Source organism: Camellia sinensis, chromosome 1 (assembly GCF_055761805.1).
Source record: "Camellia sinensis isolate YWXY chromosome 1, ASM5576180v1, whole genome shotgun sequence".
Classification (NCBI taxonomy): domain Eukaryota; kingdom Viridiplantae; phylum Streptophyta; class Magnoliopsida; order Ericales; family Theaceae; genus Camellia; species Camellia sinensis.
The window spans coordinates 197,375,146-197,447,234 of record NC_138961.1 but is presented as its reverse complement, the minus strand read 5'-3'; the positions used below and the strand labels follow the sequence as shown (position 1 = coordinate 197,447,234).

At 34.8% G+C, this 72,089-nt stretch overlaps 5 protein-coding genes across 7 annotated transcripts; 3 read left to right on the top strand and 2 right to left on the bottom strand.

Moving 5' to 3' along the window:
- The first annotated feature begins 13,437 nt into the window (after positions 1-13,437).
- Positions 13,438-16,798, top strand: LOC114294051 (SKP1-like protein 1B). The gene is made up of 2 exons (XM_028238151.2): positions 13,438-14,025; positions 16,452-16,798. Exons 1-2 carry the CDS (start codon positions 13,732-13,734, stop codon positions 16,623-16,625), a joined length of 468 nt encoding a protein of 155 aa, XP_028093952.2. The 5' UTR covers positions 13,438-13,731; the 3' UTR covers positions 16,626-16,798.
- Positions 16,799-18,431: 1,633 nt separating this feature from the next.
- LOC114294064 (Pentatricopeptide repeat (PPR) superfamily protein) lies at positions 18,432-21,539 on the bottom strand. Its single transcript, XM_028238163.2, has 2 exons — positions 19,305-21,539; positions 18,432-18,723 (listed from the first exon to the last, which is right to left on the bottom strand). Exon 1 carries the CDS (start codon positions 21,457-21,459, stop codon positions 19,654-19,656), a length of 1,806 nt encoding a protein of 601 aa, XP_028093964.2. The 5' UTR covers positions 21,460-21,539; the 3' UTR covers positions 18,432-18,723; positions 19,305-19,653.
- A 104-nt stretch (positions 21,540-21,643) lies between these two features.
- Positions 21,644-27,979, top strand: LOC114294065 (Trm112p-like protein). Of its 3 annotated transcripts, XR_003640344.2 has the most exons (6): positions 21,644-21,783; positions 21,912-21,966; positions 23,288-23,363; positions 24,522-24,583; positions 25,561-25,638; positions 26,111-27,979. XR_003640344.2 is itself a non-coding variant. In XM_028238167.2 (5 exons), the coding sequence occupies exons 1-4, from the start codon at positions 21,677-21,679 to the stop codon at positions 24,536-24,538; spliced, it is 255 nt and encodes an 84-aa protein (XP_028093968.2). In that variant the 5' UTR covers positions 21,644-21,676; the 3' UTR covers positions 24,539-24,583; positions 25,561-27,979. The 3 variants fall into 3 exon arrangements, 2 of the variants coding, with proteins under 2 accessions (XP_028093968.2, XP_028093965.2); XM_028238167.2 differs by having other exon boundaries at positions 25,561-27,979; XM_028238164.2 differs by lacking the exons at positions 24,522-24,583; positions 25,561-25,638; positions 26,111-27,979 and adding an exon at positions 23,741-24,096.
- Positions 27,471-27,866, top strand: LOC114294058 (RING/U-box superfamily protein). Its single transcript, XM_028238158.2, has one exon. It carries the CDS (start codon positions 27,471-27,473, stop codon positions 27,864-27,866), a length of 396 nt encoding a protein of 131 aa, XP_028093959.2.
- An 8,675-nt stretch (positions 27,980-36,654) lies between the features above and the next one.
- On the bottom strand, positions 36,655-41,945 carry LOC114304188 (protein FD). The gene is made up of 3 exons (XM_082891730.1): positions 41,221-41,945; positions 38,448-38,529; positions 36,655-36,933 (listed from the first exon to the last, which is right to left on the bottom strand). Exons 1-3 carry the CDS (start codon positions 41,688-41,690, stop codon positions 36,862-36,864), a joined length of 624 nt encoding a protein of 207 aa, XP_082747856.1. The 5' UTR covers positions 41,691-41,945; the 3' UTR covers positions 36,655-36,861.
- Between the last annotated feature and the right edge of the window lie 30,144 nt (positions 41,946-72,089).

Sequence of the window (72,089 nt, the reverse complement as noted above, 5' to 3'; positions counted from 1 at the left end):
AATAACAGGTTGCAATTGCAAAAAAAAAAAAAAAAGAGAAAAAAGAAAAAAAATTACACTGTGCATTTCATTAATAATGCTAAAACAATGTGCCAAGTATTTGTACAGAGGTTTAACATGTGTCCACTCTCAAATCTATGTATTATATAAGGAAAATGAGATTTCTAACCCGCAAGTCTTGTGAGAGCTTCAATATTCCAATCTTAATTTTTTAATTTTTTGACTTAAAAAAAAAACTTAACATTTATTGACTTCTCTCAACCCGTAACTCTTTTTAACTTCTCCCATATCTACTGCCACTCTTTTCAACTTTTCACATACACTATGGTTAGTGGTGGGATTATTAAATTATTTTTATAAAAAATCTAAAAGAAGTGATTTGTAATTTAAAAAAAATTAAAACAAATATAATTTTTTATTAAAAAATAACAGGTTGCAATTGCAAAAAATAAAATAAAATTACACTGTGCATTTCATTAATAATGCACAAAAAATGTGCCAAGTTTTTGTATAAAGGCTTGACACGTGTTCACTCTCAAATTATCAAGTGAATATAGATGAAACCAAAGAACTTAACTTTAATGGCTAACAAATATTAAAAACCCAACCATTGCAGCATAATAATTATTAATTAATAGAGTTCAACAATTGAAAGGTCTCAAACCACTTCTCTTTGTCTTCTCAAATATTTATTTATTTTTTTGTTCATGCATTCATTTTGATATTGATCGAGAATTGGCCGTGTGGGAGGGTAAGAGACATTATATATTGAGTTATATAATTGTTGTGATAAAAATAAATATTGTTTTCACATTCTATGGCAATTTATCTAGTTATACCTCCAATTAAAACGTCAGGTGTGCTTATACGTCATCATTGAACGTTGCATTTATTTTTTTTAGATACTTTATCTCACAATTGTTTGTATTTTGTATTATAAAATTTATTATATCTGTATTTACTAAAATTATTAGATGAACCTAATATAAGAAGTGTAGACTATTTCAACGTCACTCTCGGGATTAGAAGTACAAAAAAAATATATAAAAAGTATATGAATAAACAAGATTTTACAAAAATTTATTTGTGAGTCTCACCTCTTGAAAATCCTATAATCTATTTATTTTTTTATATTATATTTTATTTTTGGTTTCTATACTTTTTTTTATATATAGTTTTCTTTGTTTTCTTTAAAAGTTTATTTTTAAAAATTAAAAAAAAATCATTTTATATTTCAAACAATTTCATTTTTGTTTTTTCTTAAAGTAGTTTTAAGTTTGGGGCGATTACTTACTTTTTTTTTCCCCTTCTATATATTGTAATTTTGTACATTTTATATGATGTTTCCACTAATACACTCAGAGATGTATTATGAAAGAAGTATCATGCGAAAATGAAGCATGAAGAAGAAAAATAAATAAAACGATATGATGAATGTGGAGCAAAAATCAAAACTCCCAATGCAAGCAAGCAAACAAATAAACAAGTAAGCAGAATAGAATGTTTAACAATAGACATTTGAAAATTTGCTACAAAATTTTATAACTTTTCATTTTGCTAAAAAAATTATATTTGATACTAGCTAAATAAAATACTTTTAAAATAATTTTTTTTAAAAAAAATTTAACTATATTAAATTTATGTAGGCATAATTCCTAACCACATTTTTTTACTTAATATATAATATTATATTGACTACCTCTTTCAGGTTTTTTTTTTTTTTTTTTTTTTTTTTTTTTTTTTTTTTTAAGTATTTATGTAGAAGTAAAAAATTTTTGTTACAAATAACTTTTTTTCTTAATTTAGTTATAAATTTTGCCTGTGCATTATTTTAAATTTTAAATAAAAGAAAACATAAAATAATTGATTAAAGATATGTTGCATTTGTTATATTCGTTTTTTTTTTTTGTGTGCAAAAAAAGAAAAAAAAAATTTAAAAATCACAATTCACACATATACAAATAATTATAAACATAACCCGTGCATAGCACGGGTGGAACACTAGTTTAAATTATACTAACTTTACTTATTTTATATAGATTTTATTTGACATATATTTTTTTCCATATATTTTTCATGGTAAATTAAGATAATCTACAAATCTAATACATTTGTATTTCACGTTTTTTTTCTTAATTCTTTCAAGGGTATTAGGATTTTTTTAATGCTAAATTATTTAGTTATTTATTTTTTTTGTGCATTATTCTGTACCTAATATCAATTCTATATTATGGATTTGTCATTTAAATTTTATAGTGATTCTATATATAAAATTAGACTTCGTTTACTATATTATTTTATATAATCACAAACTTGTATGAGGAAAAATCAGCACAATAATGATACTCTCGAGGAACCTCTAAAATTTAGATTTACTATTTGAGTTACTTTTTTAATTATTGAATATTAATTTTTTTTTGATATTATATTACAAATGATTAATTATTTCATACACTGAGATGTATCTATTGTTTGGATATTTTCTTTATTTTTTCCTTTTGAGTTTAGATACTATTATGTGATTCTTTCTTGATTAGTTATTATTGAATTTCTTTATATAGTTGATATTTTAATTTAATTAAGAGTGTTTATTTTATAATCTTATAACTTAATATATATGTATTTATATATATATATATATATATAATCTAATTACAACATATTTATATTTAATTTTTTAATAAATTTTATATAATTTCTATCTTTACATTTTTTTAGTTTTCAAATGAATATAAAAAAAATTTAAATAGTTAGAATTACTTTTAATTTTATATTACTAATTTTTTTTCTAATTTAACTATTATTTTTAATATCAAAATAAGTGTTTATTTTACTATTTTATAATTTAATATATATCATACAAAATTATTATATGATAATTATACTTTTATAAGACGATAGAATTAAAATGATCAAAATACATAAATAATTTAACTAAAATTAATATATATATATATATATGTATATATATATATAATATTTAAGTAACAATTTTATACAGCGATAACGCCAATTACTGTGTTTGGTTTGTGTTAATCATATTATTTAATTTTGATGATGTCTAAAATATATTAGTTAATATACATATTATTTGACACAAATTATTATCTTTTTAAAATATATATGTTAAATATTAGTTTAAATATTTTCAAAAACTTTACTATTCACTTTTTGAAAAATAGGGTTAATTACTATTCATCTTTTGAAAAATCGATTAATTATATTATTTTGACAAAAATGATTATTTTAAATATTTTCAAAAACTTTACTATTCACTTTTTGAAAAATATGGTTAATTACTATTCATCTTTTGACAAATTGATTAATTATATTATTTTGACAAAAATGATTGATTGGTTGTATTATTTTGACAAATTTGATATTTATGGGTTGTCTTATTTTGACAAAATTAATATGGAGTGGTAAAATACATTTAGTTTAAAATCTTTACAACATATACAATATTTTAAAGATGACATATATTTTCAGATCCATCATAAATATTATTTATAGAGATTTTTCTGTATGCAAAATTTTGATCAGAACTTATATAGCATTATATGCAGAATACATCACGTGCGCTATTAAATTTTTTACATTACATTGATTATATCATATTATAATCAAACAAGAAGAAAAAGATGGAGTTATATATATATGTGTATATATATATATTATAAACTAGATGGAGAAAATTATTTGTTTGAAAGTTGTGAACTTTGTATTAAATTGTCTACAAAAATGGTGGCTCCATGTTTGAAATAACAAAAAGAAAAAAATCAATCTTATTTTTATCTATTTAATTCTTATCATTTGCTGACTATTTAAATTTAAGGAGTGTGCTTATGTAAGCAATGACATCAAGAGCCTGCTTATGTAAGCGATGACATCAGGAGCGTGCTTATGTAAGCGATGACGTCAGGAGCGTGTTTATGTAAGCCATGACGTCAGCAAGGAGTGTCCAACGGGCATATTTTTGTGTATAAATAGAAGTGTTGGATGTGGAGAAAAACCAAGAACTTGAAGAGAAAATATTTCTGTGAGCTCCAAAATTCTGAGTATTCTGCTCTTTCACTTTCAGATCTAAGTCTAGCTTTTGTTCTTACACTTTCATATCTACTCTTTGTGAGAGAATTATTGTAAAAGTGGGTTCAATTACCACTTATTCTTATTCCTTATTTTTGTGAGAGATTTTGTAAGGGTAAGGCATTTATTGTTGAGTGAGGCTCAATAGATAAGAGTAAGTCCTGTGCCAAATCCACAAGCTTGGTGGTGTATTTATTCAATTGATAGTAAAGAAATTCTCAAGGAGGTTCCTTGGGGAGTGGACGTAGGCCTGGCGTGCCGAACCACTATAAATCGCAGTGTTTGATTTTCTCTCTCTATCTCTTCTACTTTTATATTGATAATTATTATTCTGTTTTTTTTTATTTATTAAAATTCTGAATATTGTGTTATTTTTAATATTGTGAAATTTTTTAATAACCCAATTCACCCCCCCTCTTGGGTTGCCTATCTGGGATAACAATTGGTATCAGAGCCTAGACTCTAGTTGTTGTGACTTAACCGTCTCAGAGTAGATCATGGCAACCCCTAGTTATTCCTTACCCGAGGGACAAGCATCTAATAGGCCACCTCTATTTAGCGGCACAAATTTTAGCTATTGGAAAACTAGGATGACCATACATATTCAATCTAATGATTATGAATGTTGGAAAATTATTTGTAATGGTCCAAAAATTCCTACCAAAACTATAGATGGACTTAGGGTACCAAAACCTGAAGATGAGTGGGATGAATCAGATACTAGAATGGCCCAAATTAATGTCAAAGCTACAAACATGTTGTACTGTGCTTTAGATGCCAACGAGTTCAATAGAATTTCCACATGTAAAACCGCTAAAGAAATTTGGGACAAGCTTATAGTGACTCATGAGGGAACCGAACAAGTTAAAGAATCTAGAGTCAGTTTGCTAGTCCATAATTATGAACTTTTTAAAATGAAGCCTGATGAAACTATTCCTCAAATGTTTACTCGTTTTACTGATATTATTAATGGTTTAACTTCTCTTGGCAAAATATATACTAATGCTGAAATTGTAAGAAAAGTGCTTAGGTCATTGCCAAAAAGTTGGGAGACAAAAGTCATTGCCATTACCGAAGCCAAGGATTTATCAAAGCTAAGTCTAGATGAGTTAATGGGATCTCTCTTAACTCATGAGCTCATAATGCAAGAAGGAAAGGAAGAGGAGGACAACAACAAGAAGAAAGGAATAGCTTTCAAATCCACCTCGAAACATCAAGAGGATAAGGAAGATGATTCAGATGAGGATGAGGAAATGACTTTCATCACTAGAAAGTTCCAAAGGTTTGTGAGAAAGAAACAAGGTGTACGAAATTTTTTCAGAAAAGACTTCAACAACAGGGATTTTCAAAGAGGAGAAAATCACAAAAAATCTGAAGTAACCTGCTATGAATGCAACAAACCTGGACACTACAAATCAGAATGTCCAGAACTTAAGAAAAAATTCAAGAAGGACAAAAAGAAAGCTATGATTGCAGCATGGGGAGAAGATAGTGATGAAAGCGACACAGAAACCGAAGTTTGCAAAAACGAGGTTGCTAACCTATGTTTAATGGCACTTGGAAATGAAAATGAGGTAAATGACGAATCTTTTACATTTGATGAATTACAATTAGCTTTTGATGAATTACATGCAGAATTTAAGAAACTTAGTTTGAAAAATAATTGTCAAAAGAAAGTAATTTCAAGTTTATCAAAAGAAAATGAATCATTGACTTCCAAGATAAATGTTTTAGAAAATGAAGTCATGAAAATGAAAAAGGAAAATGAGATTTTAACTCAAAAAGAGTCTTCAATTTCTGAAAAACATTTAGTTGTATTGCAAAAAGAAAACGAGTCTTTAAAAAATGAGCAAATTATTTTAAAAGAAAATATTGAAGACTTGAAAACTACTCTTTCAAAGTTCACTCAAGGTAGAGAGACTTTAGATAAAATTCTTAAAAATCAAAACCGTACTTTTGGTAGAGCCGGAATTGGATATAAACCTTTTTCAAAAGTAAAAACTGCCAAAAATGGTTTTGTATATGCATCTTCTAATCACTCTCATCTCACATGTCATTTTTGTGGAACAAAAGGTCATATTTCACCTTCATGTCCTATTAAAAGAAATCCTTTTGCTAAAATAAAAAAGATGTGGGTTCCTAAGGATATCTCAAGGGTATCAAATTCTAACTTTTATGGATCCAAGAAAAAATGGGTACCAATAGAGAAATCAAATTTTTGTAGGTATGTTTCAAGACAAAATCCAGTAACGATAGATGGTATCTCGACAGTGCATGTTCGAGACACATGACTGGAAATAAAGCTATGTTCGCCACACTCCAACCAAAGGATGGCGGATATGTGACTTTTGGCGACAATAGCAAGGGTAAAATCATTGGTGTAGGAAGTATTGGTAAAAATCCCTCTCCTATTATTGAAAATGTTTTATTTGTTGAAGGTTTAAAACATAACTTGCTTAGTATTAGTCAATTATGTGATAAAGGTTATAGAGTTATTTTTGAGAAAACTCATTGCACTATTGAAAATACCTTAGAAAACAAAACTTTATTTGTAGGTTATAGACATGAGAATGTATATGTGTTTGATTTACATGATTTATCTTCTCATTTCAACATTAAATGTTTATCTGCTATAAATGATAATGGTTGGCTTTGGCATAGAAGATTAGGACATGCTCATTTTGATTTAATTTCCAAGCTTTCAAAAAATGAGTTAGTCATAGGTTTACCAAAAATTGTTTTTGAAAAAGATAAACTTTGTGATGCATGTCAATTTGGAAAACAAACTAGAATTTCTTTTAAATCCAAAAATATCGTTTCAACTACTAGACCGCTTCAACTCTTGCATATTGATCTATTCGGACCATCTAGAACATTAAGTTTAGGAGGAAAATCTTATGCCCTTGTTTGTGTTGATGATTACACTAGATATACATGGGTATTATTTTTAGCACACAAAAATGAAGCTTTTTATAATTTCTCAAAACTTTGTAAAAGAATTCAAAATGAGAAAAATCTTAATATTTGTAGTATTAGAAGTGACCATGGTAGAGAATTTGAAAATGATGATTTTATTAAGTTTTGTGATGACTTAGGAATAGATCATAATTTCTCAGCCCCTAGGACTCCTCAACAAAACGGTGTGGTTGAAAGAAAAAATAGAACTCTTGAAGAAATGGCTCGTACTATGCTTTGTGAAAATAATTTGCCTAAATATTTTTGGGCGGAAGCTGTAAACACTGCATGCTATGTTATAAACCGTGCCATGATTAGACCTATTCTTAAGAAAACTCCTTACGAACTTTGGAAAGGTAGAAAACCTAATATTAGTCACTTGCGTGCTTTTGGTTGTAAATGCTTTGTATTAAATAACAATAAAGATAATTTAGGAAAATTTGATGCTAAATCGGATGAAGCTATATTTCTTGGTTATTCTATGTCTAGTAAAGCTTATAGAGTATTTAATAAAAGAACTCTACTTGTTGAAGAATCTGTGCATGTTGTTTTTGATGAATCTAACGATATTATTTCCAAGAATCTGTTAAGTAATGATATTGTAGAAAATCAACCAAGCATGGAGAGTATTTATAAAAAGGAAAATGAAGAAAATCCATTACGCAAACATGACGAAGAAATGACAATGGAGAATCTTCAAGAAATATATGCTCTTCCAGAAAATGACTCAAATCTACCAAAAGAATGGAAGTATGCTCATGGCCACCCCAAAGACCTCATCATAGGTGATGCGGCGGAAGGTATAAAAACTCGTTCCTCTGTTAGAAATATTTGTGGTAACTTGGCATTTGTTTCACAAATTGAACCAAAATCATTTTTAGAAGCTGAAAATGATGAAAACTGGATTTTAGCAATGCAAGAAGAATTAAATCAATTTGAAAGAAATGAAGTTTGGTTTTTGACCCCTCGACCTAAGGATCATCCAGTTATTGGTACAAAATGGGTTTTTCGAAATAAAATGGACGAATCTGGAGTTGTTACTAGAAATAAAGCTAGATTAGTAGCTCAAGGCTATAATCAAGAAGAGGGAATTGATTTTGATGAAACTTTTGCACCAGTTGCTAGACTTGAAGCTATTAGAATGTTACTTGCTTTTGCGTGTTTTAAAGATTTTAAATTATATCAAATGGATGTTAAAAGTGCTTTTTTAAATGGGTACATTTCGGAGGAAGTCTATGTTGAACAACCTCCCGGTTTTGAAAATCATAAATACCCGGATCATGTTTTCAAACTTTCAAAAGCCTTATATGGCTTAAAACAAGCTCCTAGAGCATGGTATGAAAGATTGAGTAATTTTCTACTTGACAAAGGTTTTTGTAGAGGAAAAATTGATACAACACTTTTTATAAAAATCAAAAAGGAAGATATGCTAATCGTTCAAATTTATGTTGATGATATCATTTTTGGTGCTACTAATGAAAATTTGTGCAAAGAGTTTGCTAAAGACATGCAGGGTGAGTTTGAAATGAGTATGATGGGGGAATTAAATTACTTCCTTGGTCTACAAATTAAACAAACTAATGATGGAATCCATTTAAATCAAACGAAATATATCAAAGATCTACTCAAAAGGTTTGAAATGGAGTCATCAAAGCCTGCAGCAACTCCAATGAGCACATCGATAAAAATCGACAAAGATGAGCAAGGTAAACCCGTAGATGAGAAGAAATATCGAGGTATGATTGGTTCTTTACTTTATCTTACTGCAAGTAGGCCCGACATAATGTTTAGTGTTTGTATGTGTGCACGTTTTCAATCCGCACCGAAAGAGTCACACATCATCGCAGTCAAACGCATTTTCAGATATCTTGTCGGCACTCAAAATTTGGGATTATGGTATCCTAAGGGAACCACCTTTGAACTTTTTGGTTACTCAGATGCCGACTTTGCGGGATGTAGACTTGACCGAAAAAGCACTAGTGGCACTTGTCATTTTCTTGGACACTCACTCACCTCTTGGTTTTGCAAAAAACAAAACTCAGTGGCTTTGTCAACTGCTGAAGCAGAATACATTGCCGCCGCTGGGTGTTGTGCACAATTGCTTTGGACGAAACAACAACTTCAAGATTTTGGACTTCACTATGATCATATTCCTATAAAATGTGACAACACAAGTGCCATTAACCTTTCAAAAAATCCTATTCAGCACTTACGCACTAAACACATTGAAATAAGGCATCATTTTCTGAGAGATCATGTACTCAAAGGTGACATTGAACTCGAATTTGTGCCTACAAATTGTCAATTAGCTGACATATTTACCAAGCCTCTAAATGAAGAACAATTTTGTTATATTAGAACAGAACTTGGTATGATGAATACTCCAATATAATGTGTATATTAAAAAATAATTTTTTAATAATTAAATAAAATAAATATTGTAATTATTATTATTATTATAAAAAAAAAATTAATAACAATAATAATATACATATATTTATATATATAATTTTTTCTCTCTCTCTCCCGTTCCGTCCCTATCTCTCACCCACTCTCTTCCTTACTCTCTCTTTTTCTCTTTCTCTTGGTCTCTCGCTCTCTCCTTCTTCCTCAGCCGACTCCATATCCATATTCACCATCATCTACAACCATCTCCACCATCCACAAAATCATCCATCACTTTCATCACTACTATCATCCACCCAAATCCCTCACCAATCCACAAAACTCCATCACTTCTCTACCCAAAAATCTGCATCACCATCTTTGCCGATCCATCAAGTTCCATCGCCGATCCACCAAGATCCGTGACAGATCCATCAAGATCCATTGCCGATCTACACAAATTGCCACCGATCTACCCAATCTTCTCTATTTCTTCCGATCATCAAGGTCATCACCGATCAACATGTTAAAATTATTATTGCACTGTGTTGTATTTTTTTTCTTGTTATATGTGCTCCAAATTCTCTTGGATTTAATATTGGTTGCTTCTACCTTGATTGAAGTATTTGTTTTTATTTTTATTTTCTCCTTTTATGCTAGTGCACTTGGTGTAATTGTTTATGGCCAGATCTTAAGGGCCTTTGGTATCATAGATTGGTAATCTATTTCTTCAATTTTATGAAATTTCTAGTGCATTAATTCAGGGGGAGACTCATATTTTGAGATTAACAATCATTATAAAAATATATATATATATATAAAAAAAAAAAGGGCATGTGTATATTCTGTGCATAATTTTAGGGGGAGTATATATATACATTTTTTTTCTTATCTGCCATACTCCTTATCTGCACCAACAAACAATTTTTTTGTGCAAAGTCAAAATTTTAAAAAAAAAAAAAAATAATAATAATAATAATAAATACATAAAGGAAGAAATGCTCACAATTTTATTTCAGAAAAAGAAAATATTACTCGATTACAGGTAAATTGTCAGAAGGTTTCACAGATTTTTTCTTTTTCACTTCTCTCAACAATTTTTCATGAGCCTCTGTTACATGCCTCTCTCTATTTTCGATTTCTGTGAGTCTTGGCATTATCACCGTTGCATAATACTGCACTGCATTCTCCAACTGTGCATTTTTTCTTTTTAGCTCTTTCTTCTCCTTACACATATTCACTACTTGTTGTTTTAACAAGCACACCTCATCTCTCCATTGCTGATTTTCTTGTACTCTTGCTTGTAATCGTTGCGCCATATTGGAAACTGCAGTCATGGCCTGTGTACTAAGAGCCATAGTGTGATTAATAGCATCGAAATCATTTCGATTGCCAATACCACTAGAACCCTCATTTACAGGCATAGCATGTGCCTGCGTCACTGGTACTCTCTCATTTGCCTGCATTACAGGCACCTCATGCAGGTCCGACTCATTGATAGCCAAGGTAAGGAATGACATGATTACAAAAGAAGCTAAAACAAATTTTTCTCTCAAAACACTTGATGATTTTGTATCTTTGCCTCTGATCTGTGTCACTTTTTATACACTCCATTGCTCCATTCCTCGATGCATATCTGCTATCTCTGCTCAAATCTTTTGTTTGTCCATACTTCCTGCGCTCGAGATGCTCCAAAATCCCCACAATGATTCCGACAAGACAGCCGGCCCCTTATTTTATTTTTGGCCACCCAGATTATTGTATCCACAGTGTTTGTTTCTTATCTTCATCTTTATTTTGATGATGTCAAAGGGGGAGAAAAAATATGATTTTGAAAATTATATGTTGCAGGGTTACCATTATCAAAATTATATGTCGCAGGGTTGTCAAATATTTTGTCAAATTTATTTTGTGTCAAATCCATACAAATATTGCCATCATCAAAAAGGGGGAGATTGTTAATCATATTATTTAATTTTGATGATGTCTAAAATATATTAGTTAATATACATATTATTTGACACAAATTATTATCTTTTTAAAATATATATGTTAAATATTAGTTTAAATATTTTCAAAAACTTTACTATTCACTTTTTGAAAAATAGGGTTAATTACTATTCATCTTTTGAAAAATCGATTAATTATATTATTTTGACAAAAATGATTATTTTAAATATTTTCAAAAACTTTACTATTCACTTTTTGAAAAATAGGGTTAATTACTATTCATCTTTTGACAAATTGATTAATTATATTATTTTGACAAAAATGATTGATTGGTTGTATTATTTTGACAAATTTGATATTTATGGGTTGTCTTATTTTGACAAAATTAATATGGAGTGGTAAAATACATTTAGTTTAAAATCTTTACAACATATACAATATTTTAAAGATGACATATATTTTCAGATCCATCATAAATATTATTTATAGAGATTTTTCTGTATGCAAAATTTTGATCAGAACTTATATAGCATTATATGCAGAATACATCACGTGCGCTATTAAATTTTTTACATTACATTGATTATATCATATTATAATCAAACAAGAAGAAAAATATGGAGTTATATATATATGTGTATATATATATATATTATAAACTAGATGGAGAAAATTATTTGTTTGAAAGTTGTGAACTTTGTATTAAATTGTCTACAAAAATGGTGGCTCCATGTTTGAAATAACAAAAAGAAAAAAATCAATCTTATTTTTATCTATTTAATTCTTATCATTTGCTGACTATTTAAATTTAAGGAGTGTGCTTATGTAAGCAATGACATCAAGAGCCTGCTTATGTAAGCGATGACATCAGGAGCGTGCTTATGTAAGCGATGACGTCAGGAGCGTGTTTATGTAAGCCATGACGTCAGCAAGGAGTGTCCAACGGGCATATTTTTGTGTATAAATAGAAGTGTTGGATGTGGAGAAAAACCAAGAACTTGAAGAGAAAATATTTCTGTGAGCTCCAAAATTCTGAGTATTCTGCTCTTTCACTTTCAGATCTAAGTCTAGCTTTTGTTCTTACACTTTCATATCTACTCTTTGTGAGAGAATTATTGTAAAAGTGGGTTCAATTACCACTTATTCTTATTCCTTATTTTTGTGAGAGATTTTGTAAGGGTAAGGCATTTATTGTTGAGTGAGGCTCAATAGATAAGAGTAAGTCCTGTGCCAAATCCACAAGCTTGGTGGTGTATTTATTCAATTGATAGTAAAGAAATTCTCAAGGAGGTTCCTTGGGGAGTGGACGTAGGCCTGGCGTGCCGAACCACTATAAATCGCAGTGTTTGATTTTCTCTCTCTATCTCTTCTACTTTTATATTGATAATTATTATTCTGTTTTTTTTTATTTATTAAAATTCTGAATATTGTGTTATTTTTAATATTGTGAAATTTTTTAATAACCCAATTCACCCCCCCTCTTGGGTTGCCTATCTGGGATAACAGTTTGAGTTTTCTAGATTAAGTTTTTTGAAAATTGATTTTTGTGTGTTTTTTGTTTTTAGTGAATATTTTTAAAATTTGAAACATTTTTTTTACTTTTTTAGATGCACCTTACTTAAATGTATCTAAAAAGTAAAAAATCTGTGAAAAAATATTTTAAAAAATTAATAAATACATAAAAATATAAAAAATGTACTGAATTCTTGTATTTTTTTTTATATTTTTGGTATTTAGTGAATTTTTAAAAATTTTTTTTACAATTTTTTTACTTTTTAGGTATATTTATGGTAGTTGTGTCTAAAAAGTAAAAAAAAATTACTTAAAATATTAAAAAAATTCAGTAAAAACAAAAAAACACGAAAAATAAAAAAGTGAAATTTTCTAAAAAATATTTTGAAAAACTAAAAACCAAACAAGGTGAATACTTTTATATTAACAATTTAATTAATATTTAAAATTAAAATTATTCTTTTATAACATATATTATATCATCAAATATTTTTTAAAAAAATAATAATAACACATACAGTATACGAATCGAATCGATTGCTATTCATTGAATATTGTTCATCAACCTATAAAACCGGGTAGTGTCCTAGTTTTTTTTTTGAACGACAAGGGTAGTGTCCTAAGTTGTTGAATAAAAAAATAATTAAGCACATACAATCGCCACGTATGCAGATCATTGCATATCAGGAGCTCACCAAGTCCATACATACAAAAATGACTATACTATAGCTATGACGGCCCGTTCGTCGCTGTCACCCATACAGTCATCATCACTCTCTTTGTTGCGGTTGGCAAGGCTGAGTCGAAGCAAAGATAGGGTAGGGCTTGGTTTGAGGAAATGAGATGTCTTCGTCGAAGAAGATCACGCTGAAGAGCTCCGACGGAGAGGCGTTCGAAGTGGAGGAGTCGGTGGCGCTGGAATCGCAGACGATCAAGCACATGATCGAGGACGATTGCGCCCACAGCGTCATTCCTCTCCCCAACGTCACCAGCAAGATCCTCGCTAAGGTCATCGAGTACTGCAAAAAGCACGTCCAGATCTCCAAGACCCAAGATCGATCTGCCGAGGACGACCTCAAGACCTGGGACTCTGACTTCGTCAAAGTCGATCAGCCCACTCTCTTCGACCTCATTCTGGTTAATCTCTCTCTCTCTCTCTCTCTCTCTCTCTCCTTTTACCTCTTTTTTTTTGGGATAAATTAGGGTTTTGATTTGTCTCAATTGTTCTGTTTTGGTGCTTTTGTTTGCTTATTTAAATTAGTGATCCTTTATGCTCTCGGAGAATTGAAATTTCGCATTAGGGTTCGATGTGTCACTTGTTGTTTGTGCTTTTTGTACGATTCTCTTTTGTCAAATTCGATAGGGTTTTCCTTAATTCTCTGATGGTCTTGTTCAGGATTTGGAGTTATGTATGCTGGTGTTAATATTGAGCAAAACCTGTATAGTTATGAGGTTAGGGGACTTCTCATGCCTTTTATGTGAAACGAACCCTTTTTAAGGTTATTTTGAGTTTTTCCGTACTAGTGTACTGAAATCCTTATTTTTATACACTGGTTTATAATTTTTTTTTGAAAGAAACCCTTATTTTCGTTCTTGTGCAAATTGGGAACTTATTAAGCTACAGAGAATTTTACCTTTATAAATTCACTAGTTATTCAATTGCTTGCGAGGAACGGTGTTCTGCAAACTCATGCTGTTGTTGCTGAACTGTTTTTTGCGAACCAATCCTTGCCGATGTGGATTGCCTGGTTGAACTGGCAGAATGGTGAAAAGGATCATCACTGGCCCACTATAAAGCTTTTTATATATTAAATATTTATACTAGTAAATAGTTATAGAACTTGCATGGTGTGAACCAAAAAGTGAAGAAGTATTTGCTTGTTTTCATTTTTTAAAAAATTCTACTTTCTTATTTTCTGTGTTTTTTTATTTTTACTGAATTTTTTTTAATATTTTAAGTATTTTTTTTACTTTTTAGACACACCTAACATAAATACACCTAAAAAGTAAAAAAATTGTAAAAAAAATCTTTTAAAAATTCACTAAATACCAAAAATACGAGAATTCAATACATTTTTTTGTATTTTTATGTATTTATTAATTTTTTAAAATATTTTTTCACAAATTTTTTACTTTTTAGATACATCTAACTAAGGTGCATCTAAAAAAGTAAAAAAAATGTTTAAAATTTAAAAAATATTCACTAAAAACAAAAGAATACGAAAACCAAAAAACTTAATTCAGAAAACTCAAACCAAACACACCGATTGTGTTTTTCCTAATTGTAAATTTGCCTTGACAACCTGCATCAGTCTTTGATTAATTGTATCGGTTTCTAATCCTTCAACCCCTATAAAAGCGTTTTTATTGATGCTGTGCATAAAAATTATATAGAGGTGAAGTATGGGAAGAGTAGCCGGAGCTTTACATCTCTTATAGATCCTTTGTTTGTTGCTTAGTTCCACAAACTGGGAGCAGTGGGGGGCAGGGTGGGAGCGAGGGAAGTTGCTTTGCTCTTGACTAGTCCGTGGTAGGTTTTTTTGGCTTGATAGTGACAGAACATGTGCTAATTTCAAGTTGCTTTGATCTTTGTCCATCAAATGTGATTTATTTGAGTTGAGCCCAAAATTTCTGCATATTTGTTTTTACACTTTCTCATGTGGTAATTATGGTATTTTTTTTAAACACCAATATTAGGCCACAAGTTATCGAATTAATGTTAGATTGTTATCAGTAACTTGCATTATCCAGCTTCCACTATAACAAAAGCAATGGAGTGTCTGTTAATTGAATTTCTAGTTCATAATATACACTGTTGGCCCGTTTGGGAATTTGGTTATTTTAGTTGGCTTTTTGGCTATTTTGTGAGATGGAAAAAAGTCGTGTTTGGGATGATTTGGCTATTTTAGTTGTAGTTGAATAGATGGTTGTGAGAGAAAAAAATGATTGATTGATGGGTAAGATGTGACATATTGGTTATTTTATTTTGTGTTTTGTGTGTGTGTGTGTGTCTATTTTAGTCAAAAAAAACCAAAAAAGCAACATCCCAAACAGGGCCTTTTATTTCACGAACCACGGCCTGTAAGGTCTTTGCATCTGGTATTGTGCCATGAGCTGATGATGCTTCTTTAACCAAGCTCTACTGGCAAATGCTCTTCTGTCATTATGTGCAAGCTTTCTAGCTTAGTTCTGTGCTTCAATGGAAATAATTGCTTTTGGTAGTGAACTAGTACTGCTTGGTGCAATTGTTGAGTAGACTTCTCTTGTAGGTTGAACTCTTTAACGATGGTTGGTTGTTTGTAATTCATAATAGCAGCAGGGTGTCTCAATTACTGTTATTGGTAGACATCAAACTTTTTGAAGTTTAGCATGCATGTGTGCCATGTAATTTCTTTATTAAACTTTTGGCTGCTCATACTATGCTAGTTGTAGGGCTCTAGGGCATAACTAATATAATATAAAGCTTGGGTTATACTTGCTGTGATTTTTGATAATGATGTGAACTTGCTGAATATGACTCATCTGTTTCATACCTTATTCCAATTTTATTAATATGCCCTCAGGCTGCAAACTACTTGAACATAAAGAGCCTGCTGGATCTAACATGCCAGACAGTTGCGGACATGATAAAAGGAAAGACTCCGGAGGAAATCCGGAAGACCTTCAACATAAAGAATGACTTCAGTGCTGATGAAGAAGAAGAGGTTCGTAGAGAGAACCAGTGGGCCTTTGAGTAAGAAGAAATACATGGCCTGATGATGGTGGTATAGTAGTAGTACTGAGGTTTTATGTATCCTGTACTGGTTTAGACTCTTGTCATGACTATCGTTTTCTGTTTAGCAAACTCTCTCTTCAAACATAGCTGCTCTTTGAAATCTAAATAACAGCTGGATTCCGGTGGTTTTATGCACCTGTACTTTTATTTTGAAGTACTGTTAAACTGTGAGTTGTGCCTGAGCGTTTACATCATTATTATACGGTGAGAGTGAGGAGAGTTTTGGCTCGAGCATTGGTCATTGTCGTGAATTTGTAAGTTTCCAGTGATCGTTCCTGCCATACTTGCAGGAGAGGACTCGGTTGAGGGTTGTTTGGGGCCTGGTGGAGGGAATGTTGTGAGTCAGCTTGAGACTCTTCAAACATGGGTACACTGCTGCTGGCACATGCACAATTCTTATTCTCGCCCAATAGTGGTGATCTGAATACAGACAGAATGAGCTAAGAAAAATTAGGTAAGGCTTTCCAACTAGTGAAATATACCTGCCAAAACTGAAACATCATAAGCCATGTGGGAGAAAGCTCTGGTTTGGGGGAGGGAGGGGGAATCCGGAGGCTCAACCCTAGGTGGATGAACTGACCGACCTCAACAGGGTCTGGTGCTTTTCTATTGCATTGTTTAGCTACAATTTTGTAGTTGGTTGTTCTGAAGTCAAATAGCTCAAATCTCATTGGACCAAAAACTGGCCTAGGAAAAGAGTGCACGCCTCAGATTCATTTTGCAGATGCCGGATAGGAACTCGGATCCTTTTGAAAAAAAGGTGTTTTTTTTGTAACTGAATTAGGGCTGCAAACGAGCCTAGCCGAGTCGAACTTTAGTATGTTTAGGCTTGTTTATTAAGATTTTAACGAGCTCGAGTTGAATAAAAATTTAACGAACCGAGCTCAAGCTGAGTTGGCTTAGGCTCGAGAGCTCGAGCCTGTTCACGAGCCATAACGAGCCAAAAAATTTATAAATTCATACTTGCATGTGAGACTAAAGTTATAATTAAAACTTTGATTATACAATTATATATACAATATATATAAACATACTAAAAAAAAGATCATATTTTACTAAAATAATAATATTTACTACCACTATTATATAAATGTACTATCTATAGTTAATTATTATTTACATTTATATTTTTTAAATATGTAAATAGTATATTTCTCTTATTTTTTATACATATTTTTATATTATTTAATATATTAATAATAAATATTAAACGAGCCAGTTAAAGAGCCGAGTTTTAAAATATTTGGGTTTGTTTATTAAAAAGTTAACAAGCTCGAGCTCGAACGCAAAAAAAAATTAACGAACCGAGTTCGAACGAGCTCTTACTGGGCCAAGCTCAAGCCTGTTCACGAACGGCTCTGTTCATGTGCAGTCCTAGACTGATTAGGCCAGATCTACCTTCCACTGGTTTCTATTAATGTCTCCTAATGTTTCTGTGATATTGCCTGATTTCCATGAAGAGGGGTCTAGTGAAAAGATTTTGGGGAAACCTTATTGAGATATATATTTTTTATTTTTATTTTTATTTTTTTTAAACTAAAGGAAACCACCTTTTGAAGTGTAGTGGCTATGTTTTTACTGTATCATTCAAAATGTAATCACATTTTTAAATAACCTTTAAACAAAAATTTGGTTTGTAACGAAGTTTTAACTTTTTAAAAATCCAGCAATGCCAATGCTAGCATATTACCTTATTTACATCCATTAATTTGCAAAATAAAAAAATGCTTGCAAGTGATATCAGTAAGGCAATCATAAGAAAAACAAATTAACAAAAAACTAAGTTCGTAAATTAATAAGACATGTTTAAACATGGGTCCAACAACTGTTGAGAAGTGTTAGATGAATAGAGTGTCATGTCAACACGGCATGCACTTGTATGTTTCACAGTTTCATGCCTGTGGGCCGTGTGTTCAACAATTGATTGTTTTAAGTGACACAATTGATTGTTTTAAGTGTCTCACGAATATTGTGTCGGTCTTCGAAATGACACGGTATGCCACACTCTTAGAAGTGTCCAGGCTTCACAATTTCATACCCATGTCATGATGTTCCGTCTCCTACATAACCATTTTAATAGTTAATTGGATGAAGGTGCCAGAAACCCTACCCAAAAAATAAAAGGCAAAAGAGAGCAAGAGGACACATTAGCATGCATACATGTATTGTTCAACCAAATTTGAGAGGACACACTAGCATGCATATTGTTCAACCAAATTTGATACCATATACTATATCCAGTACCATCCAGGTCTAATCTTACCAATCCTTACCTTACCTGGCAGGTTATAATAGGTTCAAATTTAGAAGATTATTAACATGGTATAAACTTGGAAGTTTGAAAACCAAGGCATCACTTTCTGAAATGTTAGCTCATTCAATAAATTCATCAAGTCACTAGTTTCCGACTTTCATGTTAATCCCTGATAACCCAAACACATTATGACCAAAATTTGGCCGGTTACAATGTGTGGTACCAAAGGTTGAACCAAAGCAAAATCAAGAAACTATATTACTCCAAAACATAAAAGCAAGATGTGAGAAAATTGATTCAAGATCAAAGAATGCTTTCTGAGTACAACATGTATCAAAGAGACGATGAGCCAAAAAATGTATGAAAGACAGAAAGAGAATGGTGTACCTAGGTGAAAAGTTGTCAAGCTTTTATCTGTGAACCAGCTAGTGTATCTGTCATGCCTGCATTCTGCCCACAACAGCACTCAGATTGAAAAAAGAATGAGCTCTTAGAATCTTTACTTCTCAACTTATTTCAGCTCTCTCACATTCTTCGGCCGAAGTGTGACTTCTTGTATGATTGTATCAGGCCATAAAAAACAATTACATTCATATTCATCAAAATTTTACATCGTCCTCACTAGCCAAAGCATTATCCCATATTTCAGGATCGCCATTGGTATCCCGGTTTGTCAAATGTCCAACAAAGTGGGTTAAAGAAGAGTCTAGGTTTTGACTTCCCATTGGTGCAGACATTAGCTTCTAGTTTCTGTTTCATGCAGTGGTGGTTTTTGAGAATTAGCAGACAACAAGCTTAGTCGCTGAGCCAATTCAGCCATCAGCATGCTGACCTCTTGCATATGCTGTTGTTGCCATTTATCTCCCAAATTCAAGTTGTGAACAATATCTTGCAAGTCAAAGAGACTACAACCCGCTATTTTTTTAATCCCTTGCTCTTTCATCATCTGCTTCGTCCCAGCAACATCCTCCCATTGACCTGCTACAGCATAGACATTCAACAGCAATGCATAGCATGAAGGATTATCAGGCTCCAATTCAATTAAAGCTTTCGCAATTTCTTCACCCAAAATCACATTTCCCTGGAAACGACATGACCCGAGCAATCTAGCCCATAATAAGGATTCATACGATACATTCTCATTAATGGGCATGCTCTTTAAGATTTCCACCGCCTCTTCTACTAGACCAACACCGGCAAAGAGATTAGCCATACACCAATAATGCCCAAAATTGGGCTTTATACTAAACAAGTCAAACATTTGGCTGAAGTAGTTTCTTCCCTCTATCAACAACCCACAACGAGCACAAGCACATAAGATACCAACGAAGGTAATTTCATCTGGGAATTTTTTTTGTCCTTCATCTAGCTTTATATTGTTATCGGAATGTATTTCACCATCTCTTGAGCAAGTTCTGTCTACCATTGTTGCATATAGACTGAGTCCATCTTCCGGATTCCCATGGAGGCAATGCCCCAAAATCATTGCATTCCAACAAACCAAATTCCTGACTGACATCCTATCAAAAACTAGTTTGGCAACATCCACCCTTCTACATTTGCTATACATATCTATCAAAGTCGTGTCGATGATCAAACTCAAATCCACCAATGTCCTGATGAGAGAACCGTGAACTGATCTTCCTTCCCTCAATCTAGCTGACCTACCACAAGCAGTTAGCACACTCACCACTGTCGTTTCACTGCCTCTCAATCCAGTCTTTGCCATTGTCCTAAACAACTTCAAACAGTTGCCGGGGTTCCCACCATTCAAATACCCCGTAATCATGACATTCCAAGAAACCACATTCCTAATTGGCATTTTATCAAACAGCTGATGAGCAATGTCCAATTCACCAACTTTCACAAATCCATCAACAATTGAGTTCCAAGATACCGAGTCCCTCAGTGACATTTCAACAAACACCTTCCTAGCATAATCAATAAGCCCACAACAGGCATATAAATGAATTAAAGAGTTCTCTACTGGAAGCACACAATCAACACCATTCTTAGTAGCTTGGCCATGGCATTTTCGCCCCGATTTCAAACAACCCATCTTTGCACAAGAACTAATAAGCGGTGGAAAAGTAAAACTATTGGGAACAAACCCCTTGCTCACCATTTCAAAATAGAAAACCACAGCTTGGTGTGGGAAATTACTGCAAGCATAGGCCTTGATTACATTATTCACGCAAAATGTATCCGGTGATTCGATACATCGAAAAACCAATATTGTGTAATTTAAATCACCGAAATCAAGTGCACACTTCAAAACTCTGCCAGCAAGAGATGGGTTTTGGAAGACACCACAAGTGATCAAATGGGCTTGGATTTGAACGAGCTGTTTCATGTTGTAGCATGTCTTGAACAGGTTTAGAGTCCGATGACGGAGCAAGTGTGTTGGGCTATCAGAACTCGACTCCAAGGAACAAGAATGTGAAGATGAGGAAGAAAGACTGGATTTGGAGTGGAACAGAGTGGGATGAGAGAGAAAAGAGCTTCTGAAACGAACGAGTTCTCGAATGGAGACTCTTGCCATTCATCTGCAAGCTGGTCTCGACGATTCAGTTTTGGTCTCGACGCTGATCTCGCCATTAACGTTCATTCTCTCTCTCTCTCTCTCTCTCACATCAAGGATCTACTAAGGACTACGATATGTCCTAAAACGATGGCGTTTCCTGTTGGAGTATCATGAAACGACAGCGTAACAGATTATATATATAGATAGTTGTATGTCTTGAGAACCCTAGAGCGAGATGGTGAGAGTGAGTAGAGTGTTGCTCGGAGTCAGAGATGGAGGGTTTGGAATTAGCAAGAGCCTATTGGAGATACTGGTCTGCCCTCTCTCAAAACAACCCTTGAGGTTAGCTGTATTTATCAAATGAACCCTAAACTCTTTTTTTTTTTCCTTTCTATTTTCTGTGATTTGTTTCTTCCTAAACCCTAATTGGAATTGGATTGGTTGGATATGTTGATTTGCTTGTTTCGCAGGATGTGCGAGCAATCGAATTCTCTCATCAGCGACGCGATCGGCGTTGCTTATCCTGTGAGTTCTTGTTTCTCTCAAAATTCTGACCTTTTATGCTTCCATTTGCTTGGGTTTTCTATGATTGTGGTCTTTAATCCAATGTGCTAGTGTTAGTGTTAGTATTAGTATTAGTATTAGTGGTAGTGGTAGTGGTTCTAGGGCAGTGAAAGTGGTGAGACTCTAATTCGAAAAATTGTCCTAGTGTTAGTATTAGTGGTGGTAGTGTTAGTATTAATGCTTTTTTTGCCTTTCTGAAATTTTCCGTTTAAATAAAAACAATTTCGTTAACACATTTTTTTTTTTTTTTTTCATTGTACCAAATACTGGAAAGTACCACCAAAAAATAAATGAGTAAATAAATCGGTTGAAACAAACTGAACATTAATTTAGCAAGTAAAGGGCATCTTGCTCTATCGGTAAGACCTGCTGTTTTCATCTCTTGTGACATGGGTTCCAATAATGAAAATAACAAAGCTTGAGTACATCTGACTCTCCCAAATCATGCTTTAGCGGGTGACACGGACGGAGTACTTGTCATCGTTTCGAGAAACTGGCTCCACAAGTGGTACTGTATATTCTGTGAATTATGTCCAAGGACCAACTCAAGAAATACGATAGGGATCTACCCTGCTTGCCTTACCGCTCACAAACTAATGTGCTTGCAAGGTGCTTGGTGTTGCATCCCCAATGAGTTGATACGTGATATGTTACCACTGCCAGTCCCTGACGTCCTCGTCAGGGAGACATTATCCTACCTGTCTCCATGCTTGTCCGTTCCCCTACCCATGGGAACCCGCCCTGCGCAGATACCACCCTAGGTGCGGACCCCACAATGAAGGTGCTTGGTGAAGTCCCACGTACCGTCCCCATCGCAGTACCCCTAGGCTGGCTCTAATACCACTTGTCACGGACTGGGCGCTTGTCATCCTCCTGAGAAGCCGGCTCCACGACATTATGCCCAAGGACCAACCTAGGAGATGCGATAGGATCTACCCTGCTTGCCTTGCCGCTCACAAACTAATGCGCTTGTAAGATGTTTGGTGTAGAACTCGCACCTCCAATGAGTCGGTACGTGACACGGGACTCAACTAGTGAGTTACCCTTCAATTAATTTAGTAAGTGTAACATTTGTTATCAGTGGTGGTAGTTTCATTAGCTAAATCACAGTGCCATTTCTCTGTTTCTCAGACTGAAAGTAGTGAAACTGTATTGCCTCTAGCTGGGTAGTCTGTCTTTGAGTCTTTGTAGTGGTAGTATATTTGGGGAAACAGAGCCTAGCTCTTATCAATGTCTCATATATCTTCTAATGTAAATTTTCTCTTTCTTATTCATTTGATAGATAGCGAATGGGATCCCTTGCCTTGTGCCGAAGGATGGGAAGATAATTGACACTGATGACATGCTGAAACCTGCAGGTGCTGCTGATTCACCCAATGAAAAAGGAATGTCAAGTTAGATATGAGTTGTTCCCCATTCAAGTAGAGTTATGTTCACCGAGTTTTTGTTTATATCTTCACATATTTGTATGGACTGCACAATCTTTTTTTACATAACAAAATTTACAAGCTTCAATTGTGTGTGTGTAGTCATTAATTCTTTTTATTGGTGTTTTAATCTTTACAGTAATAAATAAATTTTGAGCATTTGGAATGATAATTTTGCACTTAGACACGACCTATAAATTAACTGAAAAATCATAGTAGTTCCATCTGAAGTATTGTAGTCTGTAAATTGTTCGATCAAAAAAAAAAAAAAAAACGAAAGTCTGTAAATTGTTTATCTTCATTTTTAGGGGCATTGCTTGGTGCATTGGTAAAAGCATGGGCTACCAGGTTTGAGAATGTGGGTTCAAGTTGGACAGCAACGCCTTTGTACAAATAAAGGTCAGAGGTTAGGTCTGTCTCTAGTCATCCCTCCCAGGTGCCAGCACTGTTGATTTACAAGGACCAACCTTTGGCCATTCTTTAGGTGGTTATATTATATGTGTGTGTATGTGTGTTATTTTCAGTGGAAATGTAATTCATTTCTCATTTCTTACAGTTGCTCTTTGCCTTCTGCTTCTTATGCTGAAGAAACATTTGCTTAAGCTACCTTCTATAACTACTTTTTATTCTCATACCAAAATTATAAAGATTTATGTTTGTTTGATATGATTTTTAAAATTATTGGATTGTATTAGTAGATAAGACTGTTAAAGTTCTTTAAACCTTTGTTACGGTTTATGCCTCAACATTAGCCTTTTATGAATTTCTGCAGATTGAATTTAGGCCATTATGCTGTTGCTGCAAGGCACCAAGTTTTATCCAACTGTGTTTAGCTCACGTGTCTAACATGTAAACTGATATAAATGCTAATTGTAGTTGTACTGTAAAACGATTTCCACAAATGCACAAATGTTCAGATTTGCAGGCTGATGCTTGTAGTTTTCTGAGTTCCACAATTGTTCATGTAATGAAGTATTGTGGAGTTTACTTTTGCCACTTCGCCATCTATTACCATAATTATCTTTTCCTCATAGATTGGAATTGTTAGCAGTGTTGAAAACTTATTTAGATCCCCTGTTGCTTGGGCAGGTCCTGGAATTGAATGATATGTTATGTCTTACTTCTAGCTTGTTCCAGGAATTGGAAAACAAGTGAGTTGAAGATGAATTTGGCATATATTTATTTCGTATAAACTCATTACTTTTGTGTTTTGAACATTCAAACCTTCAGGCTGTTTGGATCCTGGATTTGTTAAGGGGTTTGTGGAGGAAAAAGAATGGAAACGGAGGTGTATGAATTATAAGTTATATTATTTTCACTTCCTTTCCAATTCTTTTTCCTCCACAAATCCATGATCCAATCACATCATTAGGATTTTGTGTTGTAGAAGTGTGAAATTTTGAGAAGATATAGTCTTTGTTTTTTCTTTCCTTTGTGAGGGGTTGAGGAATTGAGGGCAGAGTGAGAGCTAATTGATTATTTTTAGCTCCACTGGGATGGAAAAACCAGGTTGAAGTGCATTTTGAGCAGCTATCATGAATGAAGAGCCAAATGAGCTTCCATGTTTCCTTCTTGTTTTTAAGACGAGAATGATACAGACCAAAGATAATAATTGAGGGTTTGTTCTCCCGACTGCAGAGAGAAAACCCAATCTTTTGGCAAGCAGAGACCTATATAGGTTTTGATTTTGTAGTAATAATGACTGAGAATTAGAACAATCTACAGTTTGCAGTGGCTTTCATTGCCGAGGCTGCTGCTAGAAGGGAAAAATAGTAGGAATAGGAAGAGTTCGTGTATGAAAATTGTCCAATTGCATATAATCAAGACATATACTGTATAATTGTGTATAGGGAGAGGCTATGAAATTCCATACCTACAATTTTTTGCAATGAGATTGAATGAGCTTCATATTAGAATAGACCATTATATCTCCATGTGGAATGAAATATGATAATCATATTGAATTGAAAACATATTTCGTCCATTGGCTATGTTGCTATTTTCACATCTTTTCACGTTTCTCTAAAAAAAGGGAAGCCAGTTTGTTTATAACCAATGCGCATGATATGTTTGCAATTTAATCCTCAAATAAGCTAGGTTGGGCACCCTATTGCTTTTGTGGAATCAGATTGTTGAAGGAGATTTCACCCTCGTGACTGCCGCTGCTCCAACACAAAGGATGAGGTGGGTTGGAATCGCTTAACAGGTAATGCAGTTTCTTCCGCAAATTAGATCGCTGAATCACTCACCCTTTATTTTCCTTTTTTGTTAGAACTTTTATTAGGATTCCCAACTGGGTATTGCAGTTTCTTGCAACAAATTAGATCGTTGAATCTTGCACCTTTGTTTTCCTTTTTTTTAAAAGAGATTTTATAAGGATTCCTATCTGGTTGATGTTACCGCGTATCTATGTTCGATGGCTTTTACTAGTCTCCTAGAATGTCTTTTAAGAAGATTCTGCAGCTGAAATTTGAGTGGAGCTTAAAGTAGAGGTCCCTACTCTTTACAAAAAATGATTCTCTCTTCTCTCCCAATTTGTCAATGCTGCAATGAGACGTTTCAGAAAAAAGCATTGCATAACGAGATTCACATATTTTGTACGAAAAGCAAACTTTTTAGGAGAGTTATAGCTTGGAGAGAAAGTGTTGGCTCTGTTTTGAATTGTTGCTTTTGTTCAGGTGCACTTTGGTTCTTGTTCCAATTTTGTTTCTTTCTGGGAAAGCATTATGTGTGCTTATAAAGATGAGAGACTGGAGAATTGAGAAACTGGGTTCAGTATTTTTGCTAGTACCATTTTGTGTGAAGGAAATTGAAGAGGCTGACAAATTGACAGTGATCTGCTTCTGCAGGTGAATTTAATTTTGTGAATGACTTATTTAGATGTTGAATTTGTGGACCAACAATGATTGAGACCCTTTTTTTTTTGGACCTCCACAATCCCTTTTAGATCTCAACCATTGATGTATATGTGAGACCCACTCACATATACATCAATGGTTGAGATCTAAAAAGGGTTGTGGGGATTCCAAAAAAAGAGTCCCAAGCATTTTTCTGTGGACAAGAAGAAAAAGGAGAAAGGAAAAGTGAACACAAAATTTAGGATTAATTACACTTAGCATCTCCACTTTTGTGGAGGGAGGGCACTTTGGGTCGGTTTTGAGATTAGTTGAGGGTTTGCTTGGATACCTGATAATCAAAAAAATTACACTTGGCATACTTGTACTTTTATGAAATTCTCACTTTGACTCCTCAAATTTTCAAATTTTAATTGTGATAGCCAACCCTTTACATTTTAAGTCAAATTGCAAGGTTAGTTTTCTTTTTTTCTAATATTAATAAGACTAATGGAGATTATATATAAGCTACACCTGACATTTGTTTTCTCTCTTTAAAACCCTTACATTTTCACCAAATTTTTACTTTGTCTTTTTGCAATTTCAGTAAAATATCACTTTGATCTGTCCCTTTTAATTTTTTGCCAACCTCACTTTGGTGGTCTTGGACTATTTCTTGTTTGCCTAGGTTAGGCTAGCCAAAACTGCATAGTAATTTTTTGGTCGTCTTGGACTATTTTTTAAATTTGGTCCAAAATTAATTATAATCGGTCACATTAAAAAAGTGAAATCTTAAATTTTTCTTTTTTGTGATACAATTAATTATGATTGGTCGGGATTAAATCTAACGACACCCTTTACCCGTAAGCACCATAGGTTATTTGGGTTAAAGTGGTGCATGAACTATAACCAACAATGACAAACAACAACTTGAAGTCAACTTCCCAAATCCAAAGAATAGTAACTATTCCATATATGTAACTTAATTCAATGTGAAATATTAATCAAATATAATAATAATATAATGGTCAAGAGTGACACTCATTTAGGTACAACCGCTTTGTGTTGAACACTCAAAATCGTCTCTCTCCATTCTCCGAATCCAACCACCCTTCAAAACCAAGCAAAAAACAACTCAAGCAACCCAATTTAAACTCTCTTGTCAAGGCTCTCTAACACAAATGTCTCATCCACGTCTAAGCCAATGGTTATCAAAAAGTTCATATCCTCCATCTCTACTCTCATCGGTCTCAAAGGGTTGCAGAGAATCAAACATCGATCGCCTTGCGAAGCCATTGCATTCAATATTGGAGGTGTTGTCAACGAGGGAGCGAATGATTCAAGACTTGGTCAGACTGCGCTTGACGGTGAGATGTGTTGTGTGTGCTTGTTGAGATTGGAGGAGGGAGAAGATAGAAGGGTTCTTCCTTGCCGGCATGAGTTTCATCGAGCGTGCGTCAATAGATGGCTTAATGGGTGTCAGAAAACGTGTCCGGTGTGCCGGTTTTTGGTGGAAGATGAAGAGAAGTCTAGGGTTAAGGAAGCTTTAACTGATGAGATGGTTATTTGGTTTTCTTCCTTTCATGTTGCTGGCTTTTGAGTTGTGAAAAAAAAAATCAACCAACAAAAAAAACTCTCTCTCTCTCTCTCTCTCTGTGATTATCATTTTGGGTTAAATATACTGTTGGCCTGCAAAGTGTGCATTCCGTTTTATTTTTCTCTCTCATATTTCAATTGTGTCAATTTAATTATCAATTTATCTAATTTATATTTAAATGTTTGAAGAGTTTTTTTCTGCCCAGATTTTCTAATAGAAACAAAGGGTATTCTTGTCCAAGTCCAAATTTTATAACAGGAGTAAATGGCATTTTTGCCCAAATTTAGACAAAAATGAAACAGAGTGTATATTTTGATTTACATATTTAACCATATCATTTTTGCATGCAAATAAAATTGAGTGGGGTGGAAGAACCTCCTCGGATGTATGCAAATCATTTTGGCCTCACAATTTTTTTTTTCTTTTTTCACTCATTAAAATTTGCACTAGTCTAATTTAAGAGGAAAGAGAAACTTAATGTGCTTGATGAATTGGCCAATTTCCATAGACAAAACACTTGTCATATATTGGAAAAAGTTTTGTATACATTATTGTACGGTCAAATTTGACTACCCTAAATAAGTACACACTTTTTATCTTTTTATCTTTTTTCTATCAAATCATCTCTCTACTTTTCTGTACATCTTTTCGTGAAAAAATAAAAAGTGCACTTATTTAGGTCATTCTAAACAACCCCTAAGTTGGGGTCGCAATTTTATATCCCAAGTACGAAATGTGAGCTTGTTTAAACATTTTGAGGATTAAATGGCAGGAGCCTAAACATTTCTTGGTCCACCAGAGGGTGCTTGAGCATAGTAAGGCCAAGTTTGGCAAGTTGAAAAAAAGTCAAAAAGACAAAAAGTTACTTAAGAAGTTAAAAAGTTATCATTGTTTACCAAAAGTCAAAAATTACGGCTGCACAACTTCCAATCCTAATTTTCTCCTGCATATTAATTTACACAATTTTTTAATACATATTTTTTCATAAAAAGTCAAAAAGTTAACTCAAACATTCATATTTTTTCCTCAATTTTTTAATCCAAAAACTTATTTAGGATACCCCAAACAATCCCAATAGCTTGACCGAGCACAAGTTGAAGACAACATTGAATGGCGATCGAGCTTGAAGCCTCTCAAAAATGAGTTTTTAAATTTTGTTTACTACAGAATGTGACACATTTATAATTGCAGAATATTTGTGGAGATCAATAGTTGTGGAGATCCATAGTACTAATTTTTTTTTTTTTTTTTTTTTAAATATTAGCTTCCTAAAATTTGTAATTTTATTTTGACCCTTTAAAAAAAATGAGTAATTTTATTTTGAACTCTTTTCACAATTTGAAAACAGTAAAAAAATGATGAGAGTACAAAGACTAGTCCAGAGAGAGAGAGGTGGTAATGGGTGTCAAGAAAATAAATTTTTTTGTTTGTTTGTTTAGCATGAAAGTAGTGAAAATTATAAGAAACTTAATTTTTTTTACAACTCATTTATATTGTAACTAAGTTTTAAATTTCTCACCAAAAATAATTAAATTTATCCATAGAAGGGCCTACCTATAATTAAAATTTTAATTTTTCTATTTTTCTATATGTAATAACACCTTGTGATTTAAAAAATAAAAAATTCAAATTATTAATATGAAACTTATAAAGGGCCTTACAAGTCTAAACAATACGGTGTAATTCACAAAATAGATGGGATAAAAGTTGGACCTTCAATATAACCCTATAAAAAGTCACGGGTGATCATGCCATCTTTGTTACTACCCTTTACTGGGTACGTGAAGTACATGTAGCTCCTTTGCATAGAAAATCTTGACAATCATTATTAATTATTCTAATTAAAAATAAAATTTTAAAGTAAAATTATTACCATTGAAACTACACAATTAAAATGACATATAAAATATAAACTGGGAAATTATAATAAAAAAAATAATCAGGATTTAATCCTTATAACAAAATAAATCATGAATTTTTAAGTTTATCAATTTTTAAACATTAAGCTTTTAATTCGTTTTCAATTTGAATTATTTGTCTATTTTCATTAAATAAAATCGACGAAAAAATTGGTATTTTTAGTCATTAAATTAATGAAAATTGATATTTTAGATATAATTATATTGAATTTAATGACTAAAATATTATTTTTTTTTGTAAGTTTTAGTTAATGAAAATAGGCAAATGATTTAGATCGAAAACAAATCAAAAGATTAGAATTTAAATTGATAAAATTAAAAACCCATGATTTATTTATTTTATTATAAGAATCAAATTTTTTGTTATTTGTTTTTGTAATTGTCCCAAGATAAATTATATAGATTATTATATAGATTATTAAATTTAAATTTCATTTTCATTTTCATTTTCATTTTTATTTTTTAAAAAATAATAGCACTTATACTAAAGTGAAAAACCGAAATAATGTGGAAAGCAAATAATGGTCTGACCGCTTTTCCTCGCGCCATATAGGTTAAAATCAAAATAATGGAAGCAGCAATAATGCACCAGAAAAAGTACACATCAAAAAATGTTTTAAAATAAAATATGAAACTTAAATTAATTCTGAATATTACACTCATCACTTATTTAAATTCACATTGTACAATATATTTTTAAAAAAAATTAAATTTTGATTTATCCAAAATGAAAGTTTACTTTAGTTTGCCCAACACTCACACGCATTAGTATAAATAAATAAATAAAATTTCAGTCTATTTTGGTCATGACTCAAACATGGGGAGGTAGTTTGATTTAAAAATTCCAAAATTAAATTGAAAAAAAAAGAAGAAGCTATAGACTATTAAACGTATATTTTTTTTCTTTAAAAGAGTTAACAATAAAAAAGTGGCTTTTAAATTTTAACCTCTTGTTAGAAGAGGCCAAAAAGACTTGCACTGAAGTGTGAGTAATGCTTACACTATTATTATTTCAAAAATAATTGGGACTTACACCAAAATAATGTGGAGGGTAATTAATGGTTGACCGTTCTCCTTCACACCATGGGCTAAAATCAAAATAATGGAAGCAGCAATCGAGCACCCAAACCAAAAAAAAAAAAAAAAAAGTTCGGATAAAAAAATTTTAAAAAATAAAAGATTGTTCTTTGGGAAAAACTATAAGTAAGTTGCTTATTAATTTATTTCTATCGCATTATTTTTCTATTTCTTTATATATTTTTTTGTAATAAATAAAAAAAATCAATTTATAAGCCATACCCAAAAGCTGACCTCGTCTAAAGTTTGAAAAAAATACTGCAACAAATATTTTAATTCATATAACATTTAATTTCATTTTTATCAATAATTTATTAATCACATGAATGAAAAAAGAATATTATCTCTTTTAAAGTGAAATATATATTTTTTTCTTTATACCTTCACCCAATCTGCATTAGTTTTGCTCCCTATGACCTTACTAATAGAGAAGTTACTGTAATTATGTCAAAACTATTTAATTTATTGTATTTTTTAAAATCTCAAGGAAGGATAGTATAATTTATTCAAAAATAAAATATTTAAATCAAATTCATTTCGTAATGTGACTTGGCTTATAAGTTAAATTATTGACTTTTGAACTTATTTAAGTCATATACATCTATAATTTTTACATGTCTTTTTGTAATAAGTAAAAAAGTCAATTATTTACTAGCACTTTCCAAAACAATCATTACACAATAAATTTAAATTTATATCATGCACTATTTTGAGACATTTTTCTAATCACTACTCTTGTTGAAAATTTATTACATTCCAAATATTATGTGACATTACAACCGTAATTTTTCAACTAACCAAAACCACAGAGTATATAAAGTGTGTTAACCCCTATATCCCTACTATTTAACAAAGGTTGTCAATATTATCTTCTCTGTAATATTTTTTGCAACATCATGAATTGAAAGCACCGCATAGATATGGCACTCTAAAACGACTGAATAATTGTCTTACTTTACAAATTTGAAGTTTTTTTTTTTCTTTTTTGAAAGAGTGATGATATAGAAATAGAAAGGTTACACTATTCATTTATTTCAAATCAAAAAACCTATGAAAGTGACTTATTATTCTAAAATTGTTATCAACATATTATTTTTTAGTATTTGTACAAGGAAAAAAAATTCTTAACAATTTACTTTTCTAATCCAAATGGAAGTGTTCATGGTTTGACAATCACCAACATCTTCATGGATAATTTTGGAATGGTCCCAAAACATCATTTCAAAACCAATCACTTGTAACAAAAATTTTTGGAAGTGAAACTTGGTAACTCACCTTTTATATAGTTCAAAAGTAGAAGGTAACCCACTTACTATCTATCTGTTTCGTATGGTATGATAGGTGAGAAGAAAAAACAAATAATGATTGTAATTTTTCACAATCATATTTGAATGGGTAAAAAAATAAATCATGAGAATTTTTTTTTCTTCTTTTGTATTTTGGTATTATAAAAATATATAGCCAATAAGTCTGGAGGAAAGGCTACTGTGTGCATCCCAAAAGGATTTATATGATTGATTAGAGTATATCTCTGATAAAGCATAAGTAAGAGAGTTGTATTCCGTCTAACTGAATTAGTTAGAAAGATATATACATATATATATATATATATATATTTATATGTATACCTGTGTAATATCTCATATTGAATAAGATTGGAAATAATTTAGTTCTGTTTATTGGTTTCAAAAATTGTCATTGTGATTCCTCCATGTTCGTTCAAAAGACAGCCTCTACCATTACTATTTTACTCATCTATGTTGATGATATTCTCATCACTGGGAATAGTTATTCTCATATCTCTCCTCTTATTCATCATATGCACTCTGCTTTTTCAATGAAAGAATTAGGGGATATTTCATATTTTCTTGGTATCTTAGTGGTTAAGACTTGTACTGTGTTGTTTCTTTCTCAGCACAAATATGCCTCTGACATTCTTAGCAAGTGCAAGGCTAGCATGATCAATTGCAAACCATACTCCAGCTCTTCAATACTTGACTATTACAAGGCCGGACATTTCTTTTGCAGTTAATCATGCTTGTCAGCTCATGCATGCCTCCACAGTGACTAATTTTACCGTCATCAAACGCTTGCTTCGTTATGTTCAAGGTACTCTTCATCATGGTCTGGTGTTCATTCCTGGTTCATTAGATCTCCATGCTTTTTCAGACTCTAATTGGGCTGGCAATGCTCTTGATCGCAAATCCACTACTGGGTTTTGTGTATTTCTTGGTCCCAACTTGGTCTCTTCGTTAGCCAGGAAACAACCAACTATATATTTCCCGATCTTCTACCGAAGCTGAGTACTGAGCTCTTGATCAAGCTGCTGCCAAACTTCAGTGGCTTCAAATGCTTCTTAAAGATCTTCATCATAGTTCTGTCACTTCTGTTCTGTGGTGTGACAACGTTTCTGCTATCGATATCTCTCTTGCCTCCAATTCTGTGTTTCATGCTCGTTCTAAACACATTAAGGTCGATTATCATTACATCTGTGAATAGGTTGATGCTAATAAAGTTTTGGTTAAACACATCTCTTTTTCAGATCAGTTGGTTGATTTGTTTACTAAACGTCTCCCAGTTGCTCAGTTTTCTTATCTTCCTTCCAAGCTTATGGATGTATCGTTACCATGCGCTAGAGGGGGGATGATAAGAGTATATCTCAGATAGAGCATAAGCAAGAGAGTTGTCGACCTCAGCAACAAATACATACACGTGGGAGTTGTGATTCTATGGTGAAGTAAGAGTTGTATTCTGTCTAGCTGAATTAGTTAGTCTCCGTTTGGGAAGTGGGTTGACTTTTTAACTTTTTAATTTTTTTTAATTATTTTAGCTTAGGTTAAAAAGTTTAGTTTGGAAATGACTTTTTGACTTTTTGACTTTTTTGACTTTTTTTGTGAGAGAAGAATGTAATGATTATGGGTTGGATGTGATATTTTATTTTTTGTGATTAAAATAGCCTATTTTATCTTTTGTAGCTAAAATAGCCAAAAAAGTCCCGTTTAACTCTTGCCAAACGTAAACGGGTATACAGGTATAGGTTGTGTAGGAATTAGTTAAAGGTTTGTTAGATTGTGATCAATACCTGTGTAATATCTCACACATTGAATAAGATTAAAAATAATTTAGTTTTGTATTGATGATATACACCTAAAACAAAAAGTAAAATTTTTACCACATAATGTACAACATTCATCATAAAAAATATAATTTTACCACAGAAGGCATAACTTTTGTTAATTATAACTTTAGAGGAGTACACCATTATTTCGCTACTCTTAGCTTTTATTACAAAAATCATGACTTCCATTACAAATTCGAAATTTTCACTATAAAAATCGTAACTTTTCTTACAATGTACATTTTTTTTAAAAGGTGCACATTCTTATAACATTTCTCATTAATTTTTGCTCAGTTAAATTTCATCACTTTTGAAAGGAAAGAAAAAAAAAACAAAATTAACAAAATAAAAAAGTTGTCTTTTTCAAAATATTTTACTTAATTTATAAGTCAACTACAATAAATAGTTTTGACTCTTATTTTTATCATTTCTTACCCAATCCGAACAAGCTATTGATGTATGTTATAATTGAAAGAAAAAAAAAAATTGCATTTCATTGGTAGAGTAAAAAATAATGAAAAAAATAACCAGTAAGTTATATTTTGCTTTTAAGATTACTATTAAGTCCTATCAAATTTTTATATGGACAAATCCTATTTTTCATAAAACAATTTCAAAAAAATTCATTGTTCCCTAATGATACATGTTATTCCAATTTTATCCCTCATTTAATACAAACAAAAATTTCATAAGTTTTTTTTTTTTTGAAAATTAATATTGAGTTATATCAAATTTTAATATTAACAAATAAGTCTCCTTTTTTTTTTAATTATAAATTGTTATAAAAAAGTTCAATTATTCATAATAGTATATTTCATTTTAATTTTATATTATGAACCAAAAATTTCATAAATAATTTTTTTTTTATTTGAAATTTATAATAAAAATATTTTTAATTGTTGAAATTATATAAACTTTTCATAAACAATAGCATAAATATAAGATTATTAACTATCTCATGCGTTGAGAAATATATAAAATTTTCATAGTAATGTTTTTTTATACATTTTTTGTAATTTTAATAGAATTTAGCCATTTTAGATTATTTATACTAAAAAAATAATAATTTAAAAAAACAGAAAATAATGCATTTAATAGTATACTTGTTTGAATTTATGAAAAATGCTACGGTGTGCACACCGTATATAATCTTATCACAAAATAATATAAGTTTTTATAAATTTACATAAGTAATTTTACAGAAATACATAAGTTGAACACAAATTTACGTAAGTTTATAAAAACTTAAGACTTATGCGAATTTGTGTTTAATTTACACATTATTGTGAGATCACTTATGTAAATTCTTGAAAACTTAGGTAATTTTTGATAGGATTGTATATGGTATGAATTGCACTCTCGAAATTTTTTTTCAATCCAAGCGTTATTTATGATTTTTTTAATAGAACATTAATAATTTTTTCATTTAAAATTTAAAATTTTAATTAAATTAAAATTATTTATAAAATTATTATACATATTACATAAAAAGGATAAAATTAAAATATAATACACCATTATGAAGTAATAAATCTTTTGAAAACATTTTATAATAAACATAACTTAATTGTCTATATTAAAATTCGATAAAACTCAATAATAATCTGAAGGGCAAAATAATAACCCAAATCAATTTGTTTGGTATAGTTTTTTTGAAAACAATTTTCAAAAAATTTTACTTTCTTATTTTTCGTATTTTTTTGTTTTTACTGAATTTTTTTAATATTTTAAACAATTTTTTTAATTTTTAGACATGCCTAACATAAATATACCTAAAAGGTAAAAAATTTATAAAAAAAAAACTTTTAAAAATTCACTAAATACCAAAAATTCAAAAAAATATATGAGAATTCAATACAATTTTTGTATTTTTATGTATTTATTAATTTTTAAAAATATTTTTTCACAAATTTTTTACTTTTTAGATACATCTAAGTACGGTACATCTAAAAAAGTAAAAAAAATACTTAAAATTTTAAAAATATTCACTAAAAACAAAAAAGTACAAAAAACAAAAAATTTAATTTAAAAAAAACTTAATCCAGAAAACTCAAACCAAACACACTGAATTATATTATAGATAATACAAAAAAAAATTGTACAATTTTAACACCACCAAAAAAAAAAAAAAAAAATGCATCGTAAGCATAGAAAACTAACACTACCATAAAAACGACATTATTTTCCTATTGTACCACTAAAAATGCAATTTCCCCTCATTGAAATACAACCTAAACAATACTAGTTATTACTCAGAGAGAATCTAATGATTTTTCCATTCAGACCAAATAGGGTAATTGTTATGTGGTTCAAAACAAAGGTTGTTGTCTCATTGGATTTGTGGTTCTGTCCAAAAAATAAAAGAAAAAAGAAAAGCAAAAATGGACATACAAAAACCCAACAAAAGAGAGCATCAAAGGACAGTAATTATCAGGAGATAGAAAAAGATCAAAAAGAAAGAAAGAAAAAAGAAAGATAAAGAGATGACGAAAATGATAGCCAATGCGTCCCATCTTTATACTGTTCATATTCTTGGAGCTAATATTATACCCTGTTTGTCTGTTTGTTTTCTCTGAAAATGCCATTCATATTTCTATTCAATCAAACATATGTGAGAGAGAGAGGGAGAGAGTCAAAAGACCAAAAAATAGAGAGTAAGCAAGCAAACAGAAGACCCACCAAAAATCCCTTCATGTTTGGAATTCAAAAAACGTTATGTTTACATTTGTCTCCTAGTCTTTCCAAATTAAACCCACAAATCCCATACAATCTGTGATAGTGATTCAGCCTCCCACCCATCAAAAGGTTACGATCAACCCACAAATCCCTCTCTCTCTCTCTCCCCTCTCTGTATATCTCTAGAGAGAGAAAGAGCTTTTCTTTCTCAGAATGGAGCTGTTGATGTTCGATGAAGAATGTGCTTTTTGGGAACTTGGGCAGCTGCAGCTAAACATAGCTGGCAAAACAAATAGACACAATACACTATCAATGAACCCTTGATGGATATGAAAACAAGCTACACAACTTTTGTAATAAAATTATCTACAATTTACTTGGCTAATATAGTATAATTAATGTTGTATTTCGACCTTGGATTCGTCTCAGTCCTAGTGCCATTTCTAGAACTTACTCAAAATCTCTACTTATTTAAGTAAAAAATATATGGGACATAGTAGATTGGAAAATAATGTTAGCCCGCGAAATTCACCACAGATCATGTTTTGATAATCCGAACCGTTAAATGTGTAAAACTCGTTAAGTACTTTATACCTGTAAAAAATACATTGATCAAATATCAGTAGCCCCTTGATCGGAATATATTTTTGTCGATGGCAAATATGATTTTAAAAATAAATTGTTAACAAAAATATGTTCCGATCAAAAGACTAACGATATTCAATCAATGTAATTTTTTGCAAGCATAAAGTACTTGATGAACTTTACATACTAAATGATTCGGATCATCGAAACGAGAACCATTGTTAGCCCCACGGGCCCAACAATACGTTCTAATTTATTATGTGAACTGAAAAAAACCTCTCCCCAAATATATAGAGTAAAAGTTTTATTAGGAGTGTTCGGTGAAAATTATATAAACTTAATTTAATTTGATAGTTCATATTAGACTATTTAATGTAATTTTTGTTTATAATTTATTATACAAAAACAATTTTAATTAATGTAATTTTTGTTTATAATTTATTATACAAAAACAATTTTAATAAGTTAAAAAAACTAATTTTTCAAAAGTTGAGAAAGAATTACTTTTAAATTTTATTTTTTAATTATCAACTTTTAATTTAAAATAATTTTCACAAACACCTCGTTATTAGCGACTTCCGTGGACCGACTTTAAACACAAATTTGAAGAAAAACTCCAATAATAGTAAAGTTGTAAATAGGAAAAAGTTACAAATCTTGAAACCTGTTAGCAAATATTTATTTGATTTGGGTTATAAATAATAAAAAAAACAAAGAAGGTGAAACTCGGGCTTTGTTTGAAAATTAGGTTGTGATCCATTGAAAGACAAAAAGAAAAAATAAACTTAAAAAATTAATAAGGTAAAAAATTACATCTAAATTATAATCATTTTATTTTATTTTTATAAAATTATAAAATGTCAAAAGTTTTTTTCAAATGAAAATTTTTTAATCAGGCTAAAATAAAAAAATAAAAAAACAGGCTAAAAGGTTTTGGATGATTTTTCTTTTTACCCATATTTAAATTTAATGAATCAATGATTGGAAATATCTCCTTATAATATTATGATTATGTTCCGATCTTAAATTTTTTGGGTGGATATTTGGATCTTAAATTGATGAAAAGAAAAATAAAGGAAAGTCCCTTTTTTCGCAAATCAACATCCAAATACAGCTTAAAAACCAGATAAGAACATCAAAGTTGTGGGTCTTCTGTCTACAAATGTCAATGAGGTAGATCTCAAAGTGCTACAGATATACCTAAATTACCTGTTGTTGCTGTCTTTTTAGTCTAGCATTCTCTTCCATTAAATGGGCAACTTCTAGCTCCAACTCATTTGTGTAAGCCTGTAACATTTAACAATCACCAAAATAAAAAGTCACAAACTATTAATAGTCTAGCATAGCAAGCCAAAGAACAACAATGTCAACTGTTTATTAGTTATTTGGTGAAGTCAGGCCCAATATTAGCAATCTCAGTTCAAGTCAAGCCTATTCTTTTGAGCTTTAAAAGTTCTAACCATTAATATCATGATTTTAACCATCGATATCAGTTAATATCGGTAAATATCAAAAATAAAAATTATAAATATTATGATCTTAAAATGCTGTTCCTGATTTATTATCCACTGTGAGTTTTAGCATACCAACTATATTTTTAAGAATTTCATAATTGGACATTGGAACACATTTGCTATGCACTATTTTAATAGAATTTTTTTTTACAGCATTAAAAAATAAATTTATAAAGTAATTGTTTTTTTGAAGTTACCATTAAAACATTTATTGGCCTTGTTTGGTTTGACTTTGAGAGATAAGTTTTCAAAAAATATTTTGAAAAGAGAATTTAAAATTTTTTATAGTTTGTTTAGTTGTATATTTTAAAAATTGTTTTGAAGTTTAGGAATCTAAGATGATTTGCTATTTTGTTGTAATTGAGTATATGTATGCAAAAGAAAAAGTGATTGAAAATAAGAGAGGAAGGAAAAAAAGTGATTGATTGATGTGTAGAAGAGAGTGATTTTAAAAAAAAAATTGAGAAAAATTACAAATCAAATAAAATTTTCAAAAATTTTCTTCAAAATCTTTTTCCCAAAGTCAAACCAAATAAGACTATTCAGTGTGTTTGGTTTGAATTTTCTGGATTAAGTTTTTTAATAACTGAATTTTTTAATTTTCGTATTCTTTTGTTTTTAGTGAATATTTTTTAGATTTTAAATATTTTTTTACTTTTTTAGATTCACCTTAGTTAAATGTATCTAAAAAGTAAAAAAATTGTGAAAAAATATTTTAAAAAATTAATAAATACATAAAAATACAAAAAATGTACTGAATTCTTATATATTTGTTTTTGTATTTTTGGTATTTAGTAAATTTTTAAAAAAATTTTTTACATTTTTTTACATTTTAAGTGTATTTATGTTAATTGTGTCTAAAAAATAAAAAATTTGTTTAAAATATTAAAAAAATTCAGTGAAAATAAAAAAATATAAAAATAAAATAAAATAAAATTTTCTAAAAAATATTTTCTAAAAAATGAAAACAAGCAAACTGATTATTTTCCAAAAAATATATTTTGCTTCTTGAAGATAGTGATAACACATCCATGCTTTATTTAAAACCCTGATGCATATATCCCTAAAGACTACACACATGTATCTATGCAGCTACTCATTTGGCACCATGTCTCCTCTTAGTTTGCATCACAAAAAATAAAATAATTAAGGTTGTGTTTGATAGAATTTTGTAATTATGATTTGAAAATATAAATAATATTTTGAATTTGTGACTTTTGAAATTATAATTTGAATGTAGAAAATTTATTTTGTAAAAATTTTGAAAATAATTTAAAAAAGAGTGAAAAATTTTGATGTGACATTTGATATTTGATACAAAAATTTATAACTAATAACCAAATATACAACTCAAAATTCTATTAAAGCATATAAAAAATTTAAAAAAATTCAGAAAATATTTTTTTCGAATATATAAAAATTAACATATCAATTGTAAAAAAAAAATTGCACTGTTCTAGTTAACCGGTAGAACAACCGATTAGGTCAAATTTAAAAAAAAAAATTTAAAAATCACACTCTTAAACAGAATTTTCTACAGAGTCATGAAAAATTAATTCTACGTACCTATCCAAACATCACACTCAAATGTGAAAATAAAAAACTCTTTTGGAAATCGTTTCAGACAGAGCCCAAGTCTCCCCTTGAAAGACATTAGGTTTGACTCTTAGGAGTAAAACAGGAGGTATGACTTAAGGGGTAGTTTGGTAATGACATTTTTAATTATTTTTTAGTTTTTTTGATTTTTTTAATCTTAAGACTTTTTTATTTGTATAGTTTTTTTGTTTTGAGTTTTTTGATTTTTTAGTTTTGAAATGGCAAATATATGTTTTTTTTATTCTTTTGTGATTTTTGAATTTTTTTGAATTTTTTAAAACTTTTTTAACCCTTTTTTTTTTTTTCTTGATTTTTTAGCCTAGAAAGAAAACAAACCGCGGCTTAGAGCATCCCAAACTCTTAATTAAAGAATGAAAGTATAATTTTTTTTATTCAAAAAGTGAATATAGAATCCGAACTCAATAACTACACGTTGTTATTTTCTACTCTAAAGATTCCCTCCAAAATATTTTTGTGAATAATTTTTATTTATTAATAAATATTTAATTTTTAAATTTTTGTTAAATATATTTCCGAGTATTATATTTATTTTAAAAGTATGATTTTACCTTTAATGATACTAATTTTATAAAAATTAAATTTATATAGGAGTATTAAAAATTATTCATAATATAATTAAAAATATAAAATAAATAACATTTTAGAGGTGATCCCAAATGAAGATAGATTTAGAGTATGAATTGACGGCGAAAATACTTTAAAAAAATAGAAGATGAGTTGGAGATGCTCTCACAAAAAGAAGGTGTTAATTAGTTCAAGTGTTAATTTAAAAACCAACCACTAATTTTCGTCCAAAAAAAAAAAAAAAAAAACTACACATCTATATTGGAGAGAGAGAGAGACATTCCTGCTTTCTAGCCCTCGATCGAGCAGCAGACTCTCTGTTCTTGATCATCCTCTTATGGCGTCGATCGCCGGAGTTGCTGTCAGATTCAGAGAACCTCTTCTTCCCCAAAGACGACGATGCCAAGCCATCAAATGACATCACATTCAGAGAAGGAGACACAATATTATTCGAAATGGGTCTATCTTGTAACATCGAGTTCGTGCTAAATGGGTTCTCATCACAATTTCCTAGCAAACTAAACCGATCGGGACCAGAATTCAAGCTCAGTCCGATGGCCGGAGGCGACGCCGCCGGAGATCCAAATCCGCCACCGTCCGCTACGGCCGTTGGTGGTGGGTTTTTGCCGAGGGGGCGGGAGAGGAAGTCCTGGAAAGTTAAACCACCGCTAAAGGCGGCGGCGGCGGTGATGGAGTCGTTGATGGAAGGGCGGTCGTGGAGGGAGGCGAGGCTGATGTCTTTCCAGACCTCTTCCATGGTGGTGGTGGTGGTGGTGGTTGGGTGGGTGTGGAGAGCTAAAGGTGAGAATGGTGAGGGAGATGAAGATGGAGATGATGAGTTTAGGGTGATGATAACAATGCTCTGTATGGGGTTTTGGTGGAATTGGTGTAGTTTGAGCTCTCGTCTTCTCCACTTGGTGTTGACAACAATGAAAAGAAGAAGAAGAAGAACGAGAGAGAGAGAGAGAGAGAGAGAGAGAGAGAGAGGGATTGGGCAATGAAGTTTTAGTACTGTCTTATTAGGCACTGCACTGTGGAGAGAGTGGAGTTGGTTTGAAAAATTATTGAGGTTTATCTTTTGAGTAATATTAGATGCATTAATATATATATATATATATATATATATATATGAGTGTATTAATAAATAATGTGATATTATTTGTATGATTTTAATTATTTGTAACTTATATAATAAATATGAATAATAGTTATATCATAATATTAGTTAGTATACTAATATTTATACTAAGACTAAGTTTGGTATCTTCAAAAAAAGTCAAAAAGTCACTATTCTATTTAAGTCACATCATCTTATTTAAGTCACATTATTTTTCTATCACATCACTTTAAACACAACCCATATTTCATAAAAAATCAAAAAGTGTACTTATTTAGAACATTCCAAACAACCCATAATTAATGTATATAACACCATCGTTATTTTTACTAGTGGAGGGTGATTTGTGTGTAATTGAAATAAATAATAATAAAAATAATGGGAGACTTATTTATAAGTCATTTTTCAAATACTTATGGTAGGTTAAGTCCTGTTTAATTTCTTATAGAGTCTCAAATCCTATTTAGATAAGAATGTATTACACAAGATCCTACATAAACGTAACGTAACATCGCAAACTTCTTGAGTTTTTATTTTTTTTAAATTGAATGTGAAAATGTTGCTGGTTTATGTTGGTGTCACGTTACGTTTCATATAAATAGAAAATTGAATGTTGCCATAGATCATAGGTGTCACGCTACGTTTATGTAGGTGTCACGTTACGTTACGTTTATATAGATATGATCTATGGTAACATGCAATTTCCTATATAACATGTTACCATAGATCATAGGTGTCACGTTACGTTTATGTAGGTGTCACGTAACGTTACATTTATATAGATATGATCTATGATAATATTCAATTTCTTATATATGATTTTACTATTATTCTTCATATTAACAACTAATATTGAGGGTAAATGTGTCAACAAATTCCCACATGACTTATGGGAACATAAGTTTTATAGACCATATGTAGCACAAGTCTTCCTAATATGACTTATAAATAATTTTCCCAAAAGTAAATAATAAAAAAATTAGTATTATAATATATATGTTATTTAAGTGATAAATATATTCTTAATGAAATTTAAGGTTTTTGGTTTAAAACTTATTTATCCTATGTATAACAATTTTATTTTATTTTATTTTAGTATACATAAAATTGCCACGTGACATAAGAAAAAAAAAGTTTTGCTAAATCAATTTAGACCCATGTGACATGAGGAGAAGAAGGCAACTAAACCAATTTAAGCCTTCGTTTAATAATAATATAAATATTTTTCAATTATTTAATATAAAATTAAAATTTTTATTTTTTTCACCAATCAAAGCACGAGTGAGGCAGCGCGTAACGTTGCTTCAAGCCCAACGAATAACATTTCAGGGATGTTTTGAGAAGTTGGTAAAAAATTAATTTTTTTAATTTTTTTAACTTATTTTGTCTTTTTGTAACTAAGTTATGTGAGAAATAATGTGATCAAAAATGGATAAAAAGTTAGAAGTTGACTTTTTATCAGCTTTCCAAAAGACTCCTCAGTTGGTTTACGAACAATGATATGTGTGTGAATTTTATTTTGTTTTTAAAATTTATTTTGTGGGGGAATTATAAGTTATAAGTATATCTTTGGAAAAATTATTAATAAGTCTTTTTTGAAAAACGTATGTCTATTTAGTCCCATAACCTTTTGTTTATACCCAAAAGTCCTATAACATTCTTCTTCTTCTCTGCATCTTTTGCTCTTTGTGATTTCCGGCGATTGTTAACGGGTAACCATATCTTACTTCTTCTCTTTCTCTTTCCGATATATAGTCACTGGCGACCGACAACTACCATCGATTGGGATTCACCGGCAACCACCGACCGCCAACTCCTTACTTCATCCTCACCGACGGTAAAGAAGATATGTTTTCGACGAAGAAGATGAGTAGATTTACTTAGATTTGATGTAGATTTACATCAGATCTGAGTAGATCTACATCAAATTTGGCTAGATATAAACAAAAAATAGTTGTCGGAGTACAATTCCCTCTTTATATCCACATTTCTCCTTCGATCTCTTATTTTTTTCTATATTTTCTTTGCTATACATTTTTTTTTCTGTTCTAATGGAGAAAATTTTCAAATTCTGAACAAATTATTTTCGAGTTTTAGTTACAGGCGGTGAAAACTGTAAAATTTTGTAATTTCAATTTTTTTTTTGTGCTGGAATAAATCATGGTTTAAAATTGTAAAATTTTTCAGTTTTCTAATTTTTTTGATGCTGGAATGAATCATGGTTTAAAATTGTAAAATTTTCCAGTTTCATAACATATTTTTTAGTTTGATTAATAAGGATAAATACTTAATAGATTTTGCTTTGAAGCTATAACATTTTACAGTTTCAAAACTTACTTTTCAATTTGATCAATATTGGAGATTATTTGCTTAAACTTTACAAAAATTGAAAAATAGCATATGTGTTTCCCATTGTTGTTTTTTTTGTTGTTCCATTTTTTTTTCTTTTAGTTTATCAATATTTAACACATTTTGCTATGTTTTTTCGCCTCTAATTTCTTCATTTATTTATTTATTTTTCAATATTCTAGACATTCCAGTGAGTTTTCAATGATATTCTTAACGTCCAATGAACGTTCTGAATATTCTGGTGACTTTCTTTAACATTCTTAACACTTCGGTGAATTTCGGCGACTTCCCGGTGATGTTGAACATTCTGACGAATCTCCGGTGACCGTTTGACGGAAGTCTAACCGTAGTAGGATGTAACAATGCTTGTAAATTAAAAATATATAGGACTAATTGATGCAAATGTTTTGTTTGAGAACTAGATGGGTCTTGAACTTTGTATGTGTGACTTATTGGTAAGTTCCCCTATATCATTTCAACTATTGTTACTTTGAGATTTGGGTCCATAGATATTATGATATTTTCTTAGAATATATATATATATATATATATTTAAAAATAGTATAATTAAATTCATATTTTTTTAATTAATTTGTAAATATTTTATAAAAGTTTCACTATTGTGTAGTTTTCCCCTTTGTTTTTTTTATTACCAAATGCCTATTTGCGTGGCTTTAAATTTTTTTTTTAAAGTTAAGAAATTTATAATTTATTTTTCAAATTCAGGTTTAAAAACATAATTTTCAACTAATTTATTGTATAAAAAAAATTGAAATTGTGATTTGAGCTTTTGTTTGGGAATAATTTTTTAACTTGACTTTTTGAGTATTTTAACCTAATTTAAAAAAAAAAATCGTTTGAGAAGAATTTTTGAATTTTTTGTAATTTTGTAAGAGAAAATATAAAATAATTATAATTTAAATATAATATTTTATCTTATTAGTTTTTTAATTTATTTTATTTTTTAATAAACTAAATTAATCCTAGTTACGAGAATCAAATTGGATATCCAGTTATGTGTTATATTTGGCCTATTTTGGTAATTAAATTAAAAGTTTTGAAAAAAAATTTTGAGAAAATTTGTTTGGTTTGATTTCTTTTGAAAACTTATTTGTAGAGAATTTTTTCCAAAATTTTTTGAGAAATACAAACCAAACAAGGCCATAATTTTTTGGCTCTATTAGATTACATTAATTTACTTTTTTTATATAATTTTTTTAAAAAATCAAAAAAATAATTTTTAATTTTTCAAAATAGGCCGTTGAAATAGGGCTTCTTTTTCTTATTTTTTCTTTTTTATACTTCCTTCAAAATGTATTTATAATTTATTTTTATTTTTTTTATAATGACTTTTTAATTATTTTTTCAGTTTCCAAATAATTCCTGAATAATTTCCCGAGAAGGAAGGAAAATATCATGTTGGGAAAGGCAATTGCATAAATTAGTACTTTCTTTGTGACACGTGGAGCAAACGTGACGTGCTGAAAATACCATGTTGGGAAAGGCCATTCAAAACAATAGGGTAAACAGAAGAGCAGTACATATATATGTGTGTTTGTATGCACTTAAACTGGTCATGATGTGTGTATTTTTTTTTTTAATTTTTTTTTTTTGTCTCAGGCAGAACTTATTTACTTCCGCTGACCTTTTATTTTTACTTTTTTATTTTATTTTTCTGGTTGTACTTCCTGTCACCAAGACCTTTGCACCTTTATTAGTGGAAAAATAGGTGGTAGCTCGAAAGTCTGTGGTCCGATTTTGGGTTGAATTTTTTTTTTTTCTGGCATTTGAATATAGAGAGAGAGAGAGAAAAGAGAGAGAAGGAGAAAAGAGGAAGAGGGAAGAGAGAAGAGGAAGAAAAGAAGAGGAAGAGAGAAGGAGGACGACAGCGGAGGACGGGGATGATGGCAGAGGACGACGGCGGGCTGGTGCTGGTTCTGCCGACGACAGGCTCGTGCTGGTTCGTGCTGGTTCTGTCGACGACGGAGGACGACGGCGGGTGCTGGTTCTGCCGACGACAGGCTCGTGTTGGTTCGTGCTCGTGCAGCAGCTCAGCCTCCGCCGCGCCTCTGCCGCTCCTCCGCCCCTGGTTGATGCCCCCTCCTGTCCAGTTCTCCCTTCCCTTCTTCTTCTTCTCCTTCTTCTTCTTCTCCCCTCTTCTTCTTCGTTTATGATTAAACACAAGAAAAAGGCAAAAAAAAAAAAAAAAAGACACCAAAAATTCGACCCACGAATTTCGAGCTACCAACCGGGGTTGTTTATTAGTGTATAAAAATGTAAAAAATTGCTATGAATCTTAAATAAATTATTAAATTTTTTTTTATCAAACTTTTTATATAAATGTGAGATATACATATATAATTATTTAAGAAATTTAATAATTTATTTAAAATTCCTAATATAACTCAAAAAATTATTGTATTCATTCGAATTGACCATCATCACAATCACCTTGCTGAGCTATTCAACAATGGTAGTGATCTCAGTCATCTCAACATAGATTGTGATATTTTCTGGGAGGGTAATTTATGTAGTCAAATTGAGCCGAGCTAGGTGAAAGTGAATTTGAGACTTGGGTCGTGTGATGGGCCAAACTATGCTTAGGAAGGGCCTAGCATGGGCCGAATAGTGGATAGAACCGGTCAAAGGAGTTTGACCGAACTATTAGAAGCAGTACAAAAAATTAAAATTTTAGAAACCAAAATTTAAGGACAAAATTATTTTTTAGAGACCAAATAATTTTGTTGTAAAAAGTGTCGTTATTATATTTTTAGTAACAAAAATTGGACATTAGTGATGAATTATTATCCTTTTGGGACCAATTTTTTCGTCTAAAAAAATAAATCATTTTGAGACCAAATTATTTTATCCCTAAAAGTCTATTTATTAGTGACATTTTCAAAATTTTGTCGCTAAATGCCTTATTTTTTACTTCTCGGGACGACCTTTTAGTGATTATCCTCATGATGATGGAAATTGATTCCTAAATGTCTTTTGCAACAAAATTTTCACTTTTAGAGATCAAAATATTTGGTCTCTAAAACACTTATATATTGTAGTGAAGGCTTATGTTCTTGGACCTAGTTACCTCCTAATGGCAGTCAACGCTTTGACTGAGATACAAGGAAGGCAGTCAAACGGAATGAGAGTAAAGGTTTGACCGAGATAGAAGATGAACCACACAATGTTAGCATGGTGGCGAGCCCAGCAAGCTGTGCACGACGCTGCATGTTGCACGGCTAAGCTAGTGGCGGATAAAGACAAAGTGGTCCGGTTGCACGGTGAAAATCGGGCAAAGAGTTGTGCCATCTCACTTGGCTTGCATTGAGGAGGGTGTCAAAGGATAAACAGTATCCTTGAGGAATGTGATTCCTATGAGGATTTTACAAAGAAGAGTTAGAGTTCTACTAGGATTGTGCCATGCAGAATCTACAAAAGCTCAGGTTAAACCCTAATCTCAGGTATTGCAATTCTGACTCTCGAATTCACAGAGCTTTTGCATCCTCAGTCTATTTACTAACTTAGGCATTGGAGGGATTTATGGCACATACCCACCGACTAGCTCACATTTGTATTTTCAAGTGATACGACGACGTTTGGAAGAGTGCAAACTTGATCAACAGGATTACACGAGTAAGTTTATTTTGTGCTTGTACAATTGGCACTGTTTGTGGAAACCTTAGAGAACATACATTTTGATCATGTTTTCCTTCAATAAATTTCAACGGCACACAACGTAGATTTGCCACAATCCACCATTAATAGATAAACGCCAGAAGGGAACATGAGACGTGATGACTTACCTCCTACTCCTTCCATGGAAGACTTAGACCCTCAATGACTGAACCCTCACAGGGGCACATCAGAAAAGCATGGTTTGAGCCCTAGTCACTCCCGAAGCCAGATAGACAAAGGCAACAGATGGACACCCAGGTTCTGAATGATCGTGTGAGGGAGCAGGACAAGTTAATAAGGAGGATGGCGGTAGATATGGAGGCTTTGAAGCGCCAAGTAAAAGGCAAAGGTGTGGCTGGGGTGGACCAAGGCAGTAAAACAAGATAGGTGTGCCACACACATATATTCTAAAAGCAGAAGCCTCGAAATAGGTGATACACATTCAATGACTTCCAGAACTCGTTACTCCAAGTTTGAGAGGACGAGGTATGAAAAATCATACACTGAGGGGAGTAGCTATTGACCCTCACACACTTATTAGACATTCTCGCGATACACAGAGTTGCCCAGATCGGAAGATTTATGGACTATTTTGGAGGAAAGGCACGAAGGATAAAAGTTGTCCACGCGTAGGACCGTCAAAGGGTATTTGCTTTGTAGCAATTGGCTCATAGGGCACATGGAAGTGTCGAGATTGCAATGCCAATGCCGCACCTTGCCTATAAGCCAGTAGATAGAGCATTGGCAAGATTGCAGAGTTCACTGTTCATTTCGGCAATAACGAACACACTGCTGGCTTTAGGGTTTAACCAGCCTAAGTTTACAATCTACGACAGGAAGTCAAATCCTTGCATGCAACTTAGCCACTTTCGACAAGTAACAACTATACATAGGTGAAATGAGGCCTTGATGTGTATCTTGTTTATGTCGAGAGTTGGCAACCTAGGCTTGACTTGGTTCGAGATATTGCTAGAGGACAGCATTGCCTTCTGGGCATAACTCGCGAAGGTGTTTATTACCAGGTTCAAAACAAACACCAAGACACTTATAAAGGTCAACCAGTTGCTCGCCATAGATATAGGCGAGAAGGAAACATTGAAATCCTACAATAACCGATATTAGAAGATAAGCGTGGCTTAACGGTTAGGCATACATCAACGAATGCTCTACCAACCTAGCTATTGCCCAATACAAGCGTGACTTAACGATTAGGCATAGATTGAGGGATTCCATGGCAATGATGCATCCTCTTACCATAAAAGCCTTGATGAAAAGAGTGCACCAACACATAAGCGTGGAGGAGGATAACGCCTGTGCAAAGGCAAAGTCTGATACAATAGCAATGTCAGACAAAAAGATCTCGGCCAAGATTAACATGGTTGGAAAAAAAAAAGAAGGCCGAACTATAACAACCACAATGACCCTTCCCAAATGAAGAAAGAAACCAAAGTGAGAAAGCTAAAGGTTCGCACCGCCATCTACCGAATCCTCAATGAGATACAAGATGAACCCTTTGCTTGGTGACCGGCTAAATTGGGTGAAGCACAAAGAGGATATGATGAACGATACCGATGCACATTCCATGATGAAGTTGGGCACCAAATTAAAGATTGCACGCTGCTAAAGCAACATCTGGAGGAATTGGTGGTAGCAGACCACTTGGACTGCTACATTGAGGGGGGAGCTCGGCCAGCCCCCTAAGATTGCAACATGCCAGACGATATGCCAGTTGATGGTCCACCTCAAGATGTGATAAATGTGATTCATGGGATCATTGAGTCTGAGCGAGTTTGTGAGTTTAAAGGGATGATAAAAAAAGGTAGAGCACATGAGGGAGGTGCTAAGTGTTTAACCGACTATAAAGAAATGGAAGGTAAAAATGAAGAATGTGATTTCTTTCTCTCACAAGGACTTAAATCGGTTGTAAAACCCACATAATGATGCGTTGGTGGTTATTTTGCGTGTCAAGAATTTTGATATCAAACGAATTTTAATTAATCAAGGGAGTTCATGTAAAATAATGTATTGTGAACCTTTAAGCAACTGAAATTGGATGACATAGACTTAGCGCCAACTACGTCTCTCTTGGTAGGTTTCAACTCCATGCCAGAGTGGCCGGTTGACAAGATCATTATGCCAGTCAAAGCAGGCTCGATGATCAAGCAAGTGGAGTTCTGGGCGTTGAAAGTCCCATCCACTTATAACATCATTCTTGGGAGAGCATGGTTGCATGCATGAGAGTCGTAGCTCAATTTACTACCAAATAATACGGTTTCCAAATGAGACCGAAATAATTGAAAAGGTCTTAGGAGACCAAATCATGTCCAAGCAATGCTTTGTGACAATGAATGACAATCGTGCTGCCAAAGGATTTGTGCAAATGGTGAAAGAACTGAATAGCAGCGAGATGTTCATAGATGTTGGCAAAGCAGCCGAGTAGAAGGCCATGGAGGATCTGGTGGAGGTAAGGATTGATAAGAGCAACCCAGAGAAGTTCTTCTTGCTCGAGTCATCTTTGTCTAGCACCGAGAAAAAAGAGATCGTGGATTTTTTGATCTCCAATCTCGAAGTGTTTACATAGATGCCATATGACATGCCTAGCATCGATCCAAACTTCATTTGCCATCAACTCAATGTCAACTCCACAGCCAGACCAGTTATTCACAGATCGACTCTACACCATGCCATAATAGTAGCTAAAAATGTGGGGAACCTATTGGAAGCAGAGACAATCAGAGAAGTCCATTATCCAAAGTAGATTTCAAACACTGTGGTGGTGCCCAAGAAGAATGGCAAATGGTGCGTTTTGTGTGGATTACAAAATGGTCAACAAAGCGTGCCTAAATGATAGTTTTCCTTTGCCAAGGATTGATGAACTGGTGGACCTAACTGTATGTCATAACTGACTTAGCTTTCTAGATGCATATTGCAAATATCATCAAATCGTTATGTATGAATCGGACTAGAAGATTACATCCTTTACAACTCGAAGGGGGTTATACTATTACAAGGTCATGCCCTTGGGCCTAAAGAACGTAGGGACAACATTTAAACGAATGATCACTAAGATGTTTGCAGCATTGTTAGGAAAAACAATGGAAGCTAACATCGATGATGTGGTAATTAAGAGCAATGATGAGTCAGACCATCTCAACGACCTAGTAGAGATATTCCAAATTTTGAAGACTCACAAGCTGCGACTAAATGCTTTTAAGTATGTGTTTGGCGTTGGAGTAGGAAAATTTTTGGCCTTTTTAGTGACCAGTTGTGGAATAGAATCAGATCCTTCCCAAATTAAGGTCGTTCAAGAGCTTAAAATGCCAAACACTATCAAAGAGTTGCAGCACCTAACAGGGTTTGTCACTGCGCTAAATAGATTCATCAATCGATTGTCAAACCGGTGTCAACCATTCTTCTAGGAACTTACGGTAAAATTCGAGTGGGACAAAGAATGTGACCAAGCTTTGGAAAGCCTGAAGGAGTACTTGTCTTCTTCACCACTTTTGGCAACCCTAGTGCTTGGAGAGAAACTCTACTTGTACCTTGCAGTCTTTCAGCACGCCGTTAGCACGGTGTTGGTGCATGTAGAAGGAATACAACACTTGTCCATCTTTTATGTGAGCAAGACAATGTTAGGCGCTGAAACCAGAAACCTACCATTAGAAAAGCTTGCCTTAGCTCTAATGATGGCATCTAGAAAGTTGCTGCACACACGAATACAGTGGTAATATTGACCACATTTCCTTTGAAACCTATATTTGAAAGGACGAACTTTTCTGGAAGGATACTAAAATCGGCAGTGGAGTTGAGACAGTTTGATATTAAGTTATAACCTAGAACAACAATAAAGGCCCAAGTGTTAGCAGATTTTGTAGCATAGTTCACTCCAGGAAGCCATTCTGCCTACCCGATTGACTTGATTAAGGAAACTGAGCAAGGGGGGAGGAAGAGCCGTATGAATAGCGCAACCCCCCACTACTCAGCAACAAGCTGACTTACTATTTCAAGCGGAGGAACTGCGCAATGCACTACTGAGCCTGGCAGTGGTTGTACCACCTGCTGAGGTCAATGGTACATTGCAAGGAGGAGATGAAGTAAGTCGTGCAATGAAGAGCATGATTTGTGATGACATGCCTGAAAGGGAAATGATAGGGAAACCGAGCAAAGAAATCGACAGACAAGCAGCAGACAAAGACTTTGAAGAAATTGGTGAAGTACCAGACCTCAAGACATCTTCAGACCTATTTACTTGTTGGAAATTGTTCATGAGAAACATGTGGAAGCTTTTCGTGGATGGAGCTTCTAATAGGCATTGAGCCAAACTAGAATAGCCCTTATCTCGCTAGATGGCCTGACTATCGAGCAGGCGATCAAACTTGGGTTTCTAGCATCCAATAATGAAGCGGAGTACGAAGCGCTTTTGGCGAGTCTAAAATCTGACTTCCGGATGAAGGCCACTGAGCTAATGGTGCACAGTGACTCCCAATTAAGGGTTAACCAAATATCTAGGGAGTAAGAGGCTAAGGACGATAGAATGACCAAGTATTAGGAGCTGGTTAGAACATGGATGAAGAAGTTTAAAGTTATGAGGATAAAACAAATCGGCCGAGATGAAAATAGCAAGGTGAATGATCTGGCCGGTTTCGCATCAATGTCAGACACTTTCATTCCAAACCCTTTGTTGATTGACTTCTTGCCGAGGCCAAGTATTGAAAAACCTAAAGCAGCGAGGTATTGTGCGCCGAGTTAGGACCTTCTTGAAGGACAAGATCGTTGTGACTTCACTTATATAAAAAGTCATTTACAGGGCCCTACTTGAAGTGTGTGCACCCCAGCAAGGTTAAGGCCTTCCTATTTGAAATTCACGAAGGAATTTGTGGAGGTCATCCATGGGGAAGGCCGTTGGCCTACCGAGCTATCTCGCAAGGATATTGGTGGTTATGCATGCAACCAGACGCATAAAAGTATTTTAAGAAGTGCGACAAGTGCTAGAAGTTTATGTATTAAATCCACCAACTGGCCAGAGAATTATTACCCTTGACCAACCATTGGCCTTTTGCAATGTTGTAACTTGCTTTTCGTGTACCTTTCAGATACGCCTAGCCCTACAGTTCGGACTCCCGTGGTTCTGAATCTGATTTCATAAGTGCAATGTGAAATAGATAAACACAAATGAGTCCAAATCCGGCAATTCTTTTAGAAAATTGATTTTGAATCAAAATGCAAAAAATAGACTACTTTGCCAGAGACAGAGTCGCCACCTAAATATTTTTGAAAACTTTAGGAAACCCGTGACTCAAGCTAAAGGCCACGTGTCCGTCATCACAAAGATTATTAGACTAACTTAGGTATGAGAGGGGAAGGTCATGAAGTGAGCACCTCACTCGCCCGATCAAAGATAAGCTTCTATTAATCTTGATGCGATTTTTATTTACATTATATGCTCTTGTTCTAATTATTAGGCTAACTTTACTAGGTGATACACGCAAGTATAGACTAATTTGCAAAAGTTGGAACATTTGATTTCATGTTTATTTGAAAAAAGTATTTTGAATACGCATCACTTGAAAAAGTGAGTTTGTATGTACGTTAATCAATTTATTCCAATTCAAGAAATTAGCCTTCATCCACCGGCATTCAAACAGATATAACTTAAGCACTTAGCCTCATGGAATCATGCTTTGACGACATTGCAACAATTACACGGATGCAGTATGCTAAAGCAATTAAATGCTCATCTAGTACTCCAAGGCAAGCCAAAAAGATAAAAGAGTTAGAAAATAAAGAAAAAGAAAAAAAATGCGTGATCCTAACTAATGCAATATGACTAATGCAACACATATGATTATGCAATTAATGGGCTTGGCTACTAACATGGTATTTGAAGCAATTTTGATAGCTTGTGTTCTAAGCACGTATTCAAATAATTAAGCAATAACAATGCTTTATTAGAATGATGAACAGAGCTTTGATGCGTGCAAGACAAATGGATACTTTGGATATGGAAAATGCTAATTAAAAGGTGATGCTTGATTCTACCATCATAAGCGGAGAAATAAAAAGGAAAAAGAAATGGGGTTGGAAGACATACACACTTATTACAATTTTTGCTCTCATGCAAGAGGGTCCGAATGAGTGTCCAAATGTTGGAAATAAACTAACTATTACAAAACCAAATAAAGGAATTAAACTAATGAATACTAAATAACTAACTAGCTATCTAATTTATTACAACAAGGATGAACAACAAAACTAACTAGCTAAGTTAACTAACTATGGTAATTACGAATAAACATTAATAATAATTACAACAATGCTATATATAATGGTAATTAGTTAATTACAACAATAATGGGACCATCACTTTACAACATTGATAAACAAAGATACACAAGGATTGCATGCACGTGACTGTTTTCAAAAACAGCTCTGTCTGTCTTCCTTGGAATCTACCATATTTCACTTTCAGCCACTGCCTTCTGTTTCTGCAAAAACACTCTGTTTACCAAACATTGGAGCCCAATCGGCCCCTAATGAGGCCCGACCGGGCCCAAATAAGGCTAACCGTGCCCTGATTTCATGCAAAACCTTATTTTTGTGCTCTGAAGTGAAAACAGTGCAGACAAAGTTTTTGTGAGCTCTGTTTGTCTCTTTTGCTCTTCTCTGTCATAGAGAGGCTCAAGAGAAGAACGAAGTGGGTTCCAAAACCATCAATAAGCAAGTTGATTGCTTGATGATTTTGAAGACAATCCAACAAAAATCAATAAATGCTATGAACAACCACTCCTCCCTCATATCATGAAATGAGTTTAAAGAGGGAGATAAAGACTCTTCAAGTTTCATCAACACGTCATGAATTGGTGCGTGACGACTCTTGACACTATGGATTCGGCATAACGTCCGGCTGAATCCAAGCAACCTTACTAATTTTCTTTACATTGGTTTCATTGGTTTTAAGCCAATTTTATTGGTCTTTTCTATTCTTTAATCAATTTGTCCGAAGTGATAGTAAGTCCACTAAATGAGAAGAAATATCAAACAAGAAGTGATCCGAAGCATGAAAGAGGGACTACGCCTTGAGGATGAACCTCCGAAGAGGTTAAGCCATTGAGCATACGTCTCTTTCCCATGCCTTGAATAACCATCAATCTTTTAAGACAACTCTCAAACAAAAGAAAAGAAGAAAAGAGGGAGGTTACAGACATGATTGCGAGATTGATATGAAGAATGAGACTCTTAATATGAAAACCAAGCAAAGAAAAGCTATCAACTCAAATGGCTTGATGTCTAACGCCTAAACAAACAAAGCCGTGAGGACTTACAGCATGATAGGCAAAGTATTCAAAGCATGAACTAATTAAATGAATTAAAACAAGTCTAAACAGCCCCTAATATGTGAAAACCAGTGACTAAAATGATGTTTAAAGAGTATGAAAAAGATAGGAAATAGCAATGAATCATAAGGCTAGTGAACAAGAGCAAGGAAAGGTGGCTAGCCCCTTCATTTTTTAGACCTCAAACCATGTTTTTCAACCTATTTTGAACTTTGAAAATCAGTTTGAAGACTAAAAAAAAAATGGTAAAGACAAGGGTGTGAGCTATGAAGTAAGGTGCAAGAAAAGGTATTAAATCTTTCTACCTTTGGTAGCTATTCAAACCTAAGTTCCAACACTTGAAATAGATCAAAAATAGTACAAAGAGACACGAAATTGATGGTAAGAGACATATATGAAAGCAAGAGAAAAGACGGTAAGCTTATACCTCTTAAAGAGGACAAACTATTTTTGTGAATCAAACTTGGTCTAAACACACTCTCAAGCTTGAATTGTGATTCTCAAGGCTCAACCAAGGCTTCAAGGTTAAGGTGTGAGGGTGTGTATGGTGTATAGATATAGTTCAAAAATGGCAAGCTTGCTCAAAGATGGCTTGTACAAGAAGAAGAAGCTCTCAAGTAAGTGTATAGGCTCTTTGGAAATTGTTCAACCCTCAAAACAGAGATATAACCTCGTATTTATAGAATTTGAGCAAAATAGGTCAAAAATATCTTCAAAAATAGATAGTTGGCGGGCTCCCGCCCAGAACAGTGTTTATCGCTACCATGGCACGGTCGGGCCCTAATGTGCTGCCCTGTTTCTCTGTTTCAAGCTCAGTAAAAGGTGACACAATATTCAAAAAGGGACCTCTAAAGGATAAACAACATAAATAGGAAGGTGTTGGGACTGTTTCAAAGCTCGACCATGGATTCTTTAGTTGAACATTTAAATCAAATGCAATGCTATTTTCATCATCGAGTGCGTAGAACAAAGAGCCTGAGTTTTACAGGCGGTCAAAAATGGGGTGTCTACAATTGCCCCTCTTTGACAGAGCTCAAAGTCATAAAATGACGCGATTGAATGTCAAAGCCCAAAGACGACCCATTTAATGCGATCGTAAGACTTGGGCAAGAAAATTGATCAAAATACAATTGGTTGAACCCAAGGGTTGCTTACATATCCTTTTGCAAGGAATCAAACTTGCGTGGTTCAAGGGCAAATGCAAAATGATATGCAGAACATAACTTATGATCATGTAATGAAACAACGCAATGAAACATTTGAATGAATGCAAACAAGCAATGAAACAATGCATTCAAAACAACAATGCAATATTGAACGAAAGCATAAACTAGAGGAAAACAAATCCAACTGTGTCTCACACGGAAAAAAGTGAGTAACTAAACACGTCTCACGTAAAAGGAACAAAGAAAGTATAACCCAAACCACGTCTTACATAAAAAGGATTAAGAAAATGCAGGCCTACTTACTTCTCACGTAGGAAGGGTGAAAAGCTCCACGGGAGGTGTGAACACCAGGCACACCTGATATTTTTAATCGGGGAAAACAACAACCTCACGTGTCTCACACGAAGGGAGGAAATGTGGTATGAACACCAGGCACACCTGATGTTTTTAATGGAAGAAACAACAACTCACGTGTCTCACACGAAAAGAGGAAAGGTGATGTGAACAAACAGGCGCACTTGTTGTTTTTAACCGAGAAACAACAACCTAATGTGTCTCACATGAAAAGAGGAAAGGTGGTGTGAACAAACAAGCGCACCTGCTATTTTGAACTGAGGAACAACAACCTAACGTGTCTCACACGAAAGGAGGAAAGGTGATGTGAACAAACAGGCGCCCCTACTGTTTTTAATTGAGGAACAACAACCTAACGTGTCTCACAGGAAATGAGGGGAATAAGACCAATGAAAGGGAAAACAGAATTTGACATGGCGAGATTGGAAAGCTTGCCAAGATAACCCAAAGCAAGGTACAGAATGCAAACACAAATCAAGGTACGAAGCATAAACATGACTTTAACGAGGCTTCAAATGTGACTTCTCACAAACTAAACAAAGATAGAATCAACACAATCAAAATGATACTCGCATTATCAATGTTAACAAAAAAAAAAAAAAAAAAAATCATACCTTTGAAAGATACAAATTTGAACAACACAAAAGGAATAAAGCACTTCTTTCTTTTTCTCTTTTCTCTTCAATCTTTTTTTTTTCTCTGTTTTTTCTCTTTCCTCTGTTTTTTGTTTTTTACTACCCAGATTCGAAGTAAGGTTGCCTAGCACTGAAACAATCAAAACAAACAAATGGTATTACATCTAGAGCCAATCGGGCCCAAATGAAGCATGACTGGGCTCCAATAGAGACAGCCAGGTCGCGACAGCGGCATCGGGGTAGTTCGGTAAAAACACCCACCGTAGGTGTTTAAAACAAGACCCAACCCTCACTTTGGACACACTCACACCTGAAATCCCTTCTCCCTTCTCTCTAGGCCTCCTCTCTCTCTCTAGATTTTCCCTCACCTTGAGTTACCCAACAACTTTTGCAAATTTTTCCTTAAAACCCTTTTAATCCTTTACACTTTGAACCGAACAAAATTTGATTTGGTTGAGTTTTGGGGTTTTCCTTGCTTTTGCTTAGGTTTTCACACATCTACCCACATTTTTCCCTCTCCTCCTTTGCGTTCTCACTCTCTCTTTGTTTTCTCTCTCCTAGGGTTTAGACTTTTGGGGTTTTTCACTCAATTTCACTCACCCACTTACTTTTTTTCACATTTTCCCGCATATTCCTCCATGGCTAGTGACGAGGTTCCTATTCCTGACTCGACTATGGGTATTGGCGCCATCCTAGGTGCGGATATAGAGGTAGAGGGTCTTCTTGAGCCTGCATTACTGCCTCTTGCCGATAGGCCTTTTGATACAGCTACTTACCAGCCATGTACACATACTCCGACCCCAAGCAGTATTTTGAGATTTGAGGGCCTCATTCCAGGGATAGACGAGGGCATCTTGCTACGAGAGCCCGTAGAGCACTCGTCTGTTGACGCCTCCACAATAAACAATATTTTCTTCATTTTGCACATATATTGAATCTCGTAAGCAAACTATTCGTTAATGCTATACATATATTGATAACATTCCCAATCTACAGGTGATAGCCAGGAGGATTGGCGGCTATAGATCCATATCCAACCCCCGGCATTGGTATAAGAGGCTTCTTTTGGAGGTCCACACACTGGTTGATGTTACCGGCTTCAAGCCTTTTTGTTTAGGATTCATACAGATGAGGGTTAAGCCACTACTCTACGGGGCCCTAGTGGAGAGATGGTAGGACACCACAGACTCGTTCCACTTCTCATCGATCGGGGAGTTGACTCTGACCCCATACGATTTCTTGATGCTCACCGACCTGCAGGTAAAGGTTGGCGACCTGATCTCATTTGATCCTGATATGACACAGTGGAGAGCTGCACAGCGTTAGCTTTTCGGGGCGATCCTAGACACCACCAGCCACGAGATGGTGCGATATAGTTTGTTCCTAGAGCGCTTTACCGACCTTTAGCTAGCTACTCCAGATGAGGTCGCCTAGTACACACGCGACTTCCTCATGTATCTTTTCGATACTACCCTGTTTACGAATAGGAAAAATACCATGAGGCTATATCTCTTAGGAGCACTGGTGCACCTACCACAGATGGTAGAGTATGATGGGGGTGGCGTCAGCCTAGCCACCCTGTATTGCTATATGAGCTCCGCATCCCAACGCAAGGCGGATTTACTTGGCGGCTATTGGAGAGTTTGGGAGGTACACCTCACACTTACTTTTTTGTTCAACTTTGCATGTCCTGCTCATTTTGTATTCTATTCAACTTTGCCCTTCTTGCTTATTTTTGCTTTGCATTTTCTGTTTATCTGCTCATTTATTTCATCCATCTTTTTTTGCTTGCAGCTATGGGTTTACACGTATTTCACCTCTTTGGCTCAGGTCCCAATGAGGCCGATTGAGTTGTCAGTACCCCGCTCCCGATACTACAACTCTCGATTTAAGCGACACTACCATGTAGACCGAGACTTCCCTTACTTCTACCGTTTCTTTGACACTATTACCGCAGATCAGGTAACAAAATACTAGTCTTTACATTTTACTATTCCCATGCTCCTATTTCCATACTGTTGTTCAAACCCCTGATATCTGATTCTTGCTGTGCACCTGCTGCTCACAAGTTGACAGGCACCCTTGGACAGGTATCCCTTAGGCAGCGAGCGTGACTTATGCTGTTGTATGAGAGGCTTCGTCCATAAGGATCCTATTTGAGGGCCCTTTCGGCAAGGCGTACCATTTGGGGGCGCAATTCATTCGCCAAACCAGGCGCCAGGCCATTCCTGACGTCCCATATCCTCATTTTTTCGTTATGAGGATAATTGATGATCTCCATAACGGGCCCCAGATTGATCACCTCATGTAGGGAGAGGACGGTAACCGATACCATAACCCCGACGACTTCACTACTTTCTTACAGACTCGGGTGATGGCGCCTCTTACCCAGGGTGTGATTCACATCGTTCCTGAGGTTGCTATTGCTGCCATTGGAGGGGTTCTTGCTGCAGCTCCCATCCCTAGGCTTCCGGTGCTTCCTATTGAGGTTGTATACATGCGACCAGATGAGGTGATTAAGCAGATCCCCCTTGAGCACATTAAGGAGAGCGATTGCAGATTGGTGATCACTCTTGGCGTCAAGCAGGTACATACTTCTCTATATGTCTGCCTACTGCATTTTTTCATTTTCTGCCCACTGTGCTTTATTACTTGCTGTCCACTATGCTTACTTTCTGCCCACTGTGCACCATTATCTTGTTTTTATATTCTCAAATCTTTCCTCTTTTGCAGGTACCTGTAGGGTATGTGGATGACCTCCTCCGGACAGTTGACAGACTGCTCTAGCCACCCATGGGATCAAGGTACACTTTGTCTCCTAGTTTATGGTCATTACAATCTCGCCCAAAATTCTGTTGGTATTCTCTGATATTTATACTCTTTTTCAGCTTAAGCCAGTACCAATTGCACCTGCAGGACCTCCTTCAACTAAAAGACAGAGACGGGGCCCAGTGAGAGGCAGAAGAGGGGCTGATCGAGGGAGAGGCCGAGTGAAACAACGCTCAGCCTCCGAGAAGTCATTTGATGAGTACACAACACCCGAGTAGGAAGAGGAGGAAGTTGACATGCAGTCTAGCAACCCCAGTGATGATAGTGATGCACCTTTTTCACAGCCGAGAAGGAAGAGAGCGAGGATGGCTTGCTAATTTTCTTTGCTTTTCTTTTCCTTTGTAGTTATAAACTATGTAGCTTCAGATAGGCCTATGTATTTTGTTTTGGGAAGACTTTTTTTTTTTGTTTTTGGTCTTTGTAAACAATGATCGGGATTGGACCCACTAGTTTATAAAAAGGAAGATTTTGAAATGATCTCTTTGCATAATATGTGATGAATGGCGTAACCTTTGTGTGGTAGCTTTGTACAAGACTATAAAACTGCGAATTTTGCTTTTGTATTCTTTCTTGGATTGGATAACCCACAACCGGAAAAAATGTAAAATACAACTCGATAATAGGAAAACGAAATGAAAACAACTCGAAAATACTAAAAAAGACACTTGGTACAACCAAAGCAAGACTCAAAATACAACCGTAGTACACTAAGACAAAAGCTAGCCCTTTCTGCAATTGTTTTGATCTGGGCCATTATTTAGACCCTGTTAGGTCCAAATAGGCACGGTCGGGCTTTAATAAGGCACGGTCGGGCCCAAAAATGAGGTCGGTTAGTGCTGTCCAGACGTCATTCACTGCTTCTTCTCAAACTCTATAAAAGGTGCTCTCATGCTGTTTTTCTGGCAGAATAGCAAGTCTTTGGTATTTTGCTCTCAAGATGGAGGTGCTGCTCAACAATAGGCTCTGAGACTAGATAGCCACTTTGGACGGCTCAAAAAAGGTGAACTTTTGCGGTTTTGGCCTAAACACTCTTTTTCCTTTGAGCCGTACTTTGCTTTATTTTCCGTTCCTTCACATCACTGCTCGATGTTGGAATCCAATCACACATGTATTTCACTTCAGATCACAAGAAATGTGTCTGATGCTCGAAGAATTTCAAGCATTGATAGAATCCTGGCACGACAAATAAATAATGCCTCACCCCTGTTTTGGCCATGGCCAGGCCTTGAGACGGATGTGTGGGCTCACTTTGCATGAGGCTCGATCCTTGGCTCACGATGGGGAGTTGGACATCCCAAGTTTGATTCATCAATTTTTCGCCACCGGAGATAGAAGTGACCTCATGTGGCAGGTTATCAGCAGCATGCCCTCTGCTTATGCTCACTCGCATATTTCCTTCTTTCCCCTAGTTATGGCAGAGCCAGCATTAGGTTGATTGAGGTGGCCCAATGTCCGAAATAGGGTAAGAGCTGTATTGGTTTAGCACTGGTCGAGACCCTGATGGGTTTGGATGCTTTTCATCGGTGAGAGACTACCCTCTTTGCAGGGAGTCCGCTGCTTCTTCAGGTATTGTTTCCCATTATTTCTTTTTTATGATTCCTCGCATCACTCGACATTCACTCTCTATTTTCATCTGTAAATCCCTTTTCTTACTTTTCTCTCAACATACATCTCTCTATTCTTTAATCTCTCTTATTTTTTTATCCCTTTCCAGGTATGGCTCATGGATAAACTAAAAGTAGTGGACCTTTTCCCCAAGTACTCGACTAGTGCTTACTTTTTATACCAAAGGCTAGTGGACTTCCCTTCAGAGGGATAGTGGTGCGACTGGATGTACAGCAGATTTGTAGCTAACATAACTTGGCGTTGCCCCTAGTTTAATTTGACTGAGATGAGCTACAGCATGTCTTGTCAACCAGGTATACAGTTGATATGCTTCACATACTGTGTGTTCTATTTCCCCTTCCGATTCAGGCCCCAGTTTGGGCATGATTAGACACGTCTAGATAAGGAGGTGGAATACCCGACTTCATTTCCCATTTGTGGTTCACACTTGCCTCGATACCTCACTGCTTGGAGGACGAGAGAGCTTCTGGTCCCTGCCCTTAGCTTCAGTTACACCCTTTCTGGCGAGTGCTTGGCTTGGCTTGAGAATAAAGCATAAGTTGGGCCAACTTTGGCTGCAAAGACTTCTACAAGCATGAGTAGAGGATGTAGAACCACTTGACTTATCTATGCCCTAGTTTATTGCTTTGACCTTTCTTTTCAAGTTTTATGATGTAAAAGAAGCTTTGATTTAAATCAGAGAGTTAGAAAATGTATTTGTGTTGAAAGCAATGGAATTGAAGTTGTGAGTACTAAAAACTTTCATTTTGGTTCCAAAATGATCTAAATTGTAAAAAGGTAAAATTTTGAACAAAATCAACTTTTATTAAAAATTTTCAAAATTGTTTTTGGGAATGATCACCACCTGACACACATAGAATCAACCCTCAAGATGTACGGCCCCGAATTAATAGATCGCAATTGCCCATAACTGCATCTGCCATACCGGTCTTTCTGCCAACATAAAGATCACACAGCCAAACTAACTAATAATGGAGAAAGATGGCATGATCAAATATGAATGAATAGGATAGTTGAGTTGGAGATGGTTACGGCCGAACTTCAAGATGAAGTTGCCTACGTATCCCAAAGATGGGAATCAGGCCTTACGTAGTTCGGTTTAGGTTCACTCGAGTATTAACTCTCTCCTTTTAACTTTTGCCAAGGTTGCCCTTTAGGGTTTTGTAGACGTCCTCGAACGTCCCGGGAGGGAATCCCGTTTTGCTCATTGGGGCTTACTACAGTTTGGACTCAATGTCACAGTCCTGTATCTAATCTCGCGAAGTGCAATGCAAGACCGATGAATCATCAAAGAGTCCAAATCCGGCAAACCGTTTTGAAAAACTGATTTTTAGAAAGAAGTGCCAAACATGGACTGCTTTGCCAGATACAGAGTCGCCACCAAAATATTTTATTTTGGAGAAATTTAGGAAACCCTGACTCGTGCCTAAGGCCACGTGTCCGTCATCACCAAAGTTGCCTCGGCTCGGGAACTTGGGTACGATTGGGGAAGGTCACTTCGTGAGCACCGCCGCTCACCCGATCAAAGATCGGCTTCTACTAACCATGATATCGAGTTTTGAAAACATTATGTGCTCTTATTTCGGTTATTAGTCTAGAATTACTATGTGATGCACACAACATACAAGTATAGACTGGATCGTTTGAGTTAGAATTGTTTATTTGAAAGATGGTTTGATGGTGCTACTCGCAAGTAGGCAAAGACGTGGATTTGCCACCCTCAAGTGGGCTTAAGAAAACATGATTTTGTCACTCTCAAGTAGGCTTAAAACTCTCAATTGGTGAATTGTTCCAATTCAAATAACCCAACCTTCACCCACAAGCATTCAGGCAGTTATATCACATAAGCAAATAGCCTCATGTTAAGCATGCTATCATGGCAGTCACTCACACGCATGCAAGGATGCTAAAGCATAAATACGTACTGAGTACTCCAAGCCAAAGAAAGAAACTAATTAGAAATCATGCATGAATCCTAACTATGCTGAAATGCCTAATGCAACACATGCAAAAATGCAACTAAGATAGGCTCGGCTATTCTAAAATGATATATGAAATGCAACAACTGATACACGTATTAAACTTGGAATTGAAATACAATGCAGTTAGTATGATGCGCCGAGCCCGGTGCATGCAAGATAGATAAATGGATGCAAACATGCGACTATAAGTATGTTAATTGAAACGTGCCCTAAACTAACCATCATAAGCTGGTAAATAAAAGGGAGAAAGACGTGGGGTTGGAAGGCATGCATCACACACACACGCACACTTATTACAACATTGCCCTCCTCGGAGGTTCGAATGAATAGTACATAATAAACTAGCTAATCTAAGCTAATTAAACTAATTATTACACAACATTAATTAATTAACGAATTAACTAAGTAAGTAAGGAAACTAGCATGCAAATTAAACAAAATGGACTGTCTCAGCTCTGTTCCGAATGATAAGGATGCATGCATGCTCAAGTCGCTTTGTCGGGAAATCCATCGCGATGCCCCGATTTGCCTCTGTTTGCAATTGGTCCCAGAACACTATACAAAGCTCTAGAAAGCTGCTGACCCGTTTTTGCTGCTGGTTTCCGGTTTGCTGCAACAGAGATTGAGAAAGGGGCATGGCAAAGTATTTTCAACATATATGTGCATGACCACTCTCCCCATCATTGCACAAGCTCCAGGGAGTGTAGTTCTCGATCCTCGTGCCACCAATCACGTATCTCGATACATGATGGTTGAGGAGTCGGATTGCACGACTCGATGTAAAATGAATGCACATATAAACATAACAAGGCCTAAACTCCATCATGGGTAATCCGAATTGTCGGCGACTGAGAATCGAGGCATGTTTTGTCACTTGGAGTACGAAACGTCCCTCGTTTCCCGTGTTTGGACTAAACCCTATTCCAAACACAATGCAATATACATGGCATACACAACACGACTAGCATGCAACTCTAAACGCAATGCAATCTCATCATGCTAGCATGCAAGGGATGCTATGCAAACATGCAACTAGCATACACAATGCCATAAACTAGGAATGGCATACTCAATGCACATGAACTATATGGCATACGCAATGCACATACGAAGATGGACATGCACGAAGACATGAACAAGGCATACACAATGCGACGATCAAGCATGCGACAACATGGATATGGCATACATAATGCAAGATGGACTTAAACTAAAATGAATGGGCCTCAGCCACACTCAAATTAGTGGCCATTATGATGAGAATGAGGCAACGAGGTACTTGCAAACATGCACAAATGCACAGGACCAAACCTAAGGAACAAAGTGCAACTCTACCAAAGCATGACAAGGATGAAATATGGCATATAATGAAACATGTTCCAGCTCTGAAATGACATACAAGATGGTCCCGAATCATGCAAACAACTCACCCAATGCATGGTGGATGACACAATTACCGAAACTGGTGAAGTGCATTACACTAGAGGTATGCAAAGCGATGCCCAAATGACCAAACCAACCCCAAACAGTCCCTATGCAGATCCAAAACAGTGGCAAAATGGACTAAAATGGTGGCTTGCAATGCACAAAAATGAAGCTCATGCAATGGTCCATAAATGAGGCGTACAAGCACAACCCTTAAACACATTTAAAGAGTGGAAAACATGGGAATATGACACAAGTATAAGCTCTAAAATAATATGTTCAATGATGCCAAGGCATGAAAACAACTCAAGTTAAGCATGCAAGAGGCTTCAAAACTCGAAGCTAGGCTAGGGTATTACACTACAAGCATGCATGGAAAGCATCATTCGACCATGGGACCTCAAAATAGAGCTAAGACAGCCCAAATCATGAATAAAATCAGTTTAGAACATGGCCAAAATATGCCAGAATCAAGGGCCGAAATAACATGCAAGCATATGAAGCATTCAAGAGGCCACTAAACCAGCAAAATTCAGAGACATGACATGCCAAATAAAGCCCAAAAACCCACTGAAACATGATCCATGCATGCAAGAATGACATGCTTCTTTGATAGACTACAAGAGGGGTTATTCTACACATGCAAGAGACACACCCAAGGTGACTAAACCAACTCTGGACAGAGCCTAGGCAAGCCCTAAAAGTCACTGAAAAGGGCCTAAAACAAGGCTTGGAGGTGTGCAAATGAAGGCTCATTTGTAAGGCCAAAAATGCTAGTAAACAAGACAAGGAGGGAGATGGTCACCCCTCTCTGATTTTGGCTCTCAAAAATACATACCAACCACTGAAAATCCGCTGGATTTCAGTGGTTAAAAGGCCAAGCAAAGGTCAACACAAAGGCCTTGGGGCATGGCTCAAAACAAGACAAAATGAAGCATGCAAGGGGGTAGATGACCCCCAACAACAAAATGACCTTAAACAAATATCAAAAGGACCTCAAAACAAGACTTCTTTCATTTGAAAACAAAGCTCTAATATACATGCAAATAAGGCTAAGAGATGGATCAAATAGTGCTAAAAAGAGGAAAAAAGTGTTACCCTTGTAGCTCAACAAAACCAGCAACTTCTCCAGCCCAAAACCAACTCTTTGAGACCTTGCAAGACCCTCCAAGAACCTTAGAACAATGATGGAGGTGTGTGGCTATGAGGTGTGGTGCAAAGGTGCAAGAACAAGACCCTTTTGAACAAAAAACAAAGAGATATAGAGGGAAGTGTATGCATAAGCCTTAGACAAATTTTTCTTTTTTTTGAACCCTCTACAAGGAAGGGGAGCCCTTTCTTTATAGACAAGAGGGACTAAAGCTTCTCCTAGAATCTTAAAACTGAGGGCAAACATCCTCCATACACGTGTATGGAGGATGCAGTCTGTGCCTCCCAGCTGGCACAGCTGGAATCAATTCACTGAAACAAAACTAATGGGAGCTGGCCGACCAGTTCAAGTGGTCGGCCGACCACTTGCGCTGGTCGGCCGACCAGGGTCAAAAGGTTCAAGTGGTCGGCAGCCTCCTACGGTGGTCTCCACATGAAATACAAGCAAGTGGTATGGTGGGAGACTAGTAAATATGGCCCAAAAACCAAGGAGACCAGCTTCCTGTCAAGAAAATCGGCCGACGAAGAGAAAGGTGGTCTCCAAAGAGAAAAGGTGGTCTCCCACCCTTGTACCACCTTCCAAACAATGAAAATAGGGTCCATGCCAAAAATGAACCAAGCGGATGCAAAACGAGGGTTCGGGGGCCAAAACGCGCAGTCAGGTGCCCTGAAAACTAACTGTTAAGCATCGAAAATGGCGTGCGACCATGAAGGTGGTCTCCCCGGCCACAGTGTCCCTCTAGAGAGAGGAAGCAAGGTGTGTGCCAAAAATCAGAGCAAACGGAGAAAGTTAAGCGGTCCCGAACCGAGGCACACGACCGACGGCTATGAAAATCGGAAACTGGTCTCCAAACGGGAACAGTGGTCTACGACCATGAAAAGTAGCCTACGGCCACTGAGAGATGGTCTATGAGACCTCTCCCTCCCTTCGGGAAGAGAAAATAGAACCTAGTTCACAAACCGAGGCAAAGCACAAAAGAGTCCTGAAGTCCGGAGGCATGGCTCTCAGCCAAGACTCCGTAACCTCAGAACGAGCACAACATGCGCAATCACTTGTAGACACCCCATTTTTGACCGACCTTAAGACTCAGACGTCACCAATTGAGCGCTTGGTGATGTTGCATATCGCGCTCGTTCAGAAGTCTCAGAGTCGCGGCCGTGAGCCCTGCCTCTAGATTTCCGAACCCTCTTCTGTGCCTTGCCTCGGTTCGCGAACCAGACTCGGTTTTCTCTGTTTCTTTTCCTGAGGGGAGGGAGAGGTCCCGTAGACCATCTCTCAGTGGCCGTGGGCTACATTTTGTGGCTGTAGGCCATTTTGCCCATTTCGGAGCTCGGTTTTCGGTTTTCGGAGCCGTCAGGCCATGTGCCTCGGTTCGGGACCGCTTAACCATCTCCATTTGCTCTGATTTTTGGCATGCATCTTATTTTCTCCCTTTTTTAAGGACACTGGGGTCTGAGAAACCCACTTCGTGGCCGAACGCCATTTTTGGTGCTTAGCAGCCCATTTTCGGGACCCCGAACTGCGTGTTTTGGCCCCCGAGCATTCGTTTTGCATCGGTTTTCGTTCATTTTTGGCAGGTACCTCTGTTTTATCACTAAGAAGGTCACTGGAGGATGGGAGGCCAGCAATTATCTTGGAAACCAGTTATATTCCATTTTCGCTCTCCGACACCCGTTTTTCTCACTTTCGAGCCAATGCTGAACACCTTGGGGCCACTTTCTTCAACCCCAAACCACATATTTGTGTTGTACACACATGGGAGGATCCTAATATCATATGGCCGGCCAGAAACTCCAATTGACCCTTTTGAACCCCTCCTAAAAATGGCTTGTTCTCTCTCCTGTTTCACTGTTTCCAATTTTGAATCACAGGGTTGTGTTGATGGCACATGGGAGGACACCAATGTGAAGCTGCCGGCCACTATTTCAACTTGGCCCTTTTGACCCTTGGCCGGCCGGCTAGGGAAGGTGGCTGGCCGGCCACCTGCAACTTCAGAAGGTGGCCGGCCATAATCCTTACACTGTGCACTTTACAGCTGTATAGCTGTATCCCCCAGAAAATATCTCAATCCGGGGGATATTTTTTGGGGGAAAACTTGGTCCTTTTCCCCTACCCTTTCCCTCCATGCTCCCCCTCTCCTTGGTCCATATAACCAGCTGCCAACATTGGTTTTAAGGGTTAGAAAAATTGCTTCAAGGATATACATGCATATCTCCATCCATCTCTCTCATTTTCCTTGAAAACTCCTAAGTTTTGGCTCCATTTCTTCATCATCATCAAGCTCTACCACCACCACTCCATTCCAGCAGCAAGGGGAGGAATTCCAGCAGCTTAGAGTCATCAAAGTTGGTCCAAGAAGCAACAAAAGCATTGGCCTTCAAGGATAAGTCCACTTTCCCTCTTTTCTAGCTCATTTTTGCACCATTCCTCTAGCCATCTTGCTTACGGTTTTAGGCTCCGACCCTAACTGAAACTAGGCCTATTTTGAGCTTTTCTACATGTTTGTTGAAGGGCTCAACCCTCCTTGAGAACCCTATCTCACACTTGTTTCAATATCTCTTTGTATGTCAATATTCTTGCATGCTTCACTAGCCTATCATTTTTCTATTTTTGGACCATGATCAGAACTGAAAGTGGCCTTATTTTGACCTTCTTAACATGTTTTGTTAAGGGTCTTTGCTTGTTTGGTGAATGCTTTGTATACCTCATGTTATAGTCACTTTTGAGCCTCATTTTGCATTGCATTTCTAGCATGTTTGTATGCTGATTTTGGGGCTGCCATAAACTATAAATGTTCATATTTTTGGTCCCTCTTCAGTGTTGTACAAGGGAATTTTTCAGTTTGGGCTTTGCATCTACCACTTGCTTCTTTGTCCATTTTTCGGTCCAATTCTTGCATAAGAGCTTAGCCATACCTATGTTTGTTGTTGGGGTTTTTACAGTTCTGTAAAGTGGTTTATTTTTGGCCCATATTCAATGTTGTTGAAGGGCCCTAACCTGTTTGGGGTCAGCAGCCATGAGTTGCTTCATAACCTCATATTTAGGGCCATTTTTGCATACTAGTTTTGCCCTATTTATGTTTTCTGTTTGGCCATGCTTTGAACTGGAAAAATGCTTATTTTGGGGCTGCCTTGCTACTGTCTATTCATTGCATGTCCATATTGTGCATGTTTGCTATAGCTATAGGCCATTTCGGGTGCCAAAATCCATGTTTCGGAACTATTCCATGCATCGGGTGTGCTTTCGCCTCGTTTCGGGGCTGTTTTGCCCCTCATTTTGCTACTGAAAATTGCATGTTTGCATATCATTTTCCATGTCTTTTCCATGTCTCATTAGACTGACATTTCGGTGCCTGAGGGTTGGTCCTCGGTTTGCGTGCATGCGTGCACGCATTTCGAGTTGTCTTGTTTTCATCTGATGGCCTCCTATGTGAGTGTGGCTGAGGCTCTCTCATGTTGGTGTAAGCCCATTATTGCATTGCGTATGTCATTGCCTCGATTTGCGTGCCTGTGTGCACGCATTTCGAGGCACTTCATTTCATCCATCGGCCTCTTATGTGAGTGCGGCTGAGGCTCTCTCATGTTAGTATAAGTCCATGTTGCATTCTATATGCCATTTTAGCCATATTGCATTGCGTATGCCATTGCCTCGGTTTGCGTGCCCGTGTGCACGCATTTCGAGGCACTTCATTTTCATCCATCGACCTCTTATGTGAGTGCGGCTGAGGCTTTCTCATGTTAGTATAAGTCCATGTTGCATTCTATATGCCATTTTAGCCATATTGCATTGCGTATGCCATTGGCTCGGTTTCCATTCCCGTGTGCACGCATTTCGAGGCACTTCATTTTCATCCATCGGCCTCTTATGTGAGTGCGGCTGAGGCTCTCTCATGTTAGTATAAGTCCATGTTGCATTCTATATGCCATTTTAGCCATATTGCATTGCGTATGCCATTGCCTCGGTTTGCGTGCCCGTGTGCACGCATTTCGAGGCACTTCATTTTCATCCATCGGCCTCTTATGTGAGCGTGGCTGAGGCTCTCTCATGTTAGTGTAAGCCCATATCATATTTCCATGTCGTTTGCATTGCGTATGTCATTTTCTCAGTTTGCGTGCCCCTGTGCACGCATTTCGAAGCATCTCTTTTTTACAGCATAGTGCATACTAGGTTGTATCTTAGATCGCATTCTGTTATTTTCTCGGTTTGCGTGCCCGTGTGTACGCTTTTCGAGGCATCTTTTTTTTACAGCATAGTGCATACTAGGTTGTATCTTAGATCGCATTCTATCATTTTCTCGGTTTGCGTGCCTATGTGCACGCATTTCGAGGCATCTCATTTTCATAGCATTGTGCATGCTAGGCTGTATCTTAGTTGCATTCATGCATATCATGCATATTGCATCGTGTCCGGGATAGGACTTAGCCCGGGCACGGGAAACGAGGTGCGTTTCGTACTCCGAGTGACGGAACGTGTCTCAATTCCCTAGTCACCGACACTCCGGATCATCCATGATGGAGTTAGGTTCTTGTTGTGTTTATACGTGCATTCATTCTATATTGAGTTGCACATTTCGACCCCTCTGCCATCATGCATCGATATGCGTGATTGGTGGCACGAGGATCGAGGCATGCATATATCTGTGAAAATACATTGCCATGCCCCTTTCCTGCTCTCTGTTGCAGCAAAATGAAGAATCAGCAACTTTTGGAGTTTGGCGCGCATTTCAAGAAAAGGTGTAAACAAAGGCTAATTGGGGCATCCCAGTGGATTTCCGCGCAAGGCAGCCCAGACATGCATCATTCATCAGGAGCAAGGCAGTCCCTGGCTTGCACGCCAGTTTTACAGCTTTCTTAGTTAATTTGATTAATTAATTAGGAATTTGTATATTATTCGGACTGTAATATTTGGACTGTAATATTCTTTTATTCGGGACTGTATATTTATTCGGACCCTCTGTGCGAGGGCATAACTGTAATAATTGTGCGTGTGTGTGTTGTATGTCTTCCAACCCCACGTCTTTCTTCCCTTTTATTTTACCTGCTTATGATGGTTAGATTAGGGCATGTTTCAATTAGCATATAGTATGACTGCATGTTTGCATCATTCATCTGTTTTGCATGCACCGGGCTCGGCGCATCATACTAACTGCATTCGTATTTCAATTCCAAGTTGAATACATGTTAGTTGTAGCATTCCATATGCCATGTTTAGAATAGCCGAGCCTGCTATAGTTTGCATTCTTGCATGTGTTGCATTAGGCATCTCTGTATACTTAGGATTCATGCATGATTTCTAATGTAGTTTCTATTTTGGCTTGGAGTACTCGGTAAGTTTTATGCTTTAGCATCCTTGCACGTGTGTGAGTGACTGCCATGATAGCATGCTTACCATGAGGCTATATGCTTATGTGATATAACTGCCTGAATGCCTGTGGGTGAAGGTTGGGTTATCTGGATTGGAATAAATCATCAATTGTTTGTTTTAAGCCCACTAGATAGTGGCAAAACCATCTTT

Coding starts and splice junctions, on each gene's coding strand:
- LOC114294058 (XM_028238158.2), top strand. CDS start 27,471: ATGGTTATCAAAAAGTTCATATCCTCCATCTCTACTCTCATCGGTCTC.
- LOC114294065 (XM_028238164.2), top strand. CDS start 21,677: ATGGTGAGAGTGAGTAGAGTGTTGCTCGGAGTCAGAGATGGAGGGTTT. Junction 21,784..21,911: donor CTCTCAAAACAACCCTTGAG/GTTAGCTGTATT, acceptor CTTGTTTCGCAG/GATGTGCGAGCAATCGAATT. Junction 21,967..23,287: donor CGATCGGCGTTGCTTATCCT/GTGAGTTCTTGT, acceptor TTCATTTGATAG/ATAGCGAATGGGATCCCTTG.
- LOC114294051 (XM_028238151.2), top strand. CDS start 13,732: ATGTCTTCGTCGAAGAAGATCACGCTGAAGAGCTCCGACGGAGAGGCG. Junction 14,026..16,451: donor CTCTCTTCGACCTCATTCTG/GTTAATCTCTCT, acceptor ATATGCCCTCAG/GCTGCAAACTACTTGAACAT.
- LOC114304188 (XM_082891730.1), bottom strand. CDS start 41,690: ATGGAAGAGGTCTGGAAAGACATCAGCCTCGCCTCCCTCCACGACCGC. Junction 38,530..41,220: donor GCTCGATCGAGGGCTAGAAA/GCAGGAATGTCT, acceptor TTGTTAAATGTT/ACAGGCTTACACAAATGAGT. Junction 36,934..38,447: donor TAAAAAGACAGCAACAACAG/GTAATTTAGGTA, acceptor TTGTTTTGCCAG/CTATGTTTAGCTGCAGCTGC.
- LOC114294064 (XM_028238163.2), bottom strand. CDS start 21,459: ATGGCAAGAGTCTCCATTCGAGAACTCGTTCGTTTCAGAAGCTCTTTT.